We start from the raw sequence: 50473 nt of genomic DNA, 5'->3' as shown, positions 1-50473 counted from the left end.
ATTTTTCAAAGTTGTATATAGCGCATATGCATGGACAAAGAGCAAGCGTGGCACGTGTTTGCATAATGTTTAATTACAAAAAAATATTTATTCTTTAAAAATCTTCAAGATTATGTCTATTTGCTGTGCATTTTCTTTCAGTTTGATTCTTTTGTTTGGTTTTGGTTTTTTTCCCTGGGCTGGGGTGGGGGAAGCGTGTGCTGGTGTAGTGAATATATCTATATATATTATTTTTTTTCTTTATTTTTGGAAGGCTTTTCCAGAGCAGTTGGGTTTCTCCTCTTCCTGCAGTTCCTTTCTGTCCAGGGCCTCCCCCAGGTCTGTGTGTGTATCCATTGCTGGCGACGGACGCGGCCCCTCGCAGCTCCTGGAGCTCTGGTTTAGGATGCCTTGCCTTTTTCTTGGTTTATTTTTGGCCCCAGATCTTTACCTGCCCAAATCCAGCTCTCTGTTCCCACTGGTGCACGCAGGACACGTGCTGTGATCCCAGAGGAGGCGTGTGAGTGTGTGTGTGTGTGTGTGTGTTTGTGTGTGTGTTTAGAGGTTTGTTTTGGATCCCGAGGCAGGACAAGGAGGCGTGTTTTGCACCACTTCTCCAAAGATTTCCTGCGAGATTTCGGCTGTGGATCTCCTCTCCCTCCACCTTTCATCTGTCAAATGGACCCTTTCTTGCTGTTTTAATTTTCACTTCATTATAACGAGTCGTAACATTGAAAAGGAAAGCTGATGGAATTGTCTTTGTGTTTGTTCTGGGCTCAATCATTGGGCGTCCTGTCCTGGCAACTATTTAACACTCCATCTAGTGCAGTAGAAGCTGAAATCAGCGGAGTATTTTTCAATTAAAAGGGGAAAGAACTAATGAGTTTAGCTACTGAGTCCATTTTTATGATTTCTGTAACAAGAGCTATGTTAAAGTAAACAATTGGTGGTGGTTTTATTAAATTTACTCCTGTATAGGAATTCCTTCTGTGGTATTTTTCGCCAGGCAAGTGTCCTCCAAGCCTCCTGCCGCTCTGCCAGCTTCCAGGGGATGGAAGTTGTGAAGGGATCAGATAAAAAAAGCAGATCCCAGAGAGGGCTGTAACACGGGATGCTGTTTCCAGCTGGCAGCGGGGTCACTTCGGCTCCCTCACTGCTCCTACCGACGTTCCACGGATGTGGTTTTGTCCCTGTATACCTGCTTTTCCCTTTATTTGCCCTGGAAATCAAACGTGAGGGAGTGCAGCCGCTTTCCCTGAGCTTTTCCTGGAGCTGCTGGAGGGGTGGGATGGCGCAGAGCTGCGAGGGAGCGGCCCTGCCCGTATCCGTCCCTGCCATTCCCCCGGGACTTCTCCGGCCATGCGGTGAAACACTTGGAAGCTGGAGCGCGGTGGGCTGGGCAGGTGGAAGCACGGAGGCGTTGGGTTTTCACTCCGTGTTCCCCGACAGAATACGCCCAGGATGCGGGCACTCTGCTCCAAAGGAAACCCGGTCTGTGGAGTCCTCAATCCCCATGGCTGTGGGCAGACCTAAAGACAATGACAAAGCCCTGTTCCATGGGAGAACCTGCTGCACTTCTTTTCCTCCGGGTTTCAGGCGCTCGCAGGTGAATTACGTGGCTGGCGGGACACCATCCCCACAGACATTATGGAAATAAAAAGGAAAATAAACAAAATCCGCCACCCCAACCTCCTTCCCTGCTGCTACTGTGGGGCGGGGAGGGAGTGGAGCCGCGGCCGCTCAGAGCTTCCCGGGCTATCCCTTCTCACTGGCGGCCTCGTTTCCCTCTACACCGCGGAGTTCCTAATAAAACCTTCCAAAAGCCGGACATTTTATTATTTCTGTGTTTTTTCGGGTGTTTTTCAGGTTAAACGGGGTCGGGACTGGGGGGGGGGGGGGGGGGGGGGGGGGGGGGGGAAGCGGAGTCCTCCCGCCACCTCCTTCCCGCCGTACCCCGCGCGCCATGGCCGCGCCGGAAGTGGCGGGCGGTCGCCACGGTAACCCCGGCCCGCCGCGGCCATGGCGGAGCCGCAGGACGCCACGGTGAGGGGAGAGGGGCACGGGCTGAGGGGGCCGAGAGGGACTGGAGGGGCGAGGCACGGGAGGGGAGGTGAAGGGAAATGAGGGGCGGCGACGGCGGGAAATTCTTTTGAAGAGCGAGTTTTTAATCTGAACACTTGGTATGGAAAACGTGAGGGAAATTCAGCCTTTGCTGAAGTAATCTATATTAATTATCGATTATTACGTGTTGGAACAGGGTAATGGAGATGGAGATGGGGAAGGGGCTGCAGCACAAGGAGCGGCTGAGGAAGTTGGAGGTGTGTAGCCTGGTGAAAAGGAGGCTCAGGGAAACCTCAGAGCCCCTTGCAGGGCCTGAAGGGGCTCCAGAAGAGCTGGAGAGGGACTGGGGACAAGGGATGGAGGGACAGGACACAGGGAATGGCTCCCACTGCCAGTGGTTAGATGGGATATTGGGAAGGAATTTCTGGCTGTGAGGGCGGTGAGGCCCTGGCACAGGGTGCCCAGAGCAGCTGTGGCTGCCCCTGGATCCCTGGCAGTGCCCAAGGCCAGGCTGGACAGGGACTGGAGCACCCTGGGACAGTGGAAGTGTCCCTGCCCATGGCAGAGGCTGAACGAAATGATCTTTGAGATCCCTTCCGACCCAACCCATGCCATAATTCCTTAGTTTTTTGGGGTGGAGGGTGGTTGCTGTGGAGCCCCGCAGGGGTCAGTACCAGGCCTGGGTTGTTCAGTGTACTTAGAAATGATCTGGACAAAAGGATGGGTAGAAAGTTACTCAGGTGAGGAGGAAATAGGAGAAACTCCAGGATAGTCTTAGTGGAGTGAAGGGACTCGGAATGATGGGTGTGCAGATTAAAAAAAAATTACAATATGTAAAAAAATGAGGTGTTTGTGCTGTTTTTTCCTGCTGAGGATGGAGTGCTCGGAGTTGGGTAATTCCATGAATATAGCCCCTCAGTTTTTCACAATCGGAATAAGAAAAGTCAATAAAATTTTAGAAACTGTTAAGAAATGAAAAAGTAAGCAGTAAAAAAAAAAAAAAAAAAGGAAGAGCCTTTCTTGGATTATTTTTCATGTCTCAGCCTCTCTGATCTGCCCCATCTCCAGTAAAAAAAGATGCAACTGGAAAATGTTCCCAAAACATTGCAAGGAACAAATATTGACTGAATCTCTGACTTTGAAAATTATTTATTAAGGAGAGGGGAGGTGACACAAGTGTATCAAATCCTGTGTTGTGTCTTCCCATAAAGCAGAGTGAAAAATAAAAATATTTTCCTGTGTAAACCCATGTCTCTTCTGTGAAGATTTGATGGCTGATGCAAAGTAAGAAAATCATATAAAATTAATTTTCCGTGGACTGGGAGCTCTGGACAGTGCTGGGGGAGGTTCCCTGCCCTCCATGGGATGGGACATCTCTGTGCTCACACCCTGCAGACTTAGATGGTTCCCCAGGAACAGCTTTGTCCTAATTAACTTCATAAATGTTTTATGATAAATGCTTTTGACTTATTTTCTGTGTGATCTCTAATTAGGTTCTTAAATGTATTGGTTTTTTGCAAGGTAAAGATCACTGCCCAGGATGCAGGTGATCAGAAGTGACCCCACGAACAGGGATGTGTTGCACAATGAGAGTGTTTATTTAATCGAGCTGTGGAACAGAAATCTCTGCCTTGCTTGGCAGGGCAGAGTTTGTCCAGCAGCAATGCTGCTATTTTTATGCCCTCCTTTGGGATTTGCCAGTTGTCCTTTCTGATTATTTTCTGGAACAGAGCTTCAAGAAACCTTGCCTGGTATATTTACTACTCCCGGTTTCTGTCTTTTCAGGTTTCTTCATCGCCAGCGGCTACAGAACCAACAAAACCCCGTCCTAAAAAAGGTTTGTTTGAAGATCTGATTGTGTTGCTTGGGCAGGTTGGTTTTAAGGTTTTTTCTATAGTGTTTGCAGCTGTCTAGGAGGAAATAAATGTCCTCTGGGAAAAGAGGAGACTGTCTAGACTGTAATTTGCTGACTACCAGTATTTTTCCAGGGTCTCTGTGAGCTCAGTGCTCTTCCTGGCTGACTTACCATAGCCACAGCCTGTATCATGTTTGCTTATAATCTGTGAGACTGTTTGTTTTATTGTGTGCTTAACTTATGGGGCTGTTAATGAGTTTGATACTCATTTATCTTCCCAAATAATAACGGGTTTGTTTTGGGTTCTTCAGAATGATGTCTTGCTCTGGAAATAATCTTGGGAAACAAACATTGTGTCTTGTGGGTGTTTTTACGTTACATGTTCCAATTTTTGAAGTAAAAGTGATATAACATCAGGCAGGTTGTGAGTTTAATTAGCTTTGCTTTGCTTTTGTTTGTTGTTTCTTTTTAATAATGAAAATGTGTTAATTCACTCAGTGCAAATTGTTGGTTTGAAGTCTTGGTTGAATCTGAACTGGAACAGGTACAATTTCTGTTGTTGGTTCAAAACGTTTGACCAAATCCTGCTGTTTTTTGAGGGATCTGGTAAATCCTCCAGCCTCTCCTTTTCTGCTTTCCCTCATTCTTGAGGCAGGACTTGTCCTGACACACACAATGAGTGTTCCCTTCTCTGTGGCACTGCTCCCCTTCCAGCACAGATGTCACTGCAGAGCTTTTGTGCCTACCTGAGCTGAGCTTTGGGGATGGTTTTGGATAGATTCTCCTTTCTCGAGTGCTCAGAGGGCCCATCAATTCAGATTCTAATTAAGAGTATTTACTCCCAGTGCCAGAAGCAATCCTCCTTTTCCCTTGCCTTTGCATTCAGGGAACCTCAGCTGGTGAGCACAGTCCTTTGGCCATTTTCTGCCCTGATATGCCTGTCAGAGTATTCCTTGGGATGGAGCCTGCCTTGGGATAATTCTGGCAGTAAAAAGGAGTTTGATTGACAGCTGGGCATGCAATGACATTCTGCCTAACTGGGTTCTTCGTCATGCATGTAGGCCTTGGGAAGCTAGAAAAGCCACTTTGCTTTTAGGGAGCTCAGGCCACCCTCTCATGGTCCCAGTTCCTGGTAGGAGAATTCCAGCCCTTGAGCAGAGTGTGGCTGTCCTGGAGATGGGGCTTGGCTCAGCACAAGCCCAGGCCCCTTTGGTAGCTTGCCCAGAGCTGAGGAGAAGATTGCTACTGCTTCAGGCCTGCATGAAAGTAAAAATAACTTCCAAATTTACTTTTATCTTGACCCTCAACTCTTTCAGAGCAAGGATTGCTCTAAAATTACTCTAAATTGGTTACTTTGATGCAATTAGTCTGACTTCCATGGAGGCACTGATGGGCTCCCTGGTGAGCTGTTTCATCTCTATCCTTTCCTATAACGGTTATGACTCCCATCTCATCCTCTGTAACCCCCACCCTGCTCTGCCTCCTTGTGCAAGCCCTATTTATTTGTGGCTCTGGATCTCCCTTTTTTACTGACACAACCCTTGACTCCAAATAAACGATGATGATTTTGAAAAAAATCCTCTAGCCCGTGACTTTTGTAATTCTCTTTTCTGTCCTTTAAGGTAAATTGAGGCATCTCCAGGCCTGGCACACCTCGGGTTGTTCTGACTGAAATGCCTTCAAAGCCTTTGGGCTTTGCTGTTTAATATTTGACTTTAGTGCAGTGGGGAAAGCTGATTTGAGCTGCCTGATCGTTAATCTCTGGGAAATGAGGGCAGCAAAAAGATTTGTACTTGGAGTGATGTAACAGTGTCCGTTGTGTGTGGGTGGGGGACTGGGGGCATGAAAAAGAGGAGGAGGGAGAACGAAAGGATGTTGGATATTTTTTTGTGGAATTTGGCAGGAAAGAGCAGCATCTATTTCCCATGATAGCTGCGTTTTTTTTAATAGAATATTTGTAGAACATCTTAATTAAATATCTCATCCCATTTTAGTTTTGCTGAGGAGAATTACGATGAACTTTAGGAGCCAGGCTACATCAGTGCTGTTTGAACAGAAGAGTGCTGCTAAACTTATTTTAAACTGGCATTTTAAACATTGAATGGCCACTTTCTGTTACAGCAAATTGCCTTTTTATATTTGCATTGTGCTTTCAAGCAGGATAAAGCTTCAGTGTCAGTGTTTTCTCTGGCAAGAGAGATCCTGAACTCAACATTAGCACAAACAGGTCCGTGAAATGCAGAGACCATATGAACAGTTTGGTGTGGGTAATATTCGTGCCCAAACAGAGCAATAATGAATGATGTGGTTGCACGCAGAGTGTAGCAGAGTGGGATCAAGTAATTGCTGAGCCCCTATGTTAACCATCACAGTGCTGCATTCAGCCTGTACAGCTTGTCTGAGTTTGTACTGGGCAGGAGTGAGGTATGAAATGTGTGTTTCTGAGAATGGAGTCTCAAATTTGCCAGAAATCATTGGAATGACAAAATACACAAGTGAGGCTTGTAGCTTTAACCAGAAGGCCACGTTTTCAGCGATGCAAGTCTGATATATTGAACCTGAATTGAGTAGCTTCCCCTCACTGTTCCTTGCTTTCCATTGGATATATTGAACCTGAATTGAGTAGCTTCCCCTCACTGTTCTTGCTTTCCTCCCATGATCCTGCCCGTGAGCCAAGAAAAAGTGAAACCTACAACCAGTGTTTAGCAACTGGATTATTTGGCTCTTAGAAGGATAACGTTGAGTTTGGAGGTGGAATTTGCTAGTGAAGTAGCTGATCCATCATGTGGATGTTGGGCTGCCAAAGCCTGAAAGTTGGGATCTGGGAGAGTCTGGCTTGTAGGCAGGCCAGCCCTGAGGGAAGAGGATGAATGTCCAGCAAGGTTCTGGAGCAGATGGTGTTGGTGGAATCGGGTTTGAGATCTCTCCATGCAACGATCTGAATTAACGGCATGGGTGGAGGCAACTCCCTCCAAGTATCTTGTGGCCAGGCTTGATGACAATCATCCCTCAGCAGATGACACAGGAGTAGCATTCATTATTTTGTCCTTTATCCCCTGTTGGGAGAGCTGCTCCCAAAATAAATTCCCTTTGTTGCTCCATCAAGATCCATAACTCTCCCTCTGTTGATCCCCAAGCAACTGAGGGTGGAATAAAGGGAGCTCTGTTCCTTGAAATGATAGGAGTTAATGTCACTCTGTTGAGGTGGAGCTTTAATCTCCCTCCTGCATTCTAAATTAATCAGATATTTTCCTAAATGCTTTACTGGTTTGGAATTGAGATAGACTGTCTCCCATCTTCTCACTTTCTTTTTCCCATGCAGGCAAATCAATAATTTTATAGGATCTGATAGTACTGGAGTGGAGAAGTGCTTTTACCTGCTTGTATTCTTGATTTTTATGGAAATTTATTTCCCTTTATTGTGGAAAAAATGTTTAGAAAGTAAGTTCTGGGCTCTAATGTTTGTCTAATACCAGTTCAGAGGTTAATGGGACAATTTTAAATGCATTTGGATTTCTACATTAATATGAGACCTCAGACTTTCTGAGATGCACTGATGGTGTTTTAATGACAAGGTAGAATCCTAAATATGTACACAGTATAATAAACTCACTGAAGCAAAATTGATTTTACTTGAATCACTGGGAAGAACTTGTCCTAAAAATCCATTAATCTGTCAAGAATGAGAATTCTGAATTGTCATCAACCACCTCGACACTTACTACAGGAAGGGTCAGGTAGATAATTTTCAAAATGCAAATCCTGTAAAACTATTAGCAGACATCAAATGTTCTCCCGGGCCTGGGCATTGGAGTATTTTTTGGATGCTTTGTAGGTATGTTTTTTCTAGGATTTGAAGGAAGGATTTAACTGACCTTTGGCAAAGTGCTCTGGCTTTTGTTGCTTTCCATTTATCAACCACAAGCTTGGCCTAATATCCAGTGACAAGTTTTGGATGCTGCAGGCTTTTGGTTAACAAAACATTTGGAGAAATGAAATGAAAAGTATCATATAAATGGATATATTGCAATGCACTGCTTGGCCTGTTGGGTGGTGGCTCTGGTTAGGAGGTGCCAGTGGCAATAAACAATCTCCAAATGTGGCACTTAATAATGCTAATAAATAATAATGCAATAAATAGTAATAAATAATGCTCAGATTATGCAGAAATAGATAAGTGGCTTTTGATGAGCTCTCCTGTCTCTCTCTGGGTGGCTCCTGCTTGCCCAGATGAACCAGTGGGGATCCCTCCTGCTCCTCTAGATGTTTTAAGGGACTCTGTGCGTATGTAATCTGAAGAGCAGGAACTCTCTACCCTGTGGAGTGGATTCCATGCACTTGCAGTGCTGATCATTTCTGAATTTCTGATACAGTTTCTTAAATCAATATAAATCCATTCTTTGAGCTGGCTTCAAAGCTGCCTTTGAACTTGTAAGAGTGAAGCTGCCTGAGAAATCCAGATAAAAACAACCCCCTTGAGTTAAATTAATTAATACTTCTAAGTGTGTCAGAAAGAAAAGGCCTTAGTGGGAATGTCATGGTCGGAGGGAGCCAATCCAGCCCTTATCTGTCCATACCCATTCGCTTCCAGTTGGCCACATGCAAACCAAGATCTTTTAGTCCATTTGAACCCCCAACCTTGTGGCAAGAAATTGGTTCCTAAACAAGCTAGATTAGTTGGTAATTACATCATTGTTTTATGTAAGAGACTTGGGTGTTTCCATCTCGCCGATAAGTGGAGAGCAGTGAGTGCTGTGTGTGATGCTCAGGATCTGATGCAGCTGCTAGGTTTGAGTAGTGAGATTAAAAAGTGGATTATCATTTCTAGGTAATTAAATTCTATACTATCCTTCACTTCATTCTCTTCTCCCCAGAATAACAGCCCAGTAATCCCTGCACTGCAAAGAACTGGTAATATTTAAATTGGAATGTGCTAGCACAGCTCTGCCCTCTTGTGTGTGTACATTAATATCTGTGCTGACAGGAACAGGAGATCCTTTGCAGGCAGCACAACAGGGAACATTTTAGTGCCAGTTTTTAAAACAGGTAAATTCATTTTTTGAAGCTTCTTTGCAAGTCCTTTGTGCCAGGCAAGTTTCTTTTGATTTTAAAGCCTTCAGCTGCAGTTTGTTGGCATGCTGCGTAAGGATAAAATGGCAACTCCTGGTGGGAATTTAAAAATAATTCTGTAAAAATAGTAAGTGACAAATTTAGGAAGGGTGGGATTCATCTCTCTGCATTGAGACATCTCTGATGCAGAGCAAGTCTCAGCAGATCACCCGTGCTCCATGTTTAGTCAGTGGAAAGGGCATTGTGCCATTCCCTGACCTCTCCCAGCCACCTGTGCTGGGATGAATCCCTTCCTAAGGATGCCTGTTCTTCTCCTTTACCTTGGAGACAGCCCAGGGCAAGTCACTCATATCTTCATTTTCAGATACGTGAAGGAGATGCAGCCCACTCTAAAGTCAGAATTCCCAATGTCTGTGCAGCTGGAATTTGACATAATCACCTGTTACATTTAGCCCAGCTCTCCAACAGCATCTGTGGCACAGGAATGACAGGACATGTTGAGCAAGGAGCAGCTCACTGAGGGCTTTTTGAATAAAAAAGATTTCCATTCACTCCTTGCAGGGCCTCGCCCTTTCACTGGCCAACACTTCCTGCTGCATTACACACGCTGCAAGTCCTGGGCTTTTGTCACTGGTTTATTCATAATTCTCAATAATTTCATTCCCTGCCTGACTATGATTCATTTTTATATTTCCAATTAGAAGGAGGCAGGATGTGCTTCTGTGACTGTGTAATTAAAGACTATATCATTAACACATTTGTGCAGTAGGGAAGAGTGAAGGTGCACAGGCAAATGTTCATCCTGGGATAGGCTGGAATTTCCCACCTGGAAAACTTCATCCTGAGGCAATGAGGAAGTACTCAATCTATAGGGTCTTGTGGTAGGGATTACTACATGTTTGCAAGACCAGCTGCTTTTTTTTTTTTTTTTTTTTTTTTTTTTTTTTTTTTTTTTTTTTTTTTTGTCTATATATATCTATGTTCTTATAATATTCCTTCAATATAGCATTCTTTGGCAGTGGATGAACTGAGGTTCTAGGTGCTGTTCCTTATGGAGTGGGAAGTTTCAAAGACTGACATGGCTGGATTCTGGTCCTCTCCATGCTGGAATCTTATTTTGCTTTTTAAAGGAAAAGCTTTTCTTACAAATGCCTTACAACGATTTTAGTTTCAATTTCCATGCAAAATACCTCATGCTGTAGACAGAAAAAGACTAAGCATAGGAATTAAAGCCAGAGGAGGGATTAGAACTGGAAATCCCCAAACTGCTTTGCTCCTGATGCTGGAATTAATGAGAAGCTGGTTATTTTGGGAATGCCTGCAGCCACTTCTTGAGAGAAATGTCTCCCATCCCAGTGTTGCTGTGGGAGGAGCCAGTGAGGAGCCAGCAGTGAGTATCCCAAACCACCTCTGCTGGTCATAAGGCATTTTATTGCCTTTGCAATGGTGTGCTCTGCTTCCCAAATCTGGGAACAGACACCCAGAGAGAGCTCAGACTCCACTTTGCCTACAAGAGCACAAAGCATCAAGCAGGACATGGTTTAAACAGAGAGGAGTTGGGATGTCATGCCAGGGCTTGGATCTTTGAGTATCTCTTAGTGTGGTGTCTGCATCGTCAGGGACTTAAGGACTAACATGTAAAGTAGCCTGTTTTTTGGTTTTTTCCCATATTTTCTTTTGGTTTTCCTCTGTTCTGAGCACATATCTGCTCAGCAGTCAGCACTGACGGTCAAAATTGGCTCGTGCAGAGCAAACAGACTTTCAGTTCTCATTTTTCAGAAAGACCATACTTTTTCAAATTTCTTTTTAAAGGCATTTGTTACTAAATTTCTTTCCAGTGTTATTTGTTTGAATCAAATTTTAGACTTGAATTGAGCATTATCAGGCCTGAATTAAACTTTTTATGGAGTAATAATCAGGATCATGTATTTGTGTTAAAGATGTGTGTAAATCTCATCCACTCCAGATGGACTCAGGACTGCCCAGTGGTATCTCACCAGCCTCCTACTGCTAACAGAGATTTTCCAGTGACCAAACTGCTTCTGCCCCTGGGAGCCTCACTGTCACTGGGAGGTCCAGGGGGATGACAAATGCGCGGATATTTACAGATCATCCCGCTTCACCTTAAGGTTGAACTTGAACAGCACGTAGTAGAACACAATAATTAAATAAATTGATTCTATTTATATGGAAAATTAATTGAATAATCAGTGTATTTATTTCAAAAATGAAACAATCTTTTTTTGGAGTAACTCAGAACTCTGAATGTCTTAAATCAGAAAAAAACCACAAATCTGAGGAAGCAAGTCAACGAGGTTTATGCAGTGCATAGTAGCAAGAGAAAATGCCTCTTTTTCCCCATGCCTTAGAGTATAAATCAGATTTAAGATACAATTTTGAGGTATTTCATCTATCCCTGGCTAATTTTCCTGCAGGGGGAGGTGGAGAGTCAGAAATGTTGCTCTTTTTTTGTTGTTTAAACCGCTGTTTTCCAACCTCCCTCCAGCTTTCCCTACACCTCGTGGAGCTATTAAACCGTGGGAAGTAGCTCTGGGGATGAGTTACGGCTCCTCGCCAGCACCGGGCTGTGTGTGATGAGTTTTATTAACCCCAGCTGACTGTAAATAACGAGCAACCACACAGCTTTAGGGCTTGATTTAAAGGTGTTCCAGCAACAATTTGCAAACGGGAAAACACAGGGAAAAGGGATTAAACGGAGAACGACTGCAGTGTAAAGCTGGTCCTTTTTTTGTTGTTGTTTATATCCATTTTAGAGGGATTTGTGCATACAAACACCTCTCTTCTCACATATATTCCCTCACACATGGTGAGTGAAATACAGCTTGTAGAGCCTCTTCTGAGTGCTGGGTTTTGGGGTTATTTTTCATTATTACTGGGTTTTGAATACATTAACGGCTCCATTTTCAAACTCCAAGGATGGATCTGGGCGTAGGAAGAGCAATGTTCCTGTGCTAGTTTTCTTTCAAAGCTCTAATGTATTTATACTGCCACAGTCTCAGTAAAAGAGTCTGAGGAAGAGGATTTCTTGTCAAATTTGGCTCTGCTAGAAATTTGTAGGATGCTCTTCTCACACCAAGGCATTTAATTTTAAATCTTGATAAGAAGATTGATACTAGAGCTTACAAATGCTTTCTATCTATTATCATACCTTGTTTCAGAAAATCCAGTTCCCTGCAGGGCTGTGTTGTTCTGTAGGAGCTGTTTGAGTATGTCCCCTATTATTTTAATGTTATTTTTGCCCAGAAGATGCTCATTCCCTCCCTGACACTGGATTTACAAACGGTAGCAGAATTCCTGGTGTTGGCAGCTTGTGAAGCTCAAGGCAAAAAGGAGACAGGCACAGATGGGCTCATCCTCCCTATCTATGTTTATTTAACATGGCTAGGAGAGCACAGAGCTGTATTTGTGCTGTAACCACAGCTATGCCTGAACCTTTCCCCAAGCTCTGGGAGTGGAAATAATGGTAATCCTGGCAGGAATGTCAGCACAGTAGTGTCCACAGGAGGCTGGGCTGGGAGTGCAGGATGGGGCGGGCGGCGCTCCCAGAGAATTCCATGTGTTGCCTCTCAGGTGTGGATGCTGTCCTGCAGAGACAAGTGGATTGTCATTATGCCATTGGGAGTTTGCCATTAAGGCAACGACCAGAATGACTTGGAACTGGGAATTGAGTCTCCAAACTCATTCAGTCCTGCTGCTGTGTGTCCCAGCAGGCCTTGCCTGATGATGGGAACTGATAACCTGCATCTCTCTTTGCCACAGCCCTGCTTCCTGCTTTGACTTCTTGTCAAAGCTGTGGTTTTAAACTGCCAGAGGGCAAGGTTAGATGGGATATTGGGAAGGAATTGTTCCCTGTGAGGGTGGGGAGGCCCTGGCAGAGGTTGCCCAGAAAAGCTGTGGCTGCCCCTGGATCCCTGGAAGCGTCCAAGGCCAGGTTGGAGGGGGCTTGGAGCACCCTAGGATAGCATAATGTGTCCCTGCCCATTGCAGGGGAGTGGGACTTGATTATCTTTAAGGTATCCTTCCAACCCAAACCATCCTGTGATTCTAAGATTCACTTTATGAAATTATTTAGTGCTTCTGCTGCCTCAATATCAAAATGTCGCAATAGAGAATTGAGGCAGTGCCTGGGTGTTTGTTAGTTTTGTAAAATATCTCTGTTCTTGGATGATGCTGTTTTGCAACATGGAATTTTGAATCAGAATTTGGAAAGGGACAGTTGAATCTTTTTGGAAAATCTTTCCCACATACCACAATGGTACCTACCACAATGGATCCAGACTGTGGCTCATGAAGCTACTGCAGAATAAAAAAATTAAAAATACTTCTATTTAACTGCCTTTGCAAAGCTTTTCTGTCCTCTCTTTGTGCTATATATTATGTATGCTTTAGGTTATTGGGGATTTTGGGCAATAGCAATTTCTTCTTTGTGTCGTCTTGAGTCTTTTGTCCCTTTGCTGCTCTTGCTCAGGTTGCTGCAGGTTGGGTTCAGTTGGAAGGGGTGAACTGGGGCTTGGACCCTTTCCAATAATCTGGATTGGAAGGAGGGCTGGGCTCTGAACTGTTTTTTTCCCTCTGAGATGACTAAAACTTTTTCGTGAGCCACTTCTTATTGCTGGTGCTCTAGCAATCATTTTCCCCACGAAATCTCATAAGAGCTTCTGGGGCCTTTTTTTCCCCCTCTTATTTTTACAGCAATTTAAAGCCCTTTTATTAAATCTAAACCCCACTGTTTGACAGTCCATCCCTAAGCCATAATTACCCAATATGAAGATGCAAGCACAAAATAATTTCCTAGGGAGGTTTACATAAAAGGGAATAACTCATTGTTATTTTTTCCAGTCCTTTGAGAAAATCTATAAGAGGAGGAATAAAGGCAAGAGTGATGATGGAGCAGCACAGATACAAACCTGATGATCTTAGTCTGATTCTGTCAGGGTTTCTGCTCCAGTGGCTTCCTTAAAGGAGCATTGTCAGAAAGAAAAATCACATTGCTGGAAGTGGCTCATGCAATCAATCACTGGCCAGCGAGGGGATCAGATGGATTCCCTTTTGAATTCAATCAAAACATACTTCAAAGGCATTTAATCATATATTTGGTGGGTGACTCCCTGGCACAGGACTTTTGTAGTCCCACAAAAGAGAGGCTGAAAGACAATTATGCAAGTTATAAACTCCTTTTGATGTAGATACCGAGTTCTTTGATGATTGTGTTTTCCTGGGCTGGCCTTTGGGCAGATTGATTTACAGCAAATAATGGCTTTTTGTTTCTTCACTGCTAGAAGGATCTAAACCACACTTTTCTAACCTGTGCCTGTGCAGTGCCTGAGATTATTGCTAGAGGTGACAAAGAAAAGTGTGTCTTCATACACAGTGACAGAGGAGAAAATCCTGAAGTTCCATATATTGAAGAAGGTGTTTTATTCCCTTTCTTGGAAGCTAGAGACCCAAATCACCAGGCATTTGTATTTCCATTTTCTTCAGGAGAATGCAGTGATCCATTGCACTGCAACAGCCCTTATCAGCAGGCTGGGGGAACAAACCTGAGGGAGATAAATACACCAGGAGCAGGTATCCACTGTTTTGTGGGAAAGCAGAAATGCAGATTAAGTGGTTGTGGCTCTGGAGAGGTGTATAAATAATTTCCGTTAATTCTTTCTGCACCTGAATAAAGCACAGAGCCTGGTGATAATCCTTTACTTCCCACAGCCATTTTTGAGGGGATCAGATATGTTCCTGTGTCAAATTTAATCATGGATTTAGACATAGATTTTGAAAAACATCAGAATTGTTTGCCTGCTTTCAATTGCTTGTCTTAGGGAGAAAGAAAAAAAAAAAAGTGATTCGAGTCTCCTCAGTCAGCCTTGTTGCTCTTTCCAAATGACTTCTAGGAGCATAAAATCTCCCTGTGTTTTCCCAATCACACAGAGTTATCCTTAGCGGGTGTATCCCTGGGGGAAGCAGAGCTGGTTTATCTGCAGATGTGAACAGTGCTCACGCCTGGGGCTCACGATGCCTTTTAATTTCTCCATTTTCTCTCCATCCCAGCACTTTCAGGCAACTTCTTGGGTTTTCCCCTTTCCCTTTGCAGCCTGATGTTCTGCTCAGCCCTTGGTCTCATGTTCAGCATTTTTTCCTTCCCATCCCTGTTTCCAGCAGGCGTTTCCATGCTGTGGGAGTGGAGTGTAACATCCTTCTTGTCTCATAAGTGTGAAAAAGCTCTTTCCTTCAGAAATTGAACAAGCAATCCTCCATCCCTTCTCTGGTGTACTGGTATCTTATCTTAGCCCACAACACTGGTGTATATTTTAACCTTTAATGGTACTTTTTTCCTTCCCAGTAAGGCATGAACAGATGGTTGGAGACCTGGTGGGGTGTGTCTGGAGTTCTTTTGACTATTCCCTATTTCAGACAGCTGCAGGATTTTCTAATTTGAGGGTATATTAATAGGCACAAAATGGTGAAGGATACTTCAGTTCTGACTGTTAGTGGAATGTTGATGAGTACACAGAGTTTGTCTGTCCTTAGATCCATACTTAGAAAAGAAGGTGAGAAGTGCCCAGTTGTGTCAGGTTTGGTATTTTATATCAGATAGTGGCACCAGGAGATGCCAGGCAGAAAGGGCACACAAGTCCAGCTGCTTTTACAGAATCCCAGACTGGTTTGGGTTGGAAGGGACCTTAAATCCATGGGCAGGGACACCTTCCACCAGACCAGGGTGCTCCAAGCCCTGTCCAGCCTGGCCTTGGACATTTCCAGGGATCCAGGGGCAGAGCATTTCCAGCATCTCCAGGTTCATTGTTTCTGTCACACCCTGGCACTGGTAATAACCTGCACAGGGAAGTAATTACAGAGTGTCAGTGAATTAGGTCACCCCTGAATGGGCTTCAAATGTGAAATAGTGGAGTTTCAGTCAATTTGTGGCTATTTAGGCAGCCTCTTGGCTTTTCCCTTCATGCTTTCACTCTAAGAAGGACAATTGGGAAACATAAAGCTATCAGAAATCAATTAATCTGATCTGGGAACACGCTTATTAAAATGCCTTACTTACAAAGATCCAGATACTCCACAGCAGAGCAGAATTCGGGAACGTTTGGATCCCTGATCAGTGCATTTCTGTAAGCTTAGCCTGTTTGCATTACTCTTTTGTTTGGATTACTCTTTTGTGGTTTTGGATTACTTTTTTGTTTGGACTGTGAGCTTTCTATTTGTTTTAGGGTAGTTGAACCTTCTTTAGAAGCTATTTGACCTTAAATTGCTAGTGTGCACATTTAATTCTCAGCTCTAATATAAACCTAGGTGGATATTCTGGAATTTAAGAAAGAAGAACCAAGAAAATGAGAATGGCTTTGTGAAATGTTTTCCAAATTCAGCAGCTGAAGGATGTTGGATTTAGGGGCTCTAAATGAAACTGGACTTGATGTGGGTTATGGGGGAGAGCCTGGTGTGCTCCAGAGGCGATTAAAGCTCAGCCATTCCAAAAGATAATTACACTTGGCACCTGCCTCCCGACGTGATCCAGCCCTTCCCCCTGCAGGGTTTCTTCTTCCTCACCTCTGATGGCAGAGGGGCCCCCAGGCTCCCCAGTCTCACCTTCTGCTCTGTGCTGCTGGAGCTGAGCCAGCATGTCCGGGGGTGGCTCGGCTCTGTGCCGTGCTCCAAAGGGCTGGAGAAGGTGTCCCTGTGCTGTGTCCCCCCAGCTCTGCCCCAGCCCTCGCCTGCCTTTGCCTCTACACTCGTGTCACAATATTGACTTGCAAACACGGAGCTTTTGGGCCAGTTGCTATGGTTACCCCTCGGCATGGAGACTCCAGTCCCAAGCAATACATTCCCAGCCTTAATGAAATGCACAGCAGTGTGTTCTACTTGTAAACCCGACGTGGATATCGCTAAGCAACATCCATCCGTGATTTGCCATAATTACTGCTGCGAGCTCCACACCATTGAAATGCTGGAGTACAAGGCTTCCTTCTCCACTGCATCAAATGTTTTTCTGCAGTAGCTTCAGTCTCTCAGACCTGTGATGTTTCATAGTCCCTTCACAGTTTCAAAGAACTAAGTTTGACCTCTTTAAATTATTCACACCTTCAGACCCCATCTCTCCAATCTCCTTTTGTGTGTATCGCCTGTTTCCTGCTCATTCAGTCCCAGAAATTAATCTTAAAGACCCTAGATTCAAAATGTGAATCCAACTCATTTCCTCCAAGCTGCTTCTTGTGTATTTGAAAAGATCCAATTCCTCCAACCAGTGGTGGTGTTGAATTAAAATGTGTGTGGGGAGCTGTTTACTTCAGGATCTGCTCCAGGAGGAGCTGATGCCTCAAGTCTTTTAGAATCCCAGACTGGTTTGACTTGGAAGGGACCTTAAAACCCATCTTGTTCCAACCCCATGCCACGGACATGGGGGCAGGGACACCTTCCAGTAGACCACCTTCCAGTAGGTGGAAGTTTTCTGCTTAGAGCTTTTATTTAGTGTCTGTCCTGAACAAGGTGTTTTATCCACCAGTTTGAGAAGTAGAATAAAACCAGACCCTGTTTAGAAGTCCACACTTCAGCCTTCAGTCAAATCATTAATTGCAATTGCAGTTCTTGAATTACTTGCCTTGTGCAGGCAGTTGGGGTGGTTGGGAATATCTCTCCCAGATTCTCTGCTGCTCAGTCTGATTCCTTTTGTTCTGTGAATATTTTCCATGTACAGCACCGGAGCTGCCAATCCTAGAGAGGAAGAACTGGCTGATTTATCTGCTCTATGTCCGCAGAGACTATGAGGAGTGTAAGGTAAGAGCTGCCTTCAGAATGTGGGAATTATTTTACTGATGTCATGAAAAAACAGTTTTCTTGACAGTTTCCCAACCACCCTCTTTCCTGACTTCTTTTGGAATAAGGGGACCAAGAGAAAACACGATTAAAATGACTTCAGTGTTCTCCAGTCCCTGACTACCTTCAGGATCTGAGGGTACAGCTCTCTGGAGCAATCTGTGAGCTCAGGATGTCACTGAGAGGGGGAGAAGTGGAAAGAACTGCAGACCTCTGTTCCAAGTGATGGATAGGGTTTTCCAAACTGATAATAACACAGTTCCACAGTGCAGGTTTCTCAATGGTACTACAGAGATGCTATGAAAACACTTCAGTTGAGGGGAACATTGCTACCAAGTGTAAATAAAAATATCCTGGTTGCTCTTGAGCAGAATTCTTTCATTTTATACATGATCCATGGCACGCTCTAATTCGTCTTGGGCTTGGTGAGCAGTTTGGAACTGGTTGTTTGGGATTATAATGGTAAGTGGACTAAGGAAATGGCAAATTGCTATTAAACAGTGTGTTTTTCTGATAAAATGAACACAAGAAGATGATGCACCCATGGGCAGGAGGAAGGAACAAGAGTTGCCATTCTGATTCTGGCATGTGCAGCAAAGATCTGAAAAGACTTTTTGGCTTCTGAAACACCAGGTTGGTCAGGACTTGCCTCTGCTGGAGAGGTCTTGGAGGTGCTTAGGAAATGGGCAGGCTGGAGGAATTTAATTTAGCTCTTAATTAACAGAGCCAGGGAGTTGTATCATTAAAGTAATTTCCTCTTAGATCTTGGTTTGCATAGACAGAAACACAAGTTGGACTAGCCCTCAAAACAGAAAATTGTTTCCCTTTTTTGTTGTCTGGAGTTTCTTGGTGTGATTCTGTGTGTTGATTGTTTTTGTGATGGGATGTGGAATCACAGAGTACAGAAAAGAAAAATATGTGCAGCTCAAGAAACCAGAGAAAATAACAAATGGATGATATAAAGGCAACAATGACATCTCCATGTCTTCATCAGTCATGGAAGCAAGGAAATAGCAGGGGAAATTAGAGAGAAGACAGCTCATAAATACTCCTCTGCTTGGCAGGCCAGCTTTCCTTTTCCTTAGAGCTCACAAAACAGTGTTTTTGCAGTAAAACTGGAAGATTCCAGGACAGTTTGGGTGTTGTTAAAATCCATCAGTTTAGTCTCAGTAAGAAACAAGTGACCTGTTGTGTTAATTAATTTTGGTCTTTCCTGCTCAGTGCTTTGAAATGCTCCCTCTCTTAACGGAGTTTTAAAATCTCCCATAGTTTTCAATGAAAGGCCATTAAAAACTGTTTATTTACTGTTTCTTTACTGATTTTGACCCTTTCAATGCTGCTTGAGCAAGGTGCCAGGCAGACATCCCTGAGAGTCTGCAGCTGCAGCATCCCCTGGGATGACACAGAGACTGCTTGGTCTCCTGCCAGTTGTGTCTAAATTCTGTTAGCAGCACCTTAAATAAACTTTGGGGGCGGGGGGAAATCTGGGATTAGAGATCATATTCCTCAGCTGAGGGCCTTTTGCTGTGGGACTTTTTAGGGTTTATAGAATGAATCAAATTTCTCTAAAAGATAGCTCTCTATTGCCCTCTCTTGCTCTGAGAATCCAGGTTTATGTAGATGGAACAAGCCAGAGTATGCGAATTGAGGAGGTGTTGGTTATTTCTGAGTACAGTGTTTTATAATCATGCTCTTTGTAAAGAGTTTCATAGATAAATTAGCAGGTACAGGTGAGGGAAGAGCAGCTCAGGCCTGTTCTTCCTTTCCCTTCCTCTCTTTACAAGTGAGGATTGTCAGTAAGAACTTTCCTTCTTCTCAGTAGTAACTTCTCAATTAATATCTTCCCAAGCATAACTTTCTCAATAATAGTTTTCCTCCCATGTGCTGTATTTGAGGTTCAGTTTTCAGGTCCTTCACTTCTGTTCCTCTCAGAGGCAGGGGATGCTGGTACTGACCATCCACATCTGAAATGCCAGATGAGTATCAATGCTCACCTAGAAATTATTCTTACCCCCTGTGTTCTTCCACTTCTGCACAAAAGAGGAGTCTCAGAACAGAAATTATGCTCTTGATTCCTGTCCAGGATGTTCATCCTCCCAATGGTGGGACCAATTGTGACTATGGAATATATCCCAGCTGCAGCTACCCCACCCTAAACTGGGAGCTGCATGAATGCAGCCTACAAGAATTTAAATTTTCCTCAGGTTTTTTTCTCTGTTCGCTCCTCATTTGTTCTTTTGGCTCTCATTCACTCAGCTGCAGTTGCTGCAGTTCAATTTAGTAATTCACAAAGGGCCTGGAGTAGATACCCTTATCAGCAGAGGATGCTTTCAGAGATGCCTCCTGGCCTTTTCCCCAGGTAGTCCCTAATTATCTTTGGGAATAGGAATGAACAGAGGAATACTAAAAGGGCCACAGTGTTCCTGGCACAGAGCTCTGTTGTGTGCACTGTGTGGTTGTCCCAGTCATGGTCCAGTGCCCTTGTTAGAGGTGGGGTTGTGGTTTTTGTGACTGGAACCAAATCTCTGGAATCAACTTTGTTAAAATGATGTGAATTTACAATTTTGTCCTTCCAGGCTGTCATCAAAGAGCAGCTCCAGGAGTCCCAAGGGCTCTGTGAATATGCTGTCTATGTACAAGGTATGTCTGAAAATCTTTTTGCTAAAGCAGGTCACCCCTGATGTGAGATACAGAGAACAATACAGGGGTTAAGTGAGGAAAACATAGAATTGTTATGTCAAAAATACATTCTTTCCCTCTGCTTGCTCCATTTCATTTTGAAATTTGGGATTTTCTCATGAAATGGGCAGATTAAATGTCCTGTTTTCTCTGTATTTGTCATCAGTTCTTCTTTGGGTTACAGGCTCCTGGCCTTCAGTGTGTTGGTGTGTTGTGATTCTATTACAGATGCATGTTTTCTGTTCGTTACCCACCCCAGGTGATCATTGGCTCACTCCTTGCTCTAAGGATGGTATTCCTCTTCCTGCCCTGCCCTCTGGCCCCTAAAAAATGTCTCCCAAAATGTGGCATTCCAATTCCGAATTGGACAGTGGAGATTTGCTGGCAGGGACATACTGCAGCTTGGAGTGGTTGAGGAGGGGAGAAATCCAGATTGTATCTGTACAGCAATTACCCAAGGTTTAAAGCTTAAAGCTTTTGTTCTGACCCCTGAATTTCTCCAGGTACACAGAGTCCTGCCCTCAGACAAAAAACTGTGGGTGCTGCAGGAGGGGGAAGCACCAGAGCAGCGTTGATGTGATATATCTGTACTCTTCCTTCTTTCCCTGCTGTCAGAGGCACGTTTTTCCTGCTGAGAATGGATTCATTTGCCTACTGTATGTTGTTTTACAGCTTTGATATTTCGCTTGGAGGGGAAAATTCAAGAATCTCTTGAACTTTTCCAGACATGTTCCATTCTGAACCCTCGAAGTGCTGACAACCTCAAGCAGGTGGCACGATCCCTGTGAGTGGTGTTTTATTTGTTGTTTCTCTTGGATGTGCCACCCAGGACCTTCCATGCTTTGTTTTTCTCTTAGGCTGCTTAATTCCAGACATGTTTCCTCCGTATCAACACTTGGCTTGGCTTCCAGAAGCGTGGGTTGTTCTTTAAACAGAATCTCTGTTATCTGCCTGGCTGCTGTTGTGTTTTCGTTTTCTTTGGGCTTCAGGCAGAAAGGTGATACTGATTTCAAGGTCCAGAGCTACAGGTGCTAACCTGAGCTGGGCAGACTTGCCCTACAGACCCTTTTCTGTTGCTGAATGTTGTGTTAGGGCACCCGTCTCTTTCCTTGAAGACAAAAGCAGGCTGCAGAGCCTGGACATTAGTTCCTTATATCCCCAGTAGTGTCAGGATGGATGACCTTGGTCCTGAGAGGGAGCAGTGCTGAGATTGTAAACTTCTCCTGCAGATCTCTGGAGATACAGCAAATAAGACAATTTCTCACTGGTAAAGGTGATAGTGTTGCACAGCAGGGTCTGAAAACAGGAAAGACATAAGAATTGCAATCCTTTTGCAGGTTTCTCCTGGGGAAGCATAAGGCAGCCATCGAAGTGTACAATGAAGCAGCAAAACTCGATGAGAAGGACTGGGTGAGTGTTCAGGGAGTTGCAGATCCTTGTAATAGCTGCAAACTTGTCCCAAGCCAAGGTGAGCTCACACTGCCTGTGGTCTGAGCCTGGTTTGGATCACAGGAGCCAAATCCCATGCCTTGGGGCAAATCCCTGGCTTGGGGCACAGAGAATTGAGCAACATCTTGGAACTTTGCCAAGGATCAGTTTTAACATAACCACATCTGTGCTTTAAGGGAAGTACACGGAGAGTTTGAAAACCTCGGTTATTAAAACTTGCTGGAGTAATTGGGAAAGCTTTTGTAATGCAAAACATCGTTTAAAATACAGAAGCAGTGATTATATTGTCTCTTCTGTATAAAAAGACAAAAAGAGAAAAAGAGCATTGCTAAGGGAAGGGTATGACAGTGGGTGTGGGAGAGGCCATGCCTTGCAGCCTTCTGCAGGTGCCTGTTTTCTAAAAGTGTTTCTAAAGTAGTCTTTCAATGTGTGAGCTCATTCCTTTGTTTGTCAGTACATCTAAAATTCAGGATATGAGGACAGTTTTGGTGTTATTCAAATTACCCTGTGCCAGACAACTCAGAAACATTTTGTATCACGAGTCTTTTTTCCACCTGCATTTCCAGCGCTTGGCATGCCTGTAACCCTATTTACAACCCAGCAGGCAGATGCCAGTGGGTATTTTGATGAGTTATTCCCCATTCCTGGCTCAGCATTGGAAGCAGAATCAGGCTGTGCTCTTCCCTCATTTTACAGTCCACAGCAACCTGGAGTCACTGATTCAGTTCTCACAGCTGGAGAGGCTGCGTGGAGGAAAACAGGTTGATGGGGGAGTAAGAGAGATTCCTGTGAAAGGTCAAGGCTGTCTAAGCTGATGAATCAGTGAAATTCTCACCAGAATAAAATAAGAAATTGGGAGGACCTTGCTTTTCAGGGATGTGCTAGGGTTGGGAAGGTGCCTTGTGTGTTAAACTGTGGGTGAGGAGTTAGGTGCGTGGATGCTTCCTACAGTGTCACCAGAGTGTTTAGGATCCCTAAGGGATCTTCTTACCTTGTGCAAAATTGTTTAGGATGCCAGAGGGATATCAGATATTCCAGTGCTCAAGTTGTGTTTTGGAAAATTAGGCACATCATCCCGTTTTGTCCAGCTGGGTTGGACACTGCATATCCTACTGATGTACAGCCAAACTCAGTCACCCATGAGGGCAGCAAGTTTCAGAGAGTGACACCACTAGGAAGAAACCAGTCTGTGCTCCTTGTTCTCTGAAAAGAAAATGTCTGATGTCTCAAAAGAGATTTGTCATTTCTGTAGTTTTTTGTCTCAGTGAACTGTAATGTTTTGTGTACAACCCCACTTAAGCTCTGTAGGTGCCTGAAGTAACTGGAATTTATAAGTTTACTTGCTCTAAAAAGCCAGAAGGGTGTGGGCAGTCACAGGGGTCTCCTGCTCTGGATCAGTGTTGTCAGATTTTATTTCATACCTTGTGCTGATTTGGCTTTTTTTCAGGAGATCAGCCACAACCTGGGGGTGTGCTACATGTACCTGAAACACTTCAACAAGGTAATGTCAGTGGGAAGCAAGGAAGCATCCGAGAAATTTCACTGTCTTTGGTAGCTTGAAATTGATCATTTGCAGCAAGAGGTATCAAGAAAGTTTTTTGCTTTAGTGTTTTGTTTCTGGGAGCAAAGGTTTGTAAGCTGTCTCTGTTTCCATTTGTGTGTTGAATTACTTTGAGTCAGCTGCAAGTCATTGAGGTTGTGTAAAGGGAGATCAGCCTGTGGCAGGGCCAGAGGCTTTTTCTGAAATCTAAGATTTTTCAGAGAACATTTCTGGTTTTAAAGGGAATGTTTGAGAAACCTCAATCTAGACAGAAAATGGGCTGTGCTCCAGTAAGAGCTGCTTCTGTGTCTGAGTCCTTTAAAGCCAGACCCAGGAATACTGCTGGCTTTGTAGGAGCAGCAATCCAGGTCCATCCTCTTGAAGCAAGAGAAGGGTGATGGTAAAACCCCAAACCATTTCCCCAGCTGAAACTGCTGCACCTTGTGCAGAGAGTTCCTGAAGGAAACCTCAGCTCCTTGGGTCTGGCAGGATTCAGAGGGAGTTACGGGGGTTGTTTGCCGGAGGTGCAGCAGGTCCTTTTTTCTCCATGAGAAGGTTTTGCTCCTGTGTCTGAAGCTCCTTTTGAACTACACCTGGAGTTAGTAAAGGAGTTTTGGAGTTTGAAATGCAGTTTTATTCCCAGGTCTGAGTGTGCCATTCCCAGTTCCTCACTTAAGCATGAGCTGTCACTGATCCAGCTACTCTAAGGGAACAACCAGCATTTAGACCCTTTTTGTTCCCAATTTGGCCCAGCTCTTCCCTGCTGCTCTTGCTGGTGGGGTGCTGTGGCCCTTGCAGCAAACCCCAGCTGTGCTCCCTGTTCAAGGCATCCCTGTGAAAAAAACAGCCTCTGGAGTGTGGATTCACACTTGGGATTTGTTGTCTGCACCAACACCTTCCAAACTGAGACCTGTTCACGCCTCCACTGAGATTTTCACTTCCTCACTGCTGGAATAAGCATTTTAAGGAAGAATAAGCTGCAAAGTATCAGTTCACCCAACAAATCCAGAGCGTCCCTCAAGCCAAACAAACTCAAATCCAGGAGCAGGCCTGTGCTTATCTTGGGATGCAAATGCCTCTTGCTTGGCTTGAAGGTGTTGCCTTTTACTTCCCCTAAAAGCAGGTGGCTGCTGGTGCAGAGCTTGTTCCAAGGATTAGCTGGGCTGAGTTTGTGTTCTCCAGGTGCAATGGGTATTTGTTGGCTGTTCCTCCTTCCCTGGCTGTTGGGGATTACTCATAGGCTGTTGCTTTGCTGAGGCCTCTGTAATCATTTATTATTTTTTTTATTCTCTGTGGTTGTGTTTTTAGGCACGAGACCAGCTCAACAATGCCCTGGAGCTCAACAGACACGATCTGACCTACATGATGCTGGGCAAAATTCACCTCTTGAAGGGGGAGATGGATAAAGCTATTGAAGTATATAAGAAAGCTGTGGAGTACGAAATATCCTTTTTTTCCATCTGCCTATTCCCATCCTATGCCAGGAGAAAATTGATTGGTGTCCCAGATCTGAATTGAGGCCATGATTAAAAAGCTAATGGTAATTACAGGGGCTCTGAGCAAAGCTGGCACTTCCAAGCACTTCAGCTGTCTCTGCTCCTGCTGACAGTGTGGTAGGGAAGAAGGGAGCTATTGGAAGGGCTGCCAGAAAAAAAAGTGGAATAACAAATGGGCAGAGATGCCTAGGAGCAAAGTGATCCAAAACTGACTTCATCCATCCCAAAGGTTTATCTCCCAAAACAATGTAACCCTGACTGTCCATCCAAAATCCCTGCCTGGGTGTCACTTGCTGCTTTCCCTCAGAGCAGTTTGTGGCTAAGGGAGATGTGCTGGTGCACAGGGAGTTTCTCCCACCCCATCACAGCTCCTCACTGCCCACCTATTCTTATTTTAGGGCATTCCCAAGCGTTGCCAGTGCTTTCAAATGTGGCTTTGCCACGGAGGCCAACACTAGAAAGAAAATCAGGAGTTTGCTGGGAGCCATGGGTGTATTGATGCAGTGTTTCCTTACATGCCTGCCCTTGCTGCTTGCCTGATGGTGGATGGGGTTGGGCAGACATTTGGACTAACCTAGAATGTTTATTACGTAAATAATCCTTGCTAAGCATCTTACCAGGTTTATATTCTTATCCTGGTGTTCCCCTGCCCTCCTTTCTTCTTCATTCCTGTTTATTCCTGGGTTTTTTTTGTTCTCATCTGCCTACGACATTTTTCTTGCTGTTTCCAGCTCCAGGATAGTCTGTTATTCCTTGTTTATATTCCACCAGGCACAGGTGGTTTTGTTGTGGTTGAAGTTTAGAGGTGCCAGTGTGAGTGTGCAGATCAGATTTTTTTTAAAGTCTTGGTAGCAGGGAATTAAAAACTGACTCCTGTTGAGGTGAGTGAGACCACAAATTGTGTCTCTCTCTGCTTCGTCCTTTTTTGTTGCAGTTTCCATCCTATTTATTTGTTATCTTTTTATAAGGTGAATTAAAATTCTGATTTTAATCAGGAGTGTGTAGGATCCATCCGGAATGCTGAGGATTGCCTGTCCTACATGGCCCAAGAGGCTTAGGATGGATGGATTTACAGGGTGGTTTATGAGAGACAATGGAAAATCTCATTTTGTATTTCCAGGTCACTGATTCAGACTCACTTTGAAGGTTAACAAAACCACATTATCTTATTATGTGTCCAGATGTATTTCAGAGAGCCTTGTGCCTTCCCACCATTACCCAGAAGATATTTGGGTAGCTGAGGTGTGGTGTTATTCAAAGGAAGTCCCCATGATGGCAGTTCTAATTTTTGTTTTTAATAATAACAGTTTAATTTCCTGGGTTGATACAACAGTAGTGTAGCATCAGAATTCCGTGTTCTATTTTTACCCTGTTCTAGAAGGGCTGAAAAGCAAACCCAGCCCTTTGGCTTTTGTGTTCCAGGTTTTCTCCAGAAAACACAGACCTCCTCACAGCCCTGGGCCTACTGTACCTGCAGGTACTAAATGTTGTTACTGTTGCAAAAGCTTAATTATTTTCAATATAACCCTGTTGGATTTTTTTATAGAATTAATTTCTATCACTTTCCCATTGCTTGCACATGCTTCTCTACAGACTGAATTTAACAGGACAGAACTTGCTTTTCTGTATCTTCTCTTTGCTGCTAAAAGCAAGCTGATTCCCTGGACCAGAGCCAGAGCAGGAATTCTGTTTGGCAACCGCCCTAACTCTGTTATAAATCCTCCAAGTATAACAAAACATGACTAGTCATTACCTTGCTTCTGCATCAGGAGTCTTGCAAGTTATCCTGAAAAAGCAGCCATGAAATTGTGAGTGTTAATGCACCATAAAGGAAAATCAGAATCAATTTAAATAACAAAGCTGTGCTTATCCTTCTGTTTGTGAAATGGATGGGAAGGGCTGGATTATTCCAGAAGCTGGCTTCCCAAAGAGTGAACAAGCAAAGAAGAATAGGCAGTAGTGCCTGAAAGGAGGAGGAGGAGGAGGCCCTGGAGCTGCTCTGAGGGTGGAGCCCCTCTGCTCTGGAGCCAGGCTGGGAGAACTGGGGGTGCTCACCTGGAGAGGAGAAGGCTCCAGGGAAACTTCAGAGCCCCTGCCAGTGCCTAAAGGGGCTCCAGGAGAGCTGGAGAGGGACTGGGGACAAGGGATAGAGGGACAGCACACAGGGACTGGCTTCCCACTGCCAGAGGGCAGGGACAGATGGGATATTGGGAAGGAATTCCTGGCTGGCAGGGTGGTGAGGCCCTGGCACAGGGTGCCCAGAGCAGCTGTGGCTGCCCCTGGATGCCTGGCAGTGCCCAAGGTGAGGTTGGACAGGGCTTGGAGCACCCTGGGCTAGTGGAAGGTGTCCCTGCCCATGGCAGAGGGGCTGGAATGAGATGGGTTTTAGGTGAATTCAGTTGAAACCACAGAATCACAGGATGGCTTGGAAGGGACCTTAGAGCTTATCTGGTTGCAGTCTGTAGGATGTAAGTGATTCCAAGCTCTCACATGCTCATATATGGCCACAGTGATGCCCACTAACACCTTCAGTCCATGAGAAGACAAAGGAAGGGAAATCACCGGAACAGGAGAGCCCTGGGAGTGAGGACTTTGTGGTGAGGGAATTGAGGATGTGCAGAGTAGCAGTTTGTAGCCTGTTTTCTGGGATAGAAAAGGAGCAGACACCTGTGAACCCAGAACTCATTTGTGGTTGGGTCAGAACAGTGAATCCAGCCAAGTCAAATTCTCAAAATCTGTTCTGTGAATTATCAAACAGGAATATGTGTGTGTAATAGGAGCACTGGAAAACTCACTTCTCTGACTGAACCAGAAATTCTGGTGCCCATAAACCCTGTATTCTCCTTCTTAACTCCCCATATTCCTGAATTTCTGATGCTTATGTACTTCTTTTCCCAGACTGGGGAGTACCAGAAGGCTTTTGAACACCTTGGAAATGTGCTTACCTATGACCCAGGCAACTACAAGGTATGGTGAGGAGTGGAAATGACCCAGCTTTAGGAGGGGACACTTCCTAAAGCTAATTCCACAGTCAGAGCTCTGCCATTTGCATCTGGGGCCTGGAGAGGCTGGAAAGAATTCTGCCCAGAGAGCTTTTTGTGAAATACATTTCTGGGATGTTTCCCTGGCTAGGGAGTTGGATGTGTGTGGAGGTAGGGAAAGGGAAGGAGGGAGAATATGGGATGTTAAATTGATCCCTTTGGCTTTTAATCTGAAGTTGCACCAAAGCCAGGTGGAATTTACTTTGGAAGGAAGATCTTCTGGATTTTAAAAATCCCAGAAGAGCTGTGCCAGGTCCCTTGTGATCCAAGTGATACTGCATTTTATTATTCTCCCATCTGCTGATACCCTGTGCTTCCAGCTGCTGTGTATATTTCCTTGGCTCTGGCCTGGAAAGCTGAGCTTGGTGTCTGGGTTTCATTCTTCATTGTGGAACTGCGTCCCTTTTTAGGGCTGTTACTTAATTTCTCTCCTTTTTTTTCCCTGTTAGCAATGCAGAGCATTGAAATGTGTGTTTGACAAACATGAGTTGTTGTGAAAACACCTTTACACTTATGAATTTTACTTGTCACTGTGGAATCTTAAAAAGGACTTAACTAGTGTGGTTTAAATATAGTGTGTTGTACTCACTTCATTTTTTCCCCATGCATATTCCCATTAATTTGCAGTATCAGCCAGTCAGTGTGAACTAGGAGAGCTTTGCTGCATGTTTTGCTTGAGTACATTTTACTCCCCACTTAACTTGCACCAGAACTATTTCTATCTGTACTTGGTTGTAAAAAGAATCTATTAGTGCTTAGATCTTTTCAGAGCCTCAGACTCTAAGAAGTACTCCTGTCAGCCCAAAAAATACCCTAAACATTTGCAATGTTGTGTTGCAGTACTTATGGAATCATAGACTCACAGAATGGTTTGATTTGAAAGGGATCTTAAAGCCCATCCTGTTCCACCCCCTGCCATGGGCAGGGACACCTTACCACTGTCCCAGGGTGCTCCAAGCCCCATCAGTATGGCTTGGACACTTCAGGGATAGGGCAGCCACAGCTTCTCTGGGCAAACTCATTTCTGAGACAGTTATGATGAAAAACAGTGCAGGAAGAAGCAGACTCAGGTTTGTTCCTCACCCTGTGTTCTGCTCTGTGGTGGGAGATTCCAGAGTCCCCATCTGCTCCCACTGTTGGTCTTGGCAGTCCTTAGAAGTGAAATGGTTGTTCCTGGGATGGCTTTAGTTTAATCATTTTGTCCTCTCGTGCTCTTGCTGTGTCTGAGCAGATGGGGCTGTGGGTGGGTCACTGTTGTCTCGTCCCCAGGCCACCCTGGCTGCTGGCAGCATGATGCAGGCCCACGGGGATTTCGATGTCGCCCTCTCCAAGTACAAGGTGGTGGCCAGCAGTGTTCCTGAGAGCCCCCCGCTCTGGAACAACATTGGCATGTGCTTCTTTGGGAAGAAGAAATACGTGGCAGTAAGTATCCAGTTGCCATTTTTTCTCCCATCTGCATCCAATTTCATGCAAGCACAAGATTCCTGTCATGTAGAGGCTGTTGTAGCATATTTAGCTTTTTTTTCCCAAGGCTATCAGCTGCCTAAAGAGGGCAAACTACCTGGCTCCCTTTGACTGGAAGATCCTGTACAACCTGGGCTTGGTGCACCTCACAATGCAGCAGTATGCCTCGGCCTTTCACTTCCTCAGTGCTGCCATCAACTTCCAGCCCAAGATGGCAGAGCTCTACATGCTCCTGGCAGGTATGGGATGCTCCTTGGGATCACCATCCCTCTTGGGAACAGCACAGCACAGACAGGAGGTGTGGGGTGAAGTAAAGAAACATGGCATAAAGGCTTTACTAAGGAGCTCATGCCCAGTCTCTTCTCTCTGGGGAAGTAGAAGGGAAAACTGCAGTCAGATCCAGATTAAACATTGGAAAAGACTTGACACGTGTGAGACTGGGGTTGGGTTGCTTAAGGAGTGGGTGTGGGTTTCCAGCACTGGATATTTTTGGGATGAAATGAGATAAACATGTCAGAAGTGACATTGTAGGGTTAGATGGGATATTGGGAAGAAATTTTTCCCTGGCACAGGATGCCCAGAGCAGCTGTGGCTGCTCCTGGATCCCTGGAAATGTCCAAGGCCAGGTTGGACAGGACTTGAAACAACCTGGGATAGGGGAAGGTGTCTCTGTCCATAGCAGGGTTGAGACTGGATGAGCTTTAAGGTCACTTCCAGCCCAGGCCATTCCATTCAGTAGGGTTAATCCTGGCAGCAGTTCAGACAATCCTGCTGTGACACCTATTTTATGATATTCAGAATTGTCCTAAAAATCAGCTGCTTGTGAAACATCTCCTCCTGTGTGCTTTGGTGCAGTTGCTCTGACCAACCTTGAAGACATCGAGAATGCCAAATGTTCCTATGAGCAAGCTGTGGCTTTGGACAAGTAAGTCTTTGTCAGAGCTGTCACTTATTTGGGCTTTGCTTTGCCTCCCTGCACCTCATTTCCTTTGCCTCTCACTATACCTCAGCCCTAAATGGTTTGTAGTAGGAAAATACTTTTATTCTTGTAGCTGTGCAAATGACAGTGTTAAAACCTTTTTTTTTTTTTTAGTAAATTCAAGTCAGCTCTGAAAAACGAGAGAGGATTTTATTTCAGAGCAACACAGAGCTGTTTTTTGTTTTGCTATTTGGTTAGTGAGTCAGTGGTGATGACTTTGGATGCTAGGCCTCCTTTTGGTGAACATTTATACACAGTGGAGCAGACTGAATAGAAGAGAACATGTTTTTTAACCCAAAGTTTGAGCACAGTGCAGAGCAGTGAGATGTCTGGGGTAGAGCCTGTTCTGAATTGGCCAGGGGGAAGATTTTAGCTGGGAGAATGTGCAAGAAGTTTGTATAAAGCAAGTAAAAGGGCATCTCCTTCATTAATAACATCTCTGTTTGCAGTCTAAGTCTTAAAATCAGAGCACTTGATTTCAGAAACGTTAAGCTGAACTTCAGAGTATGTCATCATTTCAGGCACAAAATCAAAATTACCTCATATTTATTAATAGTTTTGTTTCTCTCCCTAGTTTAGTGTGAATATTTGCACATTTAGACCTACCAGCACTCCTGAGCTCAGAGTCTGTCTGCAGGTGACAGAGCGGTGCCAAAAGCCCTTTTATCTGCAGGGGCCACACAAGGTGGTGCTAGATGGGACACCAGGGATAAATTCTTCCCTGTGAGGGTGGTGAGGCCCTGGCACAGGGTGCCCAGAGCAGCTGTGGCTGCCCCTGGATCCCTGGAAGTGTTCAAGGCCAGGCTGGATGGGGCTTGGAGCACCCTGGGCTAGTGGAAGTGTCCCTGCCCATGACACAGGGTGGCAATGGATTGGCTTTAACATCTTTTCCCACCCAAACCATTCCATGATTCTATTCCTAATCAGCTTTCCATGCGTAGCAAGGCAGGACAGGACCTTAAAGGCAGCTTGGATTCCTTAGTCAGGGCCTTGTGTGCTTTGCTCAAAGAGAAGGAGCAGTAAATGGGCTCTACAACTTTGCCCAAGTGTTGGGCACTTGGGCAATGCTCCAACTCTATGGTCTGACCAGGAAAATAAACCCTTATCAAAGCAAGAATGAATTCCCACTGCCAGGGCCTGCTGGGGGAATATCCAGACTGCGAGGCTGAATCTGTATCCTCACAAGTTTCCTTTGCTGGTGTGTTCCTTTGCTGGAGCTGTTTGGGATGAAGGTGGTTGGTTTCCATCACCAGAAATGCTTTTGTAGTGGCCTGGGTGCCATGCTGGGGGCTGGAATGGAAATAACTTGGAAAACTTTAGAAAAAATTGTTCCTCTCCTGGTTCTGGCTTGTAACTGCCCTTTCTGTGAGTATTCAGCTATTGATTTTTCTCTGACTGTCATATTGCTTCTCAGCTCTTGAAGGTGGTGAAATAGCTCCATCAGGTGCATTAATTTTAAAACTGGCTGTTCCCAGGACTGTCTGATCTCCTCAGTGTTTTGGCAAAGACAGAGAGGAGGGCTTGTTCTGTGGTGGGCTCAGCATTCCAGTTTCCTAGTTAAAGTCATGGTTATAAATACAGTAAGATTTCTTCTAAGAGTTGCCTTCCTTGCACTGGGATGGAGAATCACCAGGACTGGAGAGTCAGGGCCTGCAGGTTACACTTCATTTATTGGCCAGTGTCAGCAGGATCCTTCCCTTCTGCATTTCTCCAGAGGATGTTCCTCTGCCTTGGCCATGGATGGTTCCAGTTATCCCAGCCATGCTCCAGGAGAGGGCACCAGTCCCTCACTCACATTTCTTGTCAACCCATGGAGCCTGGCCTGTGTGCAGGGATGCTCCTGTGGGGTCCACACAGGGAGCTGTGAGCAGGCAGAGCTGCTCCACCCACCCTGGCTCTCCTGGCCAGGCCAGATGGAGAGGGTTAATGTATCCCAGTGGAGGAGATGGATTGTTTGGGAAATGAGAGTGTATGGAACAGTTCTGCCTTGTGAAATCTTCATTCAGGAAGGAGGGCAGGAGCATACAGGTACCTGTGTTCACCTGTAGCAGTACCTGCAGTTGTGTGTGGTTTTGCTGGGGGAAGGAGAGAGAGGAGGTGAGGAAATGAAATGTAAACAGCACATTCTGTGGTGTATCAGGTTAGTTACAAAATAGAACCCAAGAGCAGGGCTCTGTTGTGCTGCCTGTCCCATGATGAGCTGCTCTCCTGCAGACTGGGAGTGCTGGGAGACTCTGAGGTAAATCAGAGAAAGATCATCTGTCTCAGTATGACAAAAGCCCCCATCACTGGCAGGGCTGGAACACCAGAGAGTCCCAGGATTGCCCCCAGGTGCACAGAACTGGCTGTTGCAGAGAAGGAGGCAGTTGGGGAGGGGTTTCTGTTGGCACCAACACCCAGGGCCTTTGCAGAGCCCAGCACTGGTTCTGTCCTCAGGCAAGAGGGTCTCAGGCACGCTCCCGAGGGACTTTGGCTGTAGCCTCTGTGTCGGTGCCAGACAATGAGGAGTGTCCAGCTCTGCTCAGGCACATGTTAGCATTATTGCAGCCAGGATAAATGTTCCCACAGGGAATGTGATGCATCCCGTGTGTCTGCTGCAGGTGCAACCCCCTCGTCAACCTGAACTACGCTGTCCTGCTCTACAACCAGGGCGACAAGCAGGGGGCCCTGAGCCAGTATCAGGAGATGGAGAGGAAGGTCACTGTGGCCAGGGAGAGCAGCGTGCCCGACTTCGACCCTGAGGTTTGTGCCTGAGCTCAGGAGCCACCCCAGGGCTGGCAGCAAATGAAGAGGAGGTTTGACTTTGAGTCCAGTTATTAGGAAGAAATTCTGCTTATGAGATTTTCCAAGCAGAGCAGGCGCCTGCTGAGAGCTGCTCACTTCCTTTCTGCTCTTTGAAGCCCAGTTCTTCAATGAATACACAGCAAGACAGAATTCCCTCTTAATTAAGGGGCTGAATTAGTGGATATGTTTCCCCCAAGCACCAAACTGTAGCCAGCTCTCTACAGATCTTTTCTTGTAGTGTTTTTTTTTGGATGGTATTGTTGACTTGATTGTTATCTGAAGTGTCCCTGCTTACAGTGCTCTTCTCTTTTGGCTTCTTGAGAAGATGGTGGAGATGGCCCAGAAGATGGGGGCTGCCCTGCAGGTTGGGGAGAGCCTGGTCTGGACCAAACCTTCTAAGGAGTCCAAATCCAAGCAGAAAGCTGCTGTGTCAGGGAAATCCAGCTCTCAGCAGCCTTTGGGCTCCAACCAGGCCCTGGGTCAAGCCATGTCCTCTGCTGCAGGGTATGGGAAAACCATGCAGCTCCCCCCAGGTACGTCTCCTCTGCTGTTCTTTCAAGTATAGATGTGGGAGGCAAGAAAATAAATCTCTTTTCCCTTTGAAAGAGTTATAGCACCTGTTTGGGAAGGGATTGAGTTCCTCACACAGCAGTGAGGGCAATATTTGATGATAACTTTCCCAGATTTCTGAGTTCAGGAAGATGCTCTTTGTAGTTTATTTCACTCTCCTGCTTTTGCAGGGATGTGGGAGGCTGGGAAAGTTTCCCTTCCTGTCTGAGCCACAGTAGACAAGATTCCATTAGCATGAGATTGTGATCTTGCTTTGGAAAGGAGGCAGTTTCTGCAACCAGACCTCTTGCCTTTCTTTGGAAGAGCCCAGGAGCTGCCATGCACAGACAAGCTGCTGCAGAGAAGGGAAAAGATGGGCAATTTTCCAAAGTACTTCCATCCTTTCTCTGACAGCGATAACTGCAGCTGGATTTCTCCAAAGCTGCCCATCTTTGCAGGTGTTGCTGGATTTAGTGGGACTGAGGGTTTTCAGCAGGTGGTGTGAGCCTTTGGAGGCTCAGCCCATCACTGTATGTACTAGGGCTGGGTAGGAGCATCTCCTGAGCCATTCCAAGCCTGACCTCCTCTCACCTGTCAGCTTCCAAGGAGGAATGCACTGGAGATGTTCATCATGGTGATTTTCTGTCACTCTCAGTCTTGTTGCCTGTGGACTCTCCTGTGGAACCAGGAGAGTGGTTGTGTAATCCAGGCCTCTTTCTTTGGCATCCCTAAGGACCTGTTCCATTTCTCACACATGGAGTAAACTTTCCATGCAGGGAAGACTTAGCCAGAAAATCTGAAAAATAAAACACACTAAGGGTTTAGGGCATACCTGAAGGACTTTATTACCCAGATCAGGGAAGGGAGCTGGTTCATAACATCAGTTGGCACCTTAAATATAAGTGTAGAAACAACTTGTGTTCTGTTGTGATTTAATTCTGTAAGTAGCTACTTTAGCTGCCTGGAAACTTTCCCCATATTTGCTAAAGATGTGAAGTGAAAACAACACTTTGGTTGGGGCTCAAGCTTGAGCATAAACCAGCTTCAGTGGAACTGGAAGTGGCACTTCCCTGTGAGGTGGTGAGGTCCTGGCACAGGGTGCCCAGAGAAGCTGTTGCTGCCCCTGGGTCCCTGGCAGTGTCCAAGGCCAGGTTAAAAGGGACTTGGAGCAATCTGGGATAGTGGACAGTATTCCTGCCCATGGCAGGGGGTGGAATGAGATGGGCTTTAAGGTCCTCTTCAACCCAAACCATTCTGACATTTGTGATTCTAGAAAATGTTTTCCCTTCCAGATCATGAGTTAATTCCTATATTTGTACTGAATTCTGACAGCTGAGGGACTGTACCTGAGCTTCCTTTCAGCAGGACTTCAGGCACTGTAAGGTCTGGATAACTCACTGTCAATAAACCAATGTTAGGCAGAAGGAATCTGAGGGTAATTAAAGGCTGTGATTGTTTTGCATCTCTGCTGCTGGGAAGGACATAAAGAGCAGACAACACATACATAGCCATAGAGTAACTTTAACTGTGTTCTCTCCCCAGGTGCTGCAACACCAGCTCTGCCAAAAAAGCCTCCCTCCCTGCCACTGGAACCAGAACAGGAGCAGGACTCAGAAACAAGCCCTGAGGAGAACTCAGCTCCCACAGGGGATGAGGAGCAGAGGAAGGAGAAGGACCAGAGCCAAGAGGCAGGAGAGTAGGGCAGCTCTGGGCAGCACAGGTGGTGCAAGAGCCTCTCCAGGGCTGCCTGGGATTTGGGAAAGGGAACTGCCCTACCCTGCCCCATGGTGGCTTCTCCCCACTGTCAGTTAGTCTGGATGCAGCTGTTTTCTATCAGTGATTTTAGCTTGTGGGCTCTGCCACATTCCAAGGAGTCACTGCAGTGACCAGAGGTTTCTGTGTAGCTACTCTTAGTGCAGTCACAACACACTACAGAACTGGAGGGTCCAGCTCTCCACAGGTTGGGTGTGAGTCCTCCAGAAGGATCTTTAGCAAAGCCAGCAGTAGTGCTTTAGGATCCTGGATGGCGAGGAGAGTCAAACCCTTCCAGTGGCTGAACTGGTGAGCAGCTGAGTTTGCATAAGGAACCAGTAAACTGAAACTTCAGGGCTCTGTATTTGCTGGTGAAGCTCCCTAGCTGTTTGACAATGTATTTCCTGCTTTTACTTCTGCACTGTTGGACTGTATCCCTCCATAATTACCAGTCCAGGAGAGGAAGGTTAGTCATGGAAACATCTTGGAGGCAGCAGTGTACAGGCAGCATGAGCAGGGCTCTGGGTACCTCCCAGCCTTCAGCTGTGCTTTGTGGTTTGTTGCTCTTATCCTGAAAGACATTCATGCATCTTTAGAGCCCAGCCAGGAGCTGAAGTGCTCTCCTCCTCCCTGAAGGAACACTGAAAGAGTAGGACCCCTCACTTTCCCCTGGGTTCTGATAGCCCGAACTGACTGCTTATCTTAAATGTAGCTTTTTTTTTCCCTTCAGGTGTCCTTTCTACTGGGTTTTGTGTCAGTTCAGCCCCAGGACAGCACTTCTGTAAGGATTCCCTCCTGCCAGGAGTTAAACAGAATTTTTTTGTAGAGTGCTGGCAAATTGAAACAAACCAGACGAGAAACTGTCAGTCAGGTACAGTGCAGAGATTTTTATTCACATTTAACTTCTTACACTGAATTTTCCTGCAGCCTAACAGAGTACATGGGAAGAAAAGGTGAGGATTGAAGAGCAGGGGTGGGCAGGGGCTGCGAATTCTTCACTTCAGCCCCAAAACTTTAATTCAAGGCAGATTTTTGTCCTATGATGCTTTGATGGGATAAGTGTCACACTGGGAGCACGTACTGCACTCAGAGGTACTGTGAAGGGATTTATTTTAAATATATATTTTGTGAAAAGCTTATGCAACAGTGAACCAATTCTTCTATGAAATGAAGCAGTAGCACCTTCTTAATTTCTGGGAGCTTCATGTTTAGGGGAGCATTTTTAAATATGTAATTCCAGTTGGATAATAAATAGAGCTGCAATTCGTGTCCTGTACTCTTTCCTCCCCTGGTTGTGGTGATAGTGGCATTTGCATGCAGTAAATTCCTGGGATCATTCTGGAGAACATTTCTGTGCTAATGGTAATGAGGCTGGACTACCATTTCAGCTGGAATTAAGCAAGGGACTCTTCAGCAGGACTGCACTGAGGCATTTAGGGATTTTGGAAATCACACCTTATGTTCCAAAGCCTGTTTCTGGCATCAGCCATAATTCTAATCCCCTCTTCTCCCCCCCTTAACTGAAAAGAATCATGAGCTTAATTTCAAGGGAAGCAAAAACCATCTGCTTTAGGACTTTTCTTCCCCTTTTTAGGGAAAGGTCTGTGATGAACAGGGTAAAACAGAGCTCACAAGGTACTTTGCATCTTGGCTTCTGCACAGGAAACAAAATAAAAGTCATTCAAACATCAATGCCTGGTCGGCAAGACCTTTTTCTAGCCAAGAGTAATGATCTGTCTATCCAGCAACATGTGTTCAACCCAAAAAATGTGGTGTTGAGGTCCCTGAGACAACTGGATGCTGATTTATGGTACAGGCAGTATTAGTGGGTACATGCTGTGCTCCTGTACTTGTTTGCTTAGTTGTGACTGAGCAAAGTGGATGTGGGGGCCATAAAGCTGTTCAGAATTTAGATTTCCCAGTTGGGGAGTGGGTTTCAGTTGGCAAAGCCTCTTCTGTAGAGACAGACAATTCTCAGTGCTGAATGGGGGAAAACTTTACTAAAATAATAAGCTCCACACATAAATGCATTCAAAAAGAGCCCATGTTATAACAAGTACTCCATCTGCCAAGACTTTTCTAGAAGAGAAAACCCAGTTCTGCTACAAGGAAAGCTTTACCACTCCCTCAAACCACACTGCTGCAAAAACTCAAATCTCACACGGGTGAGATTTGAACCCAGTTTTACCCAGTCTGCACCGAGGGGCAGCTTTCCTGAGAAATTCACAAGGGAGGTTTCCAGGGTATTTTTTCCATTGCCTGCCCTTGTTTTATAATGGGATAATTCCTGTCATCATTTGTGTTCCTCAGCTGCTGTGAGATCTGCTGAGCACAGGCTGATCCCAAGCTGTTGGGAACAGAGCTCCTGGCACAGGAGGGAATGGCCATGTGCTATTTGCAACCTGCACCTCTCCTTTGCTGAGAGAACATCCTCCCACCAGAGTCTGGATCAGTGACTCCCTGAGAATTCTGTCTGGGTCCAGCTGAGATACCACACAAGAAACTGCTCCAGAGTGAAAGAGGACAACTTCATCCAACATCTCCAAGAGGTACAACCAGCATTCCTGGCTCTGAGATCCAAGATTTACTGCCAAGGTTACTCAGACCCAGTATTTTCCTCTGGTTTTCTCCTGTTCTCCCCAACACTCTGAGGTTCCGTAGCCCAGGAATAGCAAGGCAGTGATTGTGTGACACAAGTCTGTGCCAGCACCGCTCTGGAACAGATTGCACAGAGACAACAGTGGCACAGAGACACTTTAGCTGTTCAATCACTCACAACCCTCAGCTTTCACCTAAGCTGCAAGCTCCAAAAGAACCCCCAACCAACATCTTTGGATAACTGGAAATTCAGTTCTGTTGTACCATTTCTCAGAACTGTCCCATTATTCAACTCTTTGCTCAGGACATGGCTGGAAAAGTCACCCCATGGCACACAAACCCGGATAATTCGGTGTATCATTACAGAATAAATAGTAAAAAAAAAGAACCCAAGCACAACTGCTGACAGTGTTCCATTGGATTTTGGAATGGATTTAGTGCTCTGCTGCTCTCCAGGCTTTGGATTCCAGTGGCTAATGAGTTGAGTCGAGCTCTAAAACATCCAGCACAAAGCAGGTAATGAGGTCTTTGCTAAAGGCTGAGGAAGAACATTTTAGCACCAGTTCTTTAAAATGAACTTGGGAAAGGAGGTCAAACTCGGCTGGATATCACACATCCCAACAGGAGATAACCAGGAAACAAAAGAAAATCAAGTAATTCTTAGTAATGCTGAGAAACTCCCCTGGAGAGGAACAAAGATAAAGAGCCTTTAAACTGGCAAGAGTTGGATTTGGGATTGGCTCTTCCATGGCACAGCACCAAGAGCACAGTGGAGAAGGAACGTGTCCTTTGAGACTCTGCCAGGCTCCTGTGAGTCACACCTCCCAAATAATCCAGCACTTGACCCTCAGTAAGTTCCATACACAGAAAACATGGGAAGAATGCTAATTTTGGATCATGGATAAAGCTAAAGGAACCAAAGCCAAGGTGGCTGCAGGAACACACAAGTGAAAATACCAACGTGCACAGGTTTTACCATGGAGAGCAGTCACAGTGCTGAGCTCTGCTGCTGCATCTCCAGCAGAATCTGTGTGAATAAACATTTCCAGTGCAAATTCTGCTTCAGGAGTGAGGCTGGCTGAGGTTTGAGTCATCCATCACTGTAGATTTCAAGGTACAAGTAAGACAGGAGAACAAACAGAATTTGTAGAGACAGAGAATGAGGGGGAACCAGGGTCAGCTTAAGCCTGGTTTTGAAGCTTTGGTATTTTTGCAGCTGTTGAAGCAGCTTTTCTTTGTTGTCACAACTGTAGCTGTGCAGAAGTGTGAGACTACAGGTACAGGGGAAGCATTTCAGGACCTCTGCCTCCCTGTCATTAATTTGGGGAGGCAGAAGGAAGTAAAGCATATCATGTTCACAGCATGTGAAACAAAGCAAAGGCTGCTGGGCCCCTCCATTCAATTCAGATTTATTACCATATAGATTGTTCCACAACTTAATCAGGGATCCCACTGGCACAGCTGATGAACAGGTCATGGTGGTTAAGGATTCTCCTTGGGAAGTGACTTTGGGTGCAGATGAGCTCCATGTGCCTGATAAAGCAGATCTGGGTAGAGCAGCAGCCTGGCCATGCCAGGTGTTCCCAGCACACCCACAATGGGCTACAGCAGAAATGTTTATCTGTGAGGAGCAGTAGGAAGAAGGAGCCAACAATAATGATACCAGTTTAGCTTTTTGGCCCAGATGATTCCTAAGGACTAAGCTCCTTTTTAATGATTCTTTCCAGCAGTTACTGACTCAGAGTAAAAAAGCTAATTTTAGCCTGTCATCTTCCTGCTTAATGCAAGCACAGCTGACCCTGGGACAAGGTCTGTACATGCAGTCACGTGTTTTTAGGTGGCTGTAAGGAATGTCAGTCCCATCAGCCTCACACCCCTGGAAGTGTTTCAGGAAGAAACTGAAATAGAGCAGCAGGGCTGTTGCTGGTGACAGCTTGTGGGTATTTAGTTTTGTTTTGTTTCCAGCTCCAGTAAGCCAAGGATCAGTTTCCAGCTGGCAGATCCATGGCCTTTGGTGGCCCTAGGAATGGAGTGCCAAAAGGCCATCATCCCAGGCTGCAAAACTGCCTTGCTAATGGCCTTGGACCTCTAAGTGAGCCAAAAAGAGAGGTTCTTTTCATTTATTTTCAGTTTAGGAAGACTAAACCAGAACTCCAACTCCTGTGCTACAGTTTATCAATAATAATAATAATGGTAGTAATCATCATCATAATCATCATCATAAAAAATAATCTGGGTAGAAATGCCTCCAATTTTAAGAAGATCCTGCACCTGGATAAAATGCTGACACTCAAGGGAAGCTCAGGGTGGGCTGAGCTACAGGAAAACACAGCACTGACTGTACTTCTGCTCTGTACAACACAGAAGACTTTGCTCAGGGGGAAAGCTGAATACACATGACAGACAGCATTGTGTGCTGAGTCAGTGCAAGTACAACAGCTGCCAGTTTTCATCCTTGCAGAGCAGCCAGGATGGCTTTTCCCAACAGAGAACACCACTGACAGCAGCCTGACAGTGTTATTGCAACAGATCACTCCACCCTGAGTGACACAGACTCTCCTCCTTCCATTCAGGTGCAAAGACTGACCTGGAACAACCTCTGCCAAGCTCTGGTAAGGCACAGGCTTGCCCAGACATGCTAATTGCACTTAACCCAGTTCTACTGAAAACTGGCTTGAGAGCTGTGCAAATACACTCCAGGTTCCTGAAGTGGCCAGAGACAAAACCATGCTGGGAAGAGAGAAAACCATGCTGGTGCTCTACAATTCTTAGTGTGTGACTGTGAAAAGGTAAAAAAAACAGAAGCAAAGTATTTAACAAGGACACGTGGTTCTGCTTTTTTAATTTCAAAGGCCAGGGCAAAGAAACTGTGACCTTATCAGTGACCTAGTCAAAAAAACCCCAACATCAAACCCTAAAAAGGCCACCTCACTTCAGTCTTACCTGGAAAATGCTGTTCCAGCTTTTGAGCTTCCAGAGGGACCCTCCCTGATATATTAACCTTTCCTAATAGAGGGCAGGGAGACTGAAGAATTTGGCACAACCATTCTCAAACAACCAAAAATTAGTCTCCAGCACTCAAGAGCTTTTCTGTAACACACCAACTGTTAGCAGAGTATTTAGTGCTCAGCAAACACAGGGAATGGTTTGGGGGTTCCCTGGCAGGGAAACAAAGCTGTCCCCCAAACAGAAATCATGATTATCTTCACTCCTTGTTTCCTAAAAACTAAGCACAGGCTGCCGGGGCTCATTTGAACACCCTTATTCACAGATACCACAATCACCTGTGCAGCCTCAAGTAGGTTCAGTCTGTGTCACATTTTGGGACCGTGGCTCCCTCTGGGGCTGGGCACACGGAGAGGTTGATTGCACCAGGCAATAAGTCCATCCTTACCCCAAGGAAGGTTTGCAAAGTGCTGGGACGAGATAACCCACAAGCCTTTTTATTTTGAATTTACCAGAGGCAAGGCAGGGCTGGGCACTGCTATGCCCTCCCTGGGATCCAGGGGCAGGAAATTCTCCTGCTGCTGCACTTTGCAGCACTACCAGAAAAGATCCATTCTGAGCTACAAACAGCAAACTTTGCCAGCCAGGGATTTTGGTCTTTGTGTCCCTCCCCCTTAAGACAAAGCCAGTTTTCACATTAAATATTAAAACATTTGCACCTGACCCGCATGTGAAGCGCTCGAGTCACTGCTGAGTGACTGGAATGTAGCTGACAGTTTATACCTGGAATTATTCTTTGGCTCTTTTTCAGTCATACCCAGAAATCACCACACACCCTGGTTCTGTTCCTATACCACCACTGCTTCAAATCCCAATCCACGGGTCACAGACACCGTGCAGTGCTGGAGAAGAAGGAGGGTCCTGGTTTTCTACTGAGGATACACTTCGGAATAGAGCAGCCCCTCGGCTGAAATGGCATCCCCAAGCCCCACGGTCCGGACTGGATCCTTGCACACCAGCACAGGGGTGAAGTGGAAGGAGATGTCTTCCCTGTGCCAGTGCACCACGGGCTCGTCTGGATTGAGGGAGATTTTGGATGGTGCCTCTGTGTGGGAGGTGACAAACTCCAGAGGAGCTTTGAGGAAGACCTTGCTGGTGTCGATGGTGTCGGTGGCACAGGCCTGGGTGCCGGCAGCCCTGGCCCCAGCCGCCACCGCCGCTGCCTGGTTGCCCCAGTGGCCGTCCACAGTGACCAGGATGTGGTAGGCCAGGGTGTGGAAGTGGATCCGCGTGAGGTCCGATGCCCGCTCCGCCGTCTTGCCATGCTCCTTCAGGATCCAGAAGAGGATGTCGCTGACCACCCCCACGTCAGGAATGCCACTCCAGGAGGCCAGGGAGGCGTGGGGACCAGAAGCAGACTGGGTGAGGAACAGCAGCTCCTGCTCGTTCAGCCCGATGGAGTTCACCAGGGGAAAGACCTGCTAACAGAAACAGGGAACAGCAGGTTTGCCTTCAGGAGCGGAGTCAGAGCTGGGAATCCTCCCCAGGCTGTGGTTTCTGCAGTACCCTGTTCTGGCTCAGCAGAAGCAGCACCCAGTTTCCCAGTCACTGCACTTCCACAACATTTTCTTAGAAAATGTTCCATTTGGTGCAATTAATTTCCTAGACACACACTTTGACAGTAAAGAGTAACAATACATCAGCTCCACATGAAACGTAACACTGAGATCAGAGCTGTGTCGAGATAAATAAACAAGGAACCACCAGGAAGGAAATTCTGCAAAGAAATCGAGGGATATTTTAAAATTATAAACTCAGCTCAAATTCATTCCTCAATTCGTCTTCCAATGTATAGTCCAAATGTTGAGTTTTGATTTCTATATTCATGCACTAGTGTGTGCACTGTGATACTGAACCTGATCAAAAGAGCACATCCTTTCGTTTTCCTTACCTGATGCATAATGTTGCTCATAAAATCCTGATCAGTCATACTGGCCAGCTCCAGGTGTATGGGAATGTCAGTTGGGATATCAGAGATGGAGGCAACAGCCTACATGAAAAAGAAAAAAACCTTACAACACATAATTATTAAGGAACAGAAGAAAAAGGGTTCTGACTCAAGATACACATCCTTTAGTCTCCCTGTGTGTGGATATACACTATTCAACGGGATGTCTGACCTGTGTATGTACTGCTAAGGAGAGGAAATAAGGAAATAAAGCAACTTATAGTTTACAGAATCCCAGGGCAGGAAAACTATCTACCCTTAATCTGCTCCCAGCTCAGAATCTTTCTAATGGATTAATTCCAAAAACCTCACAAATCTGAAGCAGCTGCAGAAGAGCTGATCCTAGAACATGAAAAATGCCAATGCCCTGCATCAGGGCAAGCCCTCAGCTTTAAAACAGGTGGCGTAAGACAGATGCTCTTTATGGAATGCAGGTGTTGATTATAACCTGGATCATCTCAGTGTCCAGCATAGAAAAAGCCTGGTTTAGCTGCTAGATAAGCCCAATAACCAGGTCAACACCCTCCAGCCAGGCCACCAGCCCTCCTTTTCCCTATACAAGCCATGGAATCTAAGAAAAGACAGTGTTACATGATTAGACTTCAGCCATTCCTGAAGCTCCCACTCTCCTTTTGGCATTCAGTACGGAGATCTGTGGGAGCTCTGAAGGCACAGCCTTCCTACACCTTCAAACCTGGGAAAACAAGGCCTTGCCACAAAACACTTGGAGGGGAAATCAAGAAAATTCAGGGATTCTGTATCTCACCTCCATGAGTCGTCTCTGTCGCATCTCCTTGCTCTGCCCTTCCATCATGTGAAGTCCTGAAAGCACCACCAGGTCTGGCTGGAATTCATCCAGGCTGGACACAAACACTTCCAGCATGTTCAGGGCGCCGTTGGACAGGTCATGGGAGAAGATGAAGCGGTTGGCAGCAGGTGCCCTCACTCGGCCCCACTGCTCACCTGGGGTGGAGCAAACAGGACCAAGTGTGTGTGAACTGGTTTATTCCTGGGCAAGATCACAAATTCAACAGGTTCCATCAGCAGCAAGAAAAGCCATGGAACTGTTTTAGCCATTACATGAAGGCCACCCTGAGTTTCATCAGCACGTGGTTAAAATCTCTGTTTTCAGGGAGCATTTTAGTGTTTATGGAGCTTCAGAATGACACCCCTCAGGCTGTGCATCGATCTTAGTGATGTTCAGGGGTACCACTGAACACCTGCTCCGTTGTACCTGCTTGATATTCCAAGATAAGATGGAATTCATCTCTTTCCTGCATGGATTCAGGCGGCACAACCACATTGTCATCGAGCAGTTCATGGAGTTTGGGACCAATTGGGCCACAAAGGAGGATCTAGAAAACAAGGAAAACCAAAAAAAGTTTCCCTTGCCATGTCCCTTGCCAAAATTTAAGCATCACCTACAGAACTGATTTTAAAAAGTTAATAATTCAGTTTTTAAAAATCAGCTTGGAAGTCCAACCATATGTTCCATCAGCAGAACCTAAGAAATAACTGCCACATCCCCAAAACCTACATAGAAGTAACATGAGACAAGCAAATTAAAGAACACAAGCAAATGGCATGAGATGTTTGGAGCATGTGTGTACCTTCAGGTCTGGATTTGTCGCAAGCTTCTGCCCGATGAGAGCAGCATTTCCTCCCACGTAAAGCTGTAAAACAAACAGAGCTGGGTGTGGGCATCCCCTTGCTTTGGGACCTTTAAACACATTTAGTCCTCAGCACAGGCTGGAGATTTTGGCTTTTTAGAGCAAGGTTCAGCAGTACCCAAGTTACTAAAGGTTATTGGGGCTGAAGGCAAAATGATCTTACAATTCTCTGTGAGATCTCAACAAGTTGAGCATTCTTTATTTTTAATCTAAATACTCACCTTCAAGTAACAGCCCTGTCAAAATCTATTAATTCCAACACTGACAGCGCTGTAAAAACCAACTCATTCAGCACATAAACAGCCCTTACTCCTGTGCAACCTCTCTGTGGCTAAAGCCCTGTGGATTTTTAGCAAGGCTGACAAGGAATCATTTAAAACCTCCAGTTTGAGGCCGAGGTGAAACCTGGTGCCTGTGCCCATGTGAAGTGAAGGGAACTGTGGAAGTTTCTTCACAAGTAAAGGTCAAACTTTCCAGTTAAACTCTGATTTGAGCTTGAAAAGCAGTGAATATGAGTTGTCCTGCGGGTCACAGCTGCTCAGAGGAGGCCACAGAGAAGATCCAAGGGCTGCTCTGGAGCCAGGCTGGGAGAGCTGGGAGTGTTCACCTGGACAAGAGAAGGCTCCAGGGAGAGCTCAGAGCCCCTGCCAGGGCCTGAAGGGGCTCCAGGAAAGCTGGAGAGGGACTGGGGACAAGGGATGGAGGGACAGGACACAGGGAATGGCTTCCCACTGCCAGAGGGCAGGGTTAGATGGGATATTGGGGAGAAATTGTTCCCTGTGAGGGTGGTGAGGCCCTGGCACAGGGTGCCCAGAGCAGCTGTGGCTGCCCCTGGATCCCTGGAAGTGTCCAAGGTGAGGCTGGACAGGGACTGGAGCACCCTGGGCTAGTGGAAGGTGTCCCTGCTCATGGCAGGGGTGGCACTGGATGGGCTCTGAGGTCCCTTCCAACCCAAACCATTCCTGGCTTCTCTCACAGAAAACAGGCCATACAGCTAGAAATCAGGCAACTCCTCACTCCCAGCCTCTTTTACATCCTCAGCCCCATCTGGCTCCCAAGAAACACTTTTGACATTTCAGTTTGGGAATGTCAGCAGGGGGGAGACCATTTAACCCCCTCTCATTTGCAGCAGGGGCAGAATCCCAGGGAAAACCAGTAACACAACTCAAGCTACACCACAAGCTCCTTCCTCAATGATTTGCTCTCTAGAGAAAGAATGAAAGTCAGCAGTGACAAGGAAGTAAGAAAGGATTCCCAAGGCTCCCCTGTGGGTACAGGCCCACCTGTGCTGTGGGGTGCTCCGATGCTGTCTGTGCAATGTCCTGGAAGGCCTCAGCATCGCTGAAGAAGCGCTCGGCAGCCGCCCCTCTCTCCATGAAGTGGGCAAAAGCCTCCCTCAGGTCCTGCCTGGAGTTCAGCACTGCGTGGTTCTTCCCATCGCTGGGCTCCAGGCCCAGCGCCTCCAGCAGCTTCACCCCGGACAGAACCACGTCCACACAGGCGTTGACACTGGGAGAGAGAAAGAAAAGGTGTCCTGAAAAACCACACAGACCTCAGGGCACCTGGGAGTGCAGTGAGGTCACATCCCTGACTCTGCAGGGGGAGAACAACCAACCATAGGGAAAAAAGGCACAGGAATTTCCTGAAATTCTCTCCTAAAGCTTTCCCTGTTTGACTGGCTTTTATTGTGCTCAGGGAGGGATTTCTGACTTTCTGCTGAATGAAAACAAGGAAAGCTGTGTGGGTCAAAGGTGGTTGAGTATGTTACAATACAGGTTCTACTTAATTTCCTGCCTTGGCCTTGCTTAAAAAAAACAGGCATAGTAACAGTGGCATTTTAAATTCTTAGAAGCTTTTAAAAGCTTCTAATACCCATGTGTTTTGGGTTTAAAATGTCCATGTGATTCAAAACTGTTAAAAACAAAACTGAAAGCATTTAAGTCAGCTAGATCAGCCTCTGGAGTTTCAATTATTCCTAATAATACCCAACCCACACACAACTCCCCACACAGGCTGGCTCTGTTTACAAAAAGTCAAGACAGCAATTTGTCAGCTGAAATATTTGAAAACGGCAGTTTCCAAAGGATCATCCCAAACTTACAGAAATAGCATGCAGTGGAAACAGGAGAAAAAGTCTGCAATTGTAAGGAGGGATAAGAACCATTTCAGCAGATCCAGGCTTTTTGGAAAGTCTAACTTCCAGTCCCCATGTCTCATTGATTTAATCACAGTCTAATTCAGACTAAAGGACAGGAGACTTTCTGGCTGTAACCAGAACCCCAGAAGACAATTTAGAAACACTTGCCCTTGTCTCACTCTGTGGTTTCAGAGTGATAACAACAAATAGCAAATACTTCCTGAGATAACACCGGCAACTGCACAGAGATGCAATTTAAGTATCTTCTGCAGCTGCTGTCAAGTGCCATTTCTGTTCCTCTGCCCCACATTTCCTGACAGGGATCCAAACCATCTATCAAAGTCGTGCAGGATCCCTGACTTTCTCCACATCTTCCCCCCACGACAGTCCAAGGGCCAGTTCCTGCTCCCTGTCAGTGTGGAGTGCTCAGCACTCAGCATTCCCTTGGCAGTGACCTCTCAGGAGTCAGATTTGGGCTGCAACAAAAAAAAAAAAAAAAGGCTGCATCACACAAAATAAAGGACAGGAAAAACCCTGAGGCTTTCCACTCCACAAGATAACCAACCCAGAAATCCTCTGGATGTGCATCACCTCCTACACCAAGGACAGAGAAATTCCCTAGCATCGCAGAGAAAAGAAACCATAAATTCAAGCAGCATTTTAGCCCCAAATCTGTGTTTTAATGAATCATTACAGATCCAAGGGGATAAAACTAAGTAATATTCCTCTGCTAACACAGAGCTACACAGCCATGGAAGTGGATAACTCCTTCCAACATCCAAAGGATGAATCTTCCAGTCAAAAGTCAATTTACCTGCCATGTCCATATATTTAAAAGAAAGTGAGTCAAGCGCTAATATAAGATCAATGTGACATTTCTGAACTTTCCCCTTGTTCTCTTCCCACTTCAAAAAGAGAAATGGTGTTGAATATCCCTAAGTTCATCATCCATTGCCTTCCCTGTCCCTTCACTCTTTATCTCTCTCCAGCTCTATTTGGACTCAGCTACCTCTTCCCAAAGGCAAAGGCTTTGCTCCTTTCTCCACTTTATAACCTGTCTCTATAATAACTCCTTTCTCCACTTTATAACTTGTAACCTATTTATAACTTGTAACCTTTATAACTTGTAACCTATTTATTGCCAGTCTATGCTGGATGGACCAGCAGCTCCAACTGACCCTAACCCCAACCCTCAGACTGTACATAAACTTGTTTTACAGACAATCAAGCTAGGAGTAATATCTCTGCAGAAGAGCTCCAACAGGGCCAAAGCCTGGCTTAAATCCCCACCACAGGAGTGTTTTGGATCATTGGTCCCCTTGGCCAACACCCAACTCCGACTCAGGAGCACTGTGGGAGGTGCTGCACTTACATCCAGATCTTTTTCATTGAATTACGGAATGGTTTGAATTGGAAGGTACCTTCAAGGTCATCTAGCTCCATCGCCTGCCATGGGCAGGGACAACTTCCAGTAGTCCAGGGTGCTCCAGGCCCCATCCAGCCTGGCCTTGGGCACTGCCAGGGATCCAGAGGCAGTCACAGATGCTCTGGGCAGCCTGGGCCAGGGCCTCCTTCCTCACAGGGAAGAATTTCTCCCCAATATCCCATCTAACCCTGCCTTCTGGCAGTGGGAAGCCACTCCCTATGTCCTGTCCCTCCAGGCCCTTGTCCCCAGTCCCTCTCCAGCTCTCCTGGAGCCCCTTCAGGCCCTGGCAAGGGCTCTGAGGTCTCCCTGGAGCCTTCTCTTGTCCAGGTGAGCACCCCCAGCTCTCCCAGCCTGGCTCCAGAGCAGAGGGGCTCCACCCTCACAGCATCTCCATGGCCTCCTCTGGAATTGCTCCAGCAACTCCACGTCCTGCTGATGTTGGGGGCTCCAGAGCTTGAGGCAACTCTGCAGGTGGGGTCTCACCTGGGCAGCACAGATACATCCCAGGTACGGGAGACATCGCTGTGCACGCCGGGGCAGCACACCCGTACCCGCACATTCCATACCCGCACACGTGGACACCGGGATGCGCATCCCGGCCCAGGCGCGCTCCCGCCCCGCCGCCAGGGGCGCTCCCCGCGCGCTCCCGCACCTACCCGACGGCGACGCGCGCCCAGCCGCGCGCGGGGCGGACAATGGCCGCCTGCCAGGCCGCCACCGTGCGCGCCTCCAGCGAGCGGGCGCGGCGCAGCGTCCCCAGCAGCGAGGCCGAGAGCTGCCGCAGGGCCGCGGGGGGCAGCTCGGGGCCCAGCACGCACAGGTAGCCCAGCGCCAGGGCCAGCAGGCCCACGCACACCGACCGCTGCCACATCGCGCCGGGCGCGCTCCGCTGCTCCTCCTCCTCCCCCACCGCCGCGGCTGAGGCGGGGCGCCGCCGGCGGGGGCCTCCTTACGCCGCCTCCGTAGCGCCCCGCCCCCGCCGGCCGGCGGATGGCGTAAACCTCTTCGGGAATCCTGGCGCGCCGCTCCTCCTGCGCAACCTGCGTGCCGCCCCGGCATGCTGTTGCGTCACCTGCGCAAATCGGTATGGGAATAGCGCTCCCCCTGCGAATCTTGCGTGCGGCCCGGCAATGTCGTTACGTCACCTGCGTAACTCGGCACAAGAATAGCGTAGGCGGCAGCGGGCGGCGCGTCGTGAAGGGAGATGGCGGGACAGAGGCTCCCTCACGGCACCGCCGGGCCGAGGCCTCCGAGAACGGGCTGGGCCGGGACAACCGGGCCCCCAGGCAGCTGGGATGAGGAGCCTGCGGTGAGCACTGCCCCGGTGCTGCGGCCTTCAGTAGCGCTGAGCTGATGTCTGGCATCGTGCCTGCACTCTCCTATGTACGCGGTACTGCTGTTCCATCCCCTCCCCGGGGTTCCTCCTCACGGTGCCGTTATTTCTTTGTTCCCCAACACCTTTGTGGGTCTGTGTTGTATTCCCACTCTAAAGGCTCATATCCATCAACCCAGCCAGTGTCCAGTGTCTGAAGCTAATAACCAACCGAATACACTTTTTTTTTTTTTTTTTTTTTTTTTGGTGGAAAAGTTCCTGGTCTCGCCCTCTTCTGTGCCTTCGCCAAGGTGAGGTAGCCTCACACCCCTGAGGTCACCGGTGCTGGGAGCAGGCCTGGGAATGCCCTTTCCTGCCTGGTGCATTCATCACAGAGATGCTCTAGTGAGCAAGAAGGGAGCTTTCCCTTTTTAATGAAAGGGAGTTTTTCTGGGCTTCTTTAGAAATCGCAGGAACGTTCACTCAGACTTCTGACAAAATTTGCAAGAGTTTGACAACTGTGTGCCACAGCGCGTTGGCTGAGGCAGCCGATAATTTCCTTATTCAGTTCTGTGTTGTGAGTGATTGTCATCTCCTCAGACTCTGACAAAGCAAGCAGTAAAAGAGATAGATTAGTGCAAGGCTTTTTTGCCGATTTTCCTTTCTTTTTAGGATGGTATATAGTCAGCAGCCATGGTCATGGATTCATGTCTGGCCCTCATTGGCTGCTCATCAGGTTCCCTTTCTTCCTAGGCATTGCCATAAAGGACTTCCTCATTTATTTATGTATTCTCTTTCTCTGAAATTATTCCTCAGAGCTTTGAGGGTGCAAAGATGGGCAGG

General features: G+C 46.3%; 2 protein-coding genes across 5 annotated transcripts; one reads left to right on the top strand and one right to left on the bottom strand.

Moving 5' to 3' along the window:
* The first annotated feature begins 1954 nt into the window (after nucleotides 1-1954).
* Nucleotides 1955-36800, top strand: BBS4 (Bardet-Biedl syndrome 4). Of its 2 annotated transcripts, XM_053988469.1 has the most exons (16): nucleotides 1955-2022; nucleotides 3826-3877; nucleotides 17682-17761; nucleotides 20377-20440; nucleotides 21152-21263; nucleotides 21817-21889; nucleotides 23376-23429; nucleotides 24777-24904; nucleotides 26387-26441; nucleotides 27863-27931; nucleotides 29275-29427; nucleotides 29537-29708; nucleotides 30325-30394; nucleotides 33049-33190; nucleotides 33558-33765; nucleotides 35324-36800. In XM_053988469.1, the coding sequence occupies exons 1-16, from the start codon at nucleotides 1999-2001 to the stop codon at nucleotides 35479-35481; spliced, it is 1614 nt and encodes a 537-aa protein (XP_053844444.1). In that variant the 5' UTR covers nucleotides 1955-1998; the 3' UTR covers nucleotides 35482-36800. The 2 variants fall into 2 exon arrangements, with proteins under 2 accessions (XP_053844444.1, XP_053844443.1); XM_053988468.1 differs by lacking the exon at nucleotides 1955-2022 and having other exon boundaries at nucleotides 3703-3877.
* Nucleotides 36801-41558: 4758 nt separating this feature from the next.
* ADPGK (ADP dependent glucokinase) lies at nucleotides 41559-49217 on the bottom strand. Of its 3 annotated transcripts, none has more exons than XM_053988470.1 (7): nucleotides 48975-49217; nucleotides 46039-46264; nucleotides 44696-44758; nucleotides 44320-44440; nucleotides 43852-44048; nucleotides 43029-43127; nucleotides 41559-42558 (listed from the first exon to the last, which is right to left on the bottom strand). In XM_053988470.1, exons 1-7 carry the CDS (start codon nucleotides 49187-49189, stop codon nucleotides 42007-42009), a joined length of 1473 nt encoding a protein of 490 aa, XP_053844445.1. In that variant the 5' UTR covers nucleotides 49190-49217; the 3' UTR covers nucleotides 41559-42006. The 3 variants fall into 3 exon arrangements, with proteins under 3 accessions (XP_053844445.1, XP_053844446.1, XP_053844447.1); XM_053988471.1 differs by having other exon boundaries at nucleotides 41559-42555; XM_053988472.1 differs by lacking the exon at nucleotides 48975-49217 and adding an exon at nucleotides 48885-48936.
* Nucleotides 49218-50473: the final 1256 nt, after the last annotated feature.

Source organism: Vidua macroura, chromosome 12, assembly GCF_024509145.1.
Source record: "Vidua macroura isolate BioBank_ID:100142 chromosome 12, ASM2450914v1, whole genome shotgun sequence".
Classification (NCBI taxonomy): Eukaryota; Metazoa; Chordata; class Aves; order Passeriformes; family Viduidae; genus Vidua; species Vidua macroura.
Note: the sequence above shows the minus strand (reverse complement) of the source record. Positions and strands in the feature narration are given on the sequence as shown.

Coding starts and splice junctions, on each gene's coding strand:
- BBS4 (XM_053988468.1), top strand. CDS start 3,718: ATGCCCTCCTTTGGGATTTGCCAGTTGTCCTTTCTGATTATTTTCTGG. Junction 17,762..20,376: donor GAGACTATGAGGAGTGTAAG/GTAAGAGCTGCC, acceptor TTGTCCTTCCAG/GCTGTCATCAAAGAGCAGCT. Junction 29,428..29,536: donor GGAAGAAGAAATACGTGGCA/GTAAGTATCCAG, acceptor TTTTTTCCCAAG/GCTATCAGCTGCCTAAAGAG.
- ADPGK (XM_053988470.1), bottom strand. CDS start 49,189: ATGTGGCAGCGGTCGGTGTGCGTGGGCCTGCTGGCCCTGGCGCTGGGC. Junction 44,049..44,319: donor TATCTTGGAATATCAAGCAG/GTACAACGGAGC, acceptor GCTCCACCCCAG/GTGAGCAGTGGGGCCGAGTG. Junction 42,559..43,028: donor TGAGCAACATTATGCATCAG/GTAAGGAAAACG, acceptor TGTTTCTGTTAG/CAGGTCTTTCCCCTGGTGAA.